This window comes from Panthera tigris, chromosome A1 (assembly GCF_018350195.1).
Source record: "Panthera tigris isolate Pti1 chromosome A1, P.tigris_Pti1_mat1.1, whole genome shotgun sequence".
Lineage (NCBI taxonomy): Eukaryota > Metazoa > Chordata > Mammalia > Carnivora > Felidae > Panthera > Panthera tigris.
Window position 1 is genome coordinate 34,087,041 of NC_056660.1, and position 72,089 is coordinate 34,159,129.

A 72,089-nucleotide genomic window follows, 5' to 3' on the forward strand; every position below is an offset into this window, starting at 1 on the left:
AGAGTTAAAAGGGAATTAAAAAAAAAAAATACATTCAACCGGGCCCTATCACCAGATAGTTTGCCTCAGTAAGTCAAACCTGGGCACTTGTATTTTTTTCCCTCCATAGATATTGCCAATATACAACCCTGGTTTAAGAAATCCCTGGGTATACATGATGATATCATAGAATCTAAGTTCTGAAAGTGATTTTGTGAGCTATGGAATCCAGATAACTCTGTAACACAGACTCATTCAGCATATACTCAAGCATCTCTGATAGAGCCTACTCTCTAAATAACTATGGCAGTTAGGAAAAAAAAAATATTGCTTTTTCACAAGTTGGTCTTGCAAATATTTAACACAATTAACAGTTCTATTCTGCCTACCAGACTTTTTTTCACAAGTCTAAGCATCCCAAACTCCTAGTTTCTCTTACCCAGGTAGTCCTTTTCCTTTTTCAGTTTGGCCCTCAGGACTGAACACTGAGTAAGGTACGACTGTCATTCTATGTATCCTTTGTCTACTAAATTAGTCCAAAGATATATTACTTTTAAGGTGCCTACAGCCCTATATTATAATCCATACATTCTGCTGCTAAGTAACATAGCTACTATATTAGTTATCTATCACTGCATATTGAATTACCCTCAAAACTAAGCAGGAAAAACCAACAGCATACACTATAAATGACATTACAAAATGACAAGATATTTATTATATCGTACAGTTTCTGAAGGTCAGGCATCCACTAGTGGCTAATCTGAATGATTTTATGTCAGGGCCTCTCAGGAGGCTGTGGTATGCTTTGGGCTGAAGCAACGATTTCCCCCTATTGGCCAGTGGCTTTAATTCCCTGCTATGTGGGCCTTTCCACAGGGCTGCCAGCACGTGATTCAAGATAGAACCAACACCCAAGACAAAAGCTACAATCCTTTTAAAATTCTCTATTGTATTCATTTGAGGCAAGCCATCAAGTCCAGCCAACACTCAAGAGGAGGAGGATTAAGCCCTACTTTGATGAAAGAATTTGTGCTGATAATTTTAAACCCACCACAGCAATGATCCTGAATTGATACAATTGCTTTTTTGTACACAGCTAAAGTACTTCATTACTCTTTTACATGTATTTTTACAAGGTTATTGAGACCTTTTTTGACTTACATCCGAATGTATTCCCTTTCCTTCACAAAATCATGTTACTTGCATATTTGATAATCGCACATTGTATATATTCATCCAAGCTATAAATGAAGTTCTTGAGACAAATCTAAGCATGACACTATGACATGGTAATAAACCAGCCCTCCCAGATGACAGTAATTCATAGTGCAAGATGCACTATCATTTATAAGCTTATCTCACATAATCACATTATCTTCACCTTCAAAAGAATATCATGTAGCACTCTGTTAAAGCATTGCTCAGATCTACAAAGAATATGTTCACCAGATTTTCCCTCAGCTCTGGTGCAGCAAGATCATAAAAGGAGGGGGGTGGACTCTTTTTCCTTAATAAATGAATCATTGTGTTTTGTCATAAACACATTTATGGCAATTGATTCTGAAATGCACCTTCATTTCTGATCAGTTGCAACTTTCTGGCATCTCTCCTATTTTCCATGACTCCTCAGACACCCTCAAGCTAGTTATGGATTATTTTGCAATTCTCTTTAAAAACTGAAAGAACATCTGAAGGAGAATTGGTCTATTCAAAGACAATGAGTCTAATTTTTTTTTTTAATTTTTTTTAACGTTTATTTATTTTTGAGACAGAGAGAGACAGAGCATGAACAGGGGAGGAGCAGAGAGAGAGGGAGACACAGAATCTGAAGCAGGCTCCAGGCTCTGAGCTGTCAGCACAGAGCCCAACGCGGGGCTCGAACTCACGGACCGTGAGATCATGACCTGAGCCGAAGTCGAACGCTTAACCGACCAAGCCACTCATGCGCCCCGAGTCTAATATTTAAAGTATTATGTGTTTGCATGTTTTTGGCAGTTTTTGCATAGTCTCTCTTAAATTTACTCTTCCACTTGTAAGAATATTTCTTGTCTCCTAATCATTATCAAGTGATGAGTTATCACGTGGAAGCCAAACTAGCACAGACTTGAAAAAAGTAAAAATATGGCTGTGTATTATCAGAACATCAAATCAAATAGAATGTCTTATCAGACTTATAATAAGGAAATTTCTTTGCTGAGAAAAACCTATAAAAAGACTTCCAGCTTCCAGAAGTAAAGGCTTTCTAGGAGTCTTAGGGGTAAGACAGTCAACACAAAATCCAGTCTGATTTGAAAAATCTGTTAGATTCCACTTCTCCTAAGACTCAAGCTCTAATTCCTCAAAAACCTGAAGTCTAGCTTCCAAGAAAAAGCTTTCTACAAAGATTTTATAAATATATTTTTATTGCAATAAATTCACATCTTCTCACTATCTACGCATATGTATAACAAATGACATCATTCTATAGGTTGTTTCAAGGCCCTTTTGATGTTTTTCCTCTGAGGGTTCATCTCATAATATTATTTTTATTTTTATAGATCTTGTGTATACTAATATGCGTAGCACCCGACAATCCAAATTTGTTCTCTCTCCCTGGGACTAGGTATTCTTACTAGCTTGGTGCCAGAGTAAAGCTCTAAATCATCCACAGTAATATTCAGCAATCATGTACAAAAGAACACCGACCAAACAAAAAAACCAAGATCACGTGAATCCAATAAAACAAAATGAGAGTTAGGCTCTCATCCCTAAAAGTACTGCAATGCATTCTAAGATAGAAAAGAGAATTTGTATTGTACTCTTGAGGCAGATTTGAGACACCCAGTACAGATACTCAATTTTTCTGACACACTTTAAGAACTGTAATCTTTAGCTTCATTAGTTAAAAATTAGATGATATACAGTAGCAAAAATTGAAAAAGATTTCTTCTTTGATCTAGAGAGTTCATATTACATACATGTCTTTCCTACATACTTTTTTTCAATCTGATTGTCTACAATTCTAACAAATTTGTGTAGAGTTAGTGCTGTTCTTGGACCAGGCACCATGGTTTTGGAAAAATCCCAGACAAGAAACCTGACTGAATAGAAAAATACTATTAAAATTGCCCAGGAAATAGTTTTCACAGAAGAACCTTAATGGATATCATAAAAGGCTAATGATAATGCAACACTGACTATTCCGATAGAGATGCACTATTTCCTGGGAAGAAAATATATTTGCTAAAATATCCCTTGGAAATTACACTCACAATATCAACCACCTAAAAACAAAAATGAAGAACAAAAACAAAAAAACAGGAAAAGGGGCATTTAAACTGCAAGAAAAACTTTTCTGAGAAAGAGTTGTGAGTTGTCTTTTTTATAATGTATATGAAGTCAAGAATCAAGGAAATAATTAATTTGTTGTTTTTATGTCTGAGAATTCAAATTTGAATACAGTGTTATAGAGAAAGGAAAAGTTTATTCATACAAGAAATTTTCAGTACTGTATGAATTATGCCTTTCAAGTGCTCACATATAACATCCTATGGTTGTTTATGAATTATTTTCTTTTTCATTTTCTCTTTCTCATCGCAGGTTCTCAAGCACAGAGAAGGTAGTGTTCAGCATTTTGTGCTTATGACTGTGGTTGGCAAATAATAGGTGTCAGTGAACATATTTATCAAGCAAATGAGTGATGAAAATCATCTTACCTACACAAAACAACCAATGTATAAAGAGTACTTATTTAGTGCAGTGGGATAAATTATTGGATATTTTTTATTTCCAACAAATGTATTTTCAATTTATTTTCAGTAGCTGGCTTAAAGGTGCTTTTCATGAAGACACCAAAAGTGCAGAAAATGTGACATGCAGGGGGTGCCTGGGTGGCTCAGTCAGTTAAGGGTCTGACTTTGGCTCAGGTCATGATCTCACAGTTCGGGAGTTCGAGCCCTGAATCAGGCACTGTGATGACCCCTCAGAGCCTGGAGCCTGCTTTGGAATCTGTATCTCCCTCCCTCTCTCTCTCTCTCTCTCTCAAAAATGAAAAAGTGTTAAATTTTTTTTTTTAAATGTGACATGCAGGTAAAAGTGAAATTGATATTTTGAGAAAATATAGACAAAAGAGATTACAAATGGAAAAAAACAGAACGATTTTTCACAAAGAAGCTAATGAATCACCTGAATTTTATGCGGACATTTAGTAAAATCATATGTTATTAGTAGTCATGTTAATTTGAGATGCTGTTACTTATCAGTTCTGAGGATTCTACATATCCAGGTCACATCCAAAAGACCGATTGTCCCAAGGGTAACTACTATCAAGGCAGAGAGGAGAGAAATATTTGGGAGAGAGCTTGGAGGTTAGAGAAAACATCAACATAGAACCTTTGTCTTTGTGACCTGGCAAAGATTTTTTTTTTTTTTTTTGCTAGATAGGCAGGTCTAAGGTCTAGTACCATATTTTCCTCCCAAATAATATGGAGATGACATCTCTTTCATAAATATAGAAAAGACCTTGATTCCTTCTTGTTTGATAGCCTTATAGAAAGATAGAAAGAGAATTTCATGATATATTCTAAGGCAATGGTTCTCAACTAAGGTTGATTTTGCCCCCTAAAGGGGGATTTGGCAATATTAGGAGACATTTTTTATTGTCATAACTGGGGTGATCAAGGTAGAAGCCAAAAATGCTGATAAATATTTTACAATGCACAGGACAGGCCCTTCTCCCAAAAGCAAAGTATCTGGCCCAATATGCCCATAGTGCTAATGTTGAAAAAATATGTTGAAAGGTAAATGTCTAAATATAGTTGATTATGTAAATTACATAGCACCTAACAGCTATTATTATTAATATAAACCTACAAATAATAATTTAAATATTAATAATTTTTAATAATTATTATATTATATATAATTGTATAATTATTATAAATAATAAATATTTATTTATATAATTATTTAATTACTATATGAAAATATATAATTCTTACAAATAAATATAAATAAATAATAAATATTATAAATAAATATACAATTATTATACATAATAATAAATATATAATAAATAAATAAATATATAATTTATGTAATAAATTATAAATATATATAATTATTTATAAATAAATATATAGTTATATTTAATTATTATAAATTATATAATTTATATATAAATAATAAATTCTTTATAAATAGATATATAATTATTATACATAATTATGTATAATACATGTATTATTACATGTATACATACATACATGTATGTATTATACATAATTATGTGTAATAATTATATATTTATAATAATAAATTAAATAATATCTGCATATAGAATATAGCTGCTTCCCTAATCTAAGTGGTTTGAATCAAACTAGTTAAATCAATTGCTCTATGGAGACATGGCTTTAAAGGTGGTGTCACTATACCTAGAGCTGCATACATGTTAAATTGTCATCCTGCCAGTGTCTTCTTTTGAAAATAAAACAAAAATCTGTTTTTGGTTCTCTGCCAGCAATATAATCTTGATTAAACTAGCAGCTTTTTTTTTCTATTCAAAATAAGACTGAATGTTTCTAAGCAGTCGAGAATGAATCACCTTAGGGATTAGTCATGAAAAAAATACATATTATAAGCTCTTTAAAGTTAAAGAGTAGTGTTAAATACATAGCAACGTGCAGTTCCACCCACCTTGTTGTTAGTAAAGATAGAAAGACGTTTAAAAAGCATGAGGTAATAAACACCACCTGCTTTTAAAGTACAGGGATCCTGACATTTGCATTTCTGTTTGTATTTAAAGTCTGATATTCACATCGAATTATGTTGGTATCTGAAAACAGATTCACTTTTAATGTAATGTAGCAGCAGCAAAAATGTGAATAAATTGGATATTACCTATATATTTTCATACACCTCACAATGACAGAATTATGGCTGATTTTTAAACATTAAATTTTCAATAGCTAATAAATATTTTAATGTAATAAATTAGCAAGCACCAACTTAAAAAGCTTACTGTAGACAGGAAACTCTGATCATTATGAATGATGATTTATAAAATAAAAATTAATTATAATATGTACTTTTAATTTGCTTTCTTCACTTGAAAAATGCCATGAATATTTGCTCCTCTCTTACCCTCTCTCTACCTCTCACACCCACCACATACACATAAGGATGCAGTGCTGCATGGTTTCATTCCACTAATGGATATAATAATTTATTGAACTGGTCCCTATTATTGGACATTTTTGTTGTTTCCAATATTTTTGCCCAGATATAAAGCTTCAAACAACACCTGTCTCTCTGTGTATCTATCTACCTATCTATAAAATCTTTATGCTTTTTTTTTTCTTTTATATGTTTTCTTGAAAATTCCTTTAGGATAAATTCCTAAAAGTACACAGCTGAATCAAAGGAAAATGTTTTTAAAGATTTCTGGAAGACAGTGCCAAATTGCCCTCCTGAAATGTTAACGTCCTGAATGTTTTCATTTTTTATTATTTTTTTTAATACATGAATTGTATTGTCAAATTGGTTTCCATACAACACCCAGTGCTCATCCCAAAAGGTGCCCTCCTCAATACCCATCACCAACCCTCCCCTCTCTCCCACCCCCCATCAACCCTCAGTTTGTTCTCAGTTTTTAACAGTCTCTTATGCTTTGGCTCTCTCCCACTCTAACCTCCTTTTCTTTTTTTTCCTTCCCCTCCCCCATGGTTTTCTGTTAAGTCTCTCAGGATCCACATAAGAGTGAAACCATATGGTATTTGTCTTTCTCTGTATGGCTTATTTCACTTAGCATCACACTCTCCAGTTCCATCCACGTTGCTACAAAGGGCCATATTTCATTCTTTCTCATTGCCACGTAGTATTCCATTGTGTATATAAACCACAATTTCTTTATCCATTCATCAGTTAATGGACATTTAGGCTCTTTCCATAATTTGGCTATTGTTGAGAGTGCCGCTATAAACATTGGGGTACAAGTGCCCCTATGCATCAGTACTCCTGTATCCCTTGGGTAAATTCCTAGCAGTGCTATTGCTGGGTCATAGGGTAGGTCTATTGTTAATTTTCTGAGGAACCTCCACACTGCTTTCCAGAGTGGCTGCACCAATTTGCATTCCCACCAACAGTGCAAGAGGGTTCCTGTTTCTCCACATCCTCTCTAGCATCTATAGTCTCCTGATTTGTTCATTTTGGCCACTCTGACTGGCGTGAGGTGATATCTGAGTGTGGTTTTGATTTGTATTTCCCTGATAAGGAGCGACGTTGAACATCTTTTCATGTGCCTGTTGGCCATCCGGATGTCTTCTTTAGAGAAGTGTCTATTCATGTTTTCTGCCCATTTCTTCACTGGGTTATTTGTTTTTCGGGTGTGGAGTTTGGTGAGCTCTTTATAGATTTTGGATACTAGCCCTTTGTCCGATATGTCATTTGCAAATATCTTTTCCCATTCCGTTGGTTGCCTTTTCGTTTTGTTGGTTGTTTCCTTTGCTGTGCACAAGCTTTTTATCTTCATAAGGTCCCAGTAATTCACTTTTGCTTTTGATTCCCTTGCCTTTGGGGATGTGCCGAGTAAGAGATTGCTACGGCTGAGGTCAGAGAGGTCTTTTCCTGCTTTCTCCTCTAGGGTTTTCATGGTTTCCTGTCTCACATTCAGGTCCTTTATCCATTTTGAGTTTATTTTTGTGAATGGTGTGAGAAAGTGGTCTAGTTTCAACCTTCTGCATGTTGCTGTCCAGTTCTCCCAGCACCATTTGTTAAAGAGACTGTCTTTTTTCCATTGGATGTTCTTTCCTGCTTTGTCAAAGTTGAGTTGGCCATACGTTTGTGGGTCTAGTTCTGGGGTTTCTATTCTATTCCATTGGTCTATGTGTCTGTTTTTGTGCCAATACCATGCTGTCTTGATGATGACAGCTTTGTAGTAGAGGCTAAAGTCTGGGATTGTGATGCCTCCTGCTTTGGTCTTCTTCTTCAAAATTACTTTGGCTATTCGGGGCCTTTTGTGGTTCCATATGAATTTTAGGATGGCTTGTTCTAGTTTCGAGAAGAATGCTGGTGCAATTTTGATTGGGATTGCTTTGAATGTGTAGATAGCTTTGGGTAGTATTGACATTTTGACAATATTTATTCTTCCAATCCATGAGCAGGGAATGTCTTTCCATTTCTTTAAATCTTCTTCAATTTCCTTCATAAGCTTTCTATAGTTTTCAGCATACAGATCTTTTACATCTTTGGTTAGATTTATTCCTAGGTATTTTATGCTTCTTGGTGCAATTGTGAATGGGATCAGTTTCTTTATTTGTCTTTCTGTCGCTTCATTGTTAGTGTATAGGAATGCAACTGATTTCTGTACATTGATATTGTATCCTGCAACTTTGCTGAATTCATGTATCAGTTCTAGCAGACTTTTGGTGGAGTCTATCGGATTTTCCATGTATAATATCATGTCATCTGCAAAAAGCGAAAGCTTGACTTCATCTTTGCCAATTTTGATGCCTTTGATTTCCTTTTGTTGTCTGATTGCTGATGCGAGAACTTCCAGCACTATGTTAAACAACAGCGGTGAGAGTGGACATCCCTGTCATGTTCCTGATCTCAGGGAAAAAGCTCTCAGTTTTTCCCCGTTGAGGATGATGTTAGCTGTGGGCTTTTCATAAATGGCTTTTATCATGTGTAAGTATGTTCCTTCTATCCCGACTTTCTCAAGGGTTTTTATTAAGAAAGGGTGCTGGATTTTGTCAAAGGCCTTTTCTGCATCGATTGACAGGATCCTATGGTTCTTCTCTTTTTTTTATTAATGTGATGTATCACGTTGATTGATTTGCGAATGTTGAACCAGCCCTGCATCCCAGGAATGAATCCCACTTGATCATGGTGAATAATTCTTTTTATATGCTGTTGAATTCGATTTGCTAGTATCTTATTGAGAATTTTTGCATCCATATTCATTGGGGATATTGGCCTGTAGTTCTCTTTTTTTACTGGGTCTCTGTCTGGTTTAGGAATCAAAGTAATACTGGCTTCATAGAATGAGTCTGGAAGTTTTCCTTCCCTTTCTATTTCTTGGAATAGCTTGAGAAGGATAGGTATTATCTCTGCTTTAAACGTCTGGTAGAACTCCCCTGGGAAGCCATCTGGTCCTGGACTCTTATTTGTTGGGAGATTTTTGATAACCAATTCAATTTCTTCGCTGGTTATGGGTCTGTTCAAGCTTTCTATTTCCTCCTGATTGAGTGTTGGAAGAGTGTGGGTGTTTAGGAATTTGTCCATTTCTTCCAGGTTGTCCAATTTGTTGGCATATAATTTTTCATAGTATTCCCTGATAATTGTCTGTATCTCTGAGGGATTGGTTGTAATAATTCAATTTTCATTCATGATTTTATCTATTTGGGTCATCTCCCTTTTCTTTTTGAGAAGCCTGGCTAGAGGTTTGTCAATTTTGTTTATTTTTTCAAAAAACCAACTCTTGGTTTCGTTGATCTGCTCTACAGTTTTTTTAGATTCTATATTGTTTATTTCTGCTCTGATCTTTATTATTTCTCTTCTTCTGCTGGGTTTAGGCTGCCTTTGCTGTTCTGCTTCTATTTCCTTTAGGTGTGCTGTTAGATTTTGTATTTGGGAGTTTTCTTGTTTCTTGAGATAGGCCTGGATTGCAATGTATTTTCCTCTCAGGACTGCCTTCGCTGCGTCCCAAAGCGTTTGGATTGTTGTATTTTCATTTTCATTTGTTTCCATATATTTTTTAATTTCTTCTCTAATTGCCTGGTTGACCCACTCATTCGTTAGTAGGGTGTTCTTTAACCTCCATGCTTTTGGAGGTTTTCCAGACTTTTTCCTGTGGTTGATTTCAAGCTTCATAGCATTGTGGTCTGAAAGTATGCATGGTATAATTTCAATTCTGGTAAACTTATGAAGGGCTGTTTTGTGACCCAGTATATGATCTATCTTGGAGAATGTTCCATGTGCACTCGAGAAGAAAGTATATTCTATTGCTTTGGGATGCAGAGTTCTAAATATATCTGTCAAGTCCATCTGATCCAATGTAGCATTCAGGGCCCTTGTTTCTTTATTGACCGTGTGTCTAGATGATCTATCCATTTCTGTAAGTGGGGTGTTAAAGTCCCCTGCAATTACCACATTCTTATCAATAAGGTTGCTTATGTTTGTAATTGTTTTATATATTTGGGGGCTCCCGTATTCGGCGCATAGATATTTATAATTGTTAGCTCTTCCTGATGGATAGACCCTGTAATTATTATATAATGCCCTTCTTCATCTCTTGTTACAGCCTTTAATTTAAAGTCTAGTTTGTCTGATATAAGTATGGCTACTCCAGCTTTCTTTTGGCTTCCAGGAGCATGATAAATAGTTCTCCATCCCCTCACTCTCAATCTAAAGGTGTCCTCAGATCTAAAATGAGTCTCTTGTAGACAGCAAATAGATGGGTCTTGTTTTTTTATCCATTCTGATACCCTATGTCTTTTGGTTGGCGCATTTAATCCATTTACATTCAGTGTTATTATAGAAAGATACGGGTTTAGAGCCATTGTGATGTCTGTATGTTTTATGCTTGTGGGGATGTCTCTGGTACTTTGTCTCACAGGATCCCCCTTAGGATCTCTTGTAGGGCTGGTTTAGTGGTGACAAATTCCTTCTGATTTTGTTTGTTTGGGAAGACCTTTATCTCTCCTTCTATTCTAAATGACAGACTTGCTGGATAAAGGATTCTCGGCTGCATATTTTTTCTGTTTAGCACACTGAAGGTATCGTGCCAATCCTTTCTGACCTGCCAAGTTTCAAAGGAGAGATCAGTCACGAGTCTTATAGGTCTCCCTTTATATGTGAGGGCATGTTTATCCCTTGCTGCTTTCAGAATTTTCTCTTTATCCTTGTATTTTGCCAGTTTCACTATGATATATCGTGCAGAAGATCGATTCAAGTTACGTCTGAAGGGAGTTCTCTGTGCCTCTTGGATTTCAATGCCTTTTTCCTTCCCCAGTGCAGGGAAGTTCTCAGCTATAATTTCTTCAAGTACCCCTTCAGCACCTTTCCCTCTCTTCCTCCTCTGGGATACCAATTATGCGTATATTATTTCTTTTTAGTGTATCACTTAGTTCTCTAATTTTCCCCTCATACTCCTGGATTTTTTTATCTCTCTTTCTCTCAGCTTCCTCTTTTTCCATAATTTTATCTTCTAGTTCACCTATTCTCTCCTCTGCCTCTTCAATCCGAGCCGTCGTGGTTTCCATTTTGTTTTGCATTTCGTTTAAAGCGCTTTTCAGCTCCTCGTGACTGTTCCTTAGTCCCTTGATCTCTGTAGCAAGAGATTCTCTGCTGTCCTCTATACTGTTTTCAAGCCCAGCAATTAATTTTATGACTATTATTCTAAATTCACTTTCTGTTATATTATTTAAAACCTTTTTGATCAGTTCATTAGCTGTTGTTATTTCCTGGAGATTCTTCTGAGGGGAATTCTTCCGTTTGGTCATTTTGGATAGTCCCTGGAGTGGTAAGGACCTGCAGGGCACTTCCCCTGTGCTGTGGTGTATAACTGGAGTTGGTGGGCGGGGCCGCAGTCCGACCTGATGTCTGCCCCCAGCCCACCTCTGGGGCCACAGTCAGACTGGTGTGTGCCTTCTCTTCCCCTCTCCTAGGGGCGGGATTCACTGTGGGGTGGCGTGGCCCGTCTGGGCTACTTGCACACTGCCAGGCTTGTGGTGCTGGGGATCTGGCGTATTAGCTGGGGTGGGTAGGCAAGGTGCACTGGGGGCAGGAGGGGCAGGCTTAGCTCGCTTCTCCTTAGGTGATCCACTTCAGGAGGGGCCCTGTGGCAGCAGGAGGGAGTCAGATCCGCTGCCGGAGGTTTGGCTCCACAGAAGCACAGAGTTGGGTGTTTGCGCGAAGAGAGCAAGTTCCCTGGCAGGAACTGGTTCTCTTTGGGATTTTGGCTGGGGGATGGGCGAGGGAGATGGCGCTGGCGAGCGCCTTTGTTCCCCGCCAAGCTGAGCTCTGCCGTCAGGGGGCTCAGCAGCTCTCCCTCCCTTTGTCCTCCAGCCTTCCCGCTTTCTGAGCAGAGCTGTTAACTTATGACCTCCCAGACGCTAAGTCGCGCTTGCTGTCGGAACACAGTCCGTCTGGCCCCTCCGCTTTTGCCAGCCAGACTCAGGGGCTCTGCTTGGCCGGCGAGCAGCCCCTCCGCCCTGGCTCCCTCCCGCCAGTCCGTGGAGCGTGCACCGCCTCGCTGCCCTTCCTACCCTCTTCCATGGGCCTCTCATCTGCGCTTGGCTCCGGAGACTCCGTTCTGCTAATCCTCTGGCGGTTTTCTGGGTTCTTTAGGCAGGTGTAGGTGGAATCTAAGTGATCAGCAGGACGCGCGGTGAGCCCAGCGTCCTCCTACGCCGCCATCTTCCCTCCCTCCTGAATGTTTTTAAATTTCTATGTTTAATCTGTGAGAGAACCCACTTTTCCTTATCATCACCAAGATACATATGATTTTCATATTTCAGCTAACGGATCACATGATGTTATTATGATATATTTAGAATCTCTCGACTCGTGTGCCTGGGTGGCTCAGTCCATTAAGTGTCCCAACTCTTGATTTCGGCTCAGGTCACAATTTCCCAGTTTGGGGGTATCTGGCTCTGTGCTGACAGTGTGGCGCCTACTTGAGAATTTCTTTCTTTCTCTCTCTTCCCCTCCTGAGCAAACTCTCTCTCTCTCACTCTCTCCCTCCCCCTCAAAATAAATACCCTTTAAAAAATAGAAAAGAATCTTGGACTCTAAATACACTTAAAGTTTTTTACTCAAATGAAGAATAAAATTATGTGTGTATCTCCCACTATATGCTTAAATTCAATGAAAGAAAGAACTATGGCTTTCAAAGGACATGACCTTGACAACTCTATCATCCTTCAGGTTTCTCTGCTTTTTTTAAGTAATGCTTTCTTTTGTCTCATTCACCTGTTTTGTCTAAAGGTCTTAAGTGACACTGTTCACACATATCAATGGACAGATGCACTACATATAAAATAAAATATCTAAAGACATGGTTCTATTTTCCGATGAAGATGATTAATAAATAATAAAAATAAAAGGACGCTATGTTCTGATATCAAAATTATGCCTTTCATTTGGAAGGAGGTGAAGTGCAACTGGCATTTATCTGACTAGAGAGCCAATGAAAAGTAAAAGAAGAATTTTTAAAAAATATATATAAAGGCCAGAAGAAACAAGACTAAGTACACATTTCTACTGATAAATTCAAATATACTCCACATTAAAAGAAGACTGCACAGGGCCGCCTGGGTGGCTCAGTTAGCTGAGCATCTGACTTCAGCTCAGGTCATGATTTCACAGTTTGATTCATGAGTTCAAGTCCCGCATCTGGCTCACTGCTGCCAGTGCAGAGCCTGCTTAGGATCCTCTATCCCCCCCTCTCTGCCCCTCCCCCCCCTCAAATAAATGAACATTAAAACAAAGAAGACTGCCTATATATATATATATATATATATATATATATATATATATATATATTTTAACAAATGAAACTTTTCATTTCTTAATTGTTTCACATGTAGCAACCATAAAGAAGTCATGTTTATGGATGCTAAGATTTTTCAGCAGTCTGAATTCTTAATTTTCCTAAATCCCACTAATTTAATAATATCTGAATCCTCCACGGGGCTAATTTACTGAATAGACCACAGCATTTTTATTGTTGAGCAGTTGTTCCAACATTGTTTCAAATACACAACAATCTTCTAACACAGGTTGCCAAGCTTTTCTCATTTTATCCATCTCAGTAGATTTCTGCAATTTTAACAAATCTCTAAGAATATTAAGTACTCATTGTTTTCAGTAAGACTGTGGAGCTACATCTGTATCATTTTAACCAGACATAATCATAATCATCACATTTATACTCTGCTTTACAATTAATAACGTGATTTCCTATACTTTAATTCACCGAATCGCCAAAATAGCCATGGGAGGCAAGTTTCTTGCTCTATTACATTTTTCCTTACACAGAGAAAGTAAGGCTAAAGAGGTGAAATTAGGTATCCAAATCCACAGTCATTAGTTTCAGCATCATACACGATTTCCTGCTTAAATAAATCTCATTCCATCCACTTCACTTCTGTGTATTTGTAAAAAAACAAAAACAAAACCAAAAAAACCCCAATATAAACTGTCACCATTTCTAGTTTACGTAACTAATTATATGTGTGAAATAAACTATTACAATTGTTTTTAGTGTTTTAACATGAGAATTAGCCCCATCATTTTTTCCTGCCATGATTTTTCCTTCTAACATTATCTATAAAGCTGGAATAATTGGGGATGGCATAAGCCATCTAATACGTTCAGCAGTCTTGTCATATTCATTTGACATGAAATTGATCTAGTGAGTTGATGATCACTCCATTCCCAGAGTCACTGTGAATAGAGAATCCATTGTTTCATGGTCGAATATGATTAATGGCATCAATGTGACTCATTGTTTCATCAATATGATGTAAACAATGAGTTGATTCAGTCAATTGAACAAACAAACAAAAAGTGTCAACTTATTTTTTTTTATCAACTAAACCAAGCAACATGTTGACTGCACTATTAACTTTTCAAACCATTGCTCAAAATCATGTTGGACATCCCTTAATTTGAGCTTTTCTTATTTGAAACACCCTTTGTACACATCTAATATAAAGACATTTTTAGTATGTGAATTGTAGTACAAAATATTTTATTTATATAAGACTCTAAAACTTATTTTTAATAATTTTGCATCTTATATATTTCATATTTCTAGTGGCATTTCTTAATCTCAACAACTTAATATCCTTGTGCACAAAACTAATATGTAATGTGTATAAGTGAAGGTGGGTGAGAGAGATACATACATTACTTATATTTGAGGGAGAATATAGATCAGATGCCTATAACATACACTATAAAATATAATTATTTTAAAAGTAAGTATAGCTTATTAATCACAAAATATTTTTAGGAAAAAAATAGGAGTCACTGTTTTTGTTAGGGTGCTTCTGAGCACCTGTTAGGTGTTAGGTGTTTCTGAGACTGTGGGCAGTCTCTGAGGGCAAGGAACTTGAAAAGAGAACATATACACACAAATATCTATCACTGAAGAGAAACAGATTGTATACTGAAACTGCTCACAGCTTCTCACAAGTATTCCATCTGGAAACACACGTCTGGGTTCTATTTTTTCACCCCCTTCACTTACCTGAGGAATGCAAGATGGCTCAGGTGAATGAAATTGACAAAGAAGATAAAGTGCTATTGCAAACAAGGAACTCTAATCCAGGAAAGGGTCAAGGTGGTATCAAGGACAGGACTATTTTTATCATATAAAAAGCACTCCAATATACATTGAAGGTAACCGGCCATTTTACATGTATTGCCATCTATTTATCTGCATTATCAATATACCTGACTTACACTCATCTCTCTAATGCATTCATTTCCAACTTTATTGCTTTAAGTTACCAGTGTTATCCAGCAAGTCTGATGCTCTATGTGATAAACTTTCTTTTCTGCAGAAAGGTCAAATAATGGCTCACTGGACGTTATCCACCAGCTTACCCCAGTGGCACTAGATTACCTTTTCTTTTGAACTGTTTACAGGAAAGAGTTGCACTAATGTGAACTATATCTTACATATTCTTTAATTGTTTTGCTGTAGACTTCCCTGTTCCTGGAGGGACTGCTAAAAGAGATTTATTAAAAAGGCAACCAAAATGAGGGAGAAATGTGGGAAACGATGCAAATTTCCCACAAAGGTAAATACATGTTATCTCAAACACCTCATTTTGCTACTAGACTATGCCTCTGAAGTCATTTCCATTTTATTGAAAAGTAGCAACTTAACCCTTAGATTATTTTGACATTGTTTAAATATACCCAGCTCTGTCCAGAAAGTTCCTATATTATTTTCAACATATTCTTTAGGTACTAAAAGAACTGGTTTTAACATTTAAACCAATTACTCAAAATACCTATTTGTCTTATTCTTAGTGTCTCTCTCTGACAGAACGTGTTGTTGGCAAACGCTACCTACTGTATAACTCACGTTGCTTCACAGTGAGTACAAAGAGATACTAAAAAGTGAATAATTCATCTTAAGCGTTTTTGTATTGCCCTGTTTACTGGAAAACTTGTCTATAGTGAAGAATATCATGTAATCTGTTGAAATTGTACCCAATCAATGGTAATTCCATTACACAGCTGACAACCACGCATAGAATCAAGTCTTGGTAACATCTATGATTGCATTTTTGTGAGTGCGTGCTAATATTTCTACAAATAGTTCAGAATCATCCAAAATATTTGTCTCTCTAATTTAGAAAAAGCTAATTTTGTGCAGCGGCAAAATAGAAATCATTGAAGTTTCTTTGAGAAATGATTATATTGTGCTGGAAACCTAAAGCAACACTGTAGTTTTTTTTTTTTTTCTTTCTTAAGTAAAATAAATTATAAGAAGTACAAAGACAATAAAGAATGTAAGGGGTACTTGCCAAAATAGAATTTTCAAGCAACAATACACATAGGATATTACAATGATAATGATCATTATGTATAAGCTTGTAGTTTTACACTAAAATGTGAGTTGCACAAAGCTGAAAAGTAGACAGGGACAGATTTACAGTAGCTCTGTCCCATACCTCCCAATGCAATATCTTCTGTCTGCTTCCTTCCCACTGTCACTCATCATCTGCATGCAGACCTGGAATTCTCTGGTGAGATTCTGAAACCCCACACATAACAAGCAAGGCTAACTTTACATGTAATTTCTGCTTTCTTTGTAGAACCATGCATCACTTTAGATCTGAAATTCTAATCCAAATTTTACTCTGATTCATATGACTAGAATCATGGTATTAGTGTGAAAGACAAAGAGGAAGAATGCTAAATTAAAAAAAAAATGCAGCAGGGGATTCAGAAAAGCCTTTTCATAAAATTATTATTCAGGGATAACTGATTTGTTCAAGATGTCTTAATAGAAAACTAAAATGAAATGCCCATGAAATGCTAAATTACGGGAATAAATAAAGGAAATGCTAGCTAAATAAAGGAAATGCTGGCTAAATAAAGGAAATTTCAGCAAGATGTACCTAGTAAGATATATATTTTTATATATCTAAAATTAGAATGTGTGTGATGACCTCATGCAAATAGCATAATGTGAAAACAATATAAATATTTAGAATAACTCTTGATATAGTTTGTTGGTCTCAGAAATGTTTTCCTAGAAAAAGAAAATGTGAATTTTCCTCGGATTTTTTTTTCTTTTTTTTGATAGAGGCAGAGAGAGAGAGAGAGAGAGAGAAACTTAAGGAGGCTCCACACCCAGGGCAGAGCCTGATATGGGGCTCAGTCTCATGCCTAATGAGATCATGACCTGAACCAAAAGCAAGAATTCAATGCTTAACTGACTGAGACCCCCAGTTATCCCATTGGATGATTCTTTTAAATGTATGTCAAAGACTAGAGAATTAAATATTATATTTCAATGTACCGCTGTGATACATCTTGAAGAAAATATATCAATCATTTTAGTTTATTTGGAAATAGACGAGGTTAAGCTTCACAATGATTTCTAATATTATCAGTACATTGATCTTTTTCCTGCCATAACTTTTTAAAAAGAATGTAATTTTATTTAAAAAGCATAACTTTCTTAGCTTACTTTGGTCAATAAAGTAAGGTCTTTAGACAGGTGCTTCAATGCAACACCATGAGAAATCAGAAGAAAAAGTGGCATTTTTTATATTTTAAAGATCATTCTATAAGAATTTGAGCAATGTGATGGATAGTTTCGCTTTTCAGCATATATAGTGAGATAAATAATTCTCCAATAATTCAAAAAAATTCATCCCTGAGAGGACTACCTGATTTTATTTCTTTTCAAATTTCCTCTAGTGATAAAATACACCAAAATATTAACAGTGAAAATGCATTATTATACATCAAAACCTATAGAACATACAACACAAGAGTGAGTGCTCATTGAAACTATGGAATCCAGTTAATAATAGTCAATCAGTATTAATAAATCATAAAAAATAAACTACACTAATGCAAAATATTAATAGTAGTGGAAACTGTAGGCAATGGGAGAGGAGGCATATGGGAACTCTCTGTCCTTACCAAACCTTTATTTAAACCTAAAACCTCTCCCAAACCAAAATCTGTTATTTAAAAACATACAGTATTACATTTTGAGAAAATAATATACCTTGAATATTATTTTCCCTATACGTTGCTATATAATATTTTTACAAATCTGTGTTACCACTAATTTTTTACTTATTTTTGTATTTTCTTCACAAGAGCAAAAAACATTAATTTTGAGTTACTAAAACCTCTTAGTTTTAAATGGACTATAAAATTTTAACATAAAAAGTTATGGTCTGATTAAACCTTAAAAGTATTTTGAAAAATTAGGAAGATATTCTCAAAAAAGTTGAATATTTCTTTTTTAAAAGGGCATTTCTTCAAATACATGCCCAGATGCTAATATATAGTTTCCACATTGCTATGCATAGACACACACAGTGTCAAGAGAATTGGTGCTTATGTTTACAGAATGTTTGAAACTATTTGAGCAAACTAGTGAATGAAAGTGGGAAGTCAACGCAATCATCATAGACACTATCTGTGTACAGATGTGTGTTGGGTATTGCTTCAGGTCTTCTCATACGTGCTATGGCTCCTGGTTTCTTCCTTGGGGGTCTGATCCTGCAGCCCAGACTGACTTGCTTGGGTCTGATTACTTCCTGATATCTGAAGTGTTCTTAAACAGCACACATTTTGCCTTGGTAGGAATGCAGTAACTGCATTTCTGCTGCTACTGTTATTACTTTTTCCATTTCTCCTCCTAATTCTATTTGGTTTATCTATGAAATGCAGGGATTATTGAATTCAGCAACCCTATCATGCAGCTACACAGAAACTAGTTCTCTAGACTAGAGATATGCAAACTTGGTTGACCATCAAAGTTCAACAGTTTTGAAGAAATATAGATTCTTATATCCTATCCAAGAGAAAATGAATGATTTCTGGAGGTGGTACCCAAAACGTCTATTTTAATAAATATCTATATAAGATTGAAATTAGAAACCATTGCTTGAAAATGTAATCAGTCTCAGTATGAGATGTGTGCTTGTGTGTGTAATGTGTGTGTGCGTGTGAGATTACTACCCTAAAGCTCTATCTAATTAAGCAAGTGTTCTATGTTCTATCATTATTTCTTCTCTCCTAATATACATATTTTCAGAGCAAATAATTGCTGTCTTAGTCAGCCGACCTAGGCTTCATTCATTTTGCTGTTGCAGAGTACAGTTCATTATTAATTTTTGTTATTGCTACCTGGCCAAATACACATTACAGTGAGAGTACAAAGCATTCCTTTAGACCATGTCTTCAATTTCTATAGAGCCCAGAAGACAAGCAGAGAGGGTCAACTTGAATGGTCTTAGATAGGTCTTTCGACTCCACTCATCCTCTCAAACTCCCTATTAACTATTAACTTATTTTCAGATATTTTATGCATAAATATTGGTATTTTCTCAGACAACTTATTCTTCCTCTCTTCTCCAACAAATCCCCTCTGCCCATAATTGTTTTCTCTAACTTAAATCATTAATGACTAATAGTAAAGTAAAAAAGAACAAAAAAGATGAAAAGCAATATTTTTACAAGTTCAAGGACAGAGACATGAAATAATGTATTATGGACTCCCTCTTTTGGCACCCAGAGCACCAATCTAACTCTTTCCCAATGAGCCCAGACACAATCTTATTTTGGGTCACAATCCTACAAAGATTGTCATAAAAGTTGAAATCATCTTGCCATTCATTATCAATCTCACAGAAAAATCAAAGCAGGTCCAATTGAGAAAAACATTAGAAAAAAATTTAGGAGATTATATTATCGTTGACTGACAACAGTATGTGCCAAGTATTGAGCTATTTGTTCACAAGCATTATCAAATCTTTCACGTATGTGTGAGAGCCAGGTAAGTTCTCTAGCACAGAAAACACAAGAAGCTGGTTTTACCTGGACATTTAATGTACATCATGCCACATGAAATACATACTGATTTTTACGTTTCAAATAAGTTTTGGTGTTGATAAATTAACTTTTAGTTTTTTGTTTGACCAGCAAATGACACAATGTTTAAAATATTTTTTGCAGTGACTAACTTATCAAATTTTTATAGAGTCTAAATGGACTGAATAGTCATTGAGTTGAAACAACCCAACACATTTGCTTACGTAGTTTTTAAGAAAAGACATGAGCATTTCCATTAACATTTATGAAATCTATTCAAGAAATCTATCAGCCCACCTGATGAAGATCTTAATTTTTTTTCTTAAAACGCTTCAGTACTTTCCAGTTAACAATCATATAACAATGGTGGCTTCCACATTTAAGAAGAATATTCAATAATAAGCAGAAACTAAGCACCAAAGGGAAAAGAGAAAGAAAAAGAAAAAGCAAGTGCAGCAATCCAATATGTAATGGGCCACAAAACACATAGGTGCAATGCATAATGGCCATGGTGTCAGCAGCTCCAAACCCTCTATTCTGATGAATAGAAAAAGCCAATCACACACTGTTTCCCATTGCGATCCCAAGCATCGTACATGAAGCAATAGCTGTAAAATGGAGTCCCAACAGACTTATTCAAACATGCAAATTAACAGCATTGAAAAGCAATGTACAGTAATCAGGTCCCATTTAGTATTGTAACATCAGCTGGGACACAATAGCTGTCTGTGTATCTTGTAGACAGTTTGTATTGGTAATAGCCACCACATGAGTAATTAAGCACTTTAAACAAGTCAACCATTTAAGCTGTCCTACAAGTTAGGAGTGAAAAGCAAAGCTGGAACAAAGAGCAATAACAAGGAGCCATTAGCCTTGATAACACTGGTCCACCCAAAAGCATATGTTCCCCCAAATGAGAGCAGATTGTAGGTCTCACCTGCACTTCAGATGTTGCTTCATTAGCGTTCTACACATTTAAATAACTTAGATCCTAAATATATTTTTATGTAACTAAAAATACTAATCACGGTAATCTTTTTCTAATTCATTTTATATTTTCAAAATATTTTCATACATCTTTAATAACTACTTAAAACTAGTCATCTAGTTAATACTTCCAGGCTTGGCCCATTTTTCTAACTGCATAATTAACTGTAAGATTTGTAAATTCATGCACCCTGGCATTTTGTACTCACTTGTGATAGGGCCAACGTTTTGGACTTCTGTGCTTCCCAGCATAACCATACACGTAAGCTTCGGCGAATCAGGCTTAATCTGTTTGAATTTATGGAGGATGTTACTGGGATAGACCAGTGGAGATGATATTTTTATTCAATTTGCCAGATACTACAAAAGATCACATTTAAAGTGTCTGTAGTAGTCAGGTGCTTCTTTCCAAGGGAGGAGATTTTTCCAGATTCTCTAATTTATCCCTGATGTTAAATTACGTACTCTTGATGGCAATGGAGCTAAACAAAGAACACTTGTTTCACACTATTTGAAGATTATTATTCTATTTATCCTCAGCCTTCACTCCTCAAGGCTAAATGATTTAAATCCCTTTAGTCTTTCTACATAAGTGTGCTTTAAAGTGGTTCATCATTTTTGTGTCTGTCCTCTGAACCCTTTCTAATTTATTCATATCTTGCAGTTGCATTGGTATTTTAGTATGGCCTTTGCCCCACAGCACTCCTGCCAGGTCACCATGGTCAGTGTTCTCTCTAATTTTTTCCAGCCATGTATACACTGGGTGACAAGGGAGCTGCTGGGAGGCTTGGGTCAGGTCAGGGAGTCAGTGGGGTTACTGACTCACCTGGATCTGATCACTGGGACAAGAACGTGGACCAATAGAACCTTCTGAGGCTTCAGACCTGGCATGAATGATGTATGAGACTTTCTTACAGTCACTTCTGAGTTACCCCCAAGGGAGTGAAACTTCACCAACTGCTATATAGATGTTCAATTTAAAGAATATAGTGACCCATAGGACTTCACAGATGTCAACCATCACAAAAATTCTTTCACTTATCCTTAACCTCACTATTAAACATTCAGCCTCCCGCTAAGCAGCCAGAAATTTAGCTTTGAAGATTTTGTTTGTAATACATAACAGTTGGGGACTTTTCGGGTGCCTTTGTAGGGAAACAAGAAAATGCTCATTAATTTTAATTCTTCTAATACCCTCTTCAGCTGTTTGATGAGTCAGGCTCAAACTAATGACTCATTTTTACATTATTTCACTCAATTGCCTTGAACTTCAAGATCCACAATCTTCTCCCTGTCATACGTAGCCCAAAGCAGTTTAACAAATGATATTAAAACAAAGTCTGGTCTTTATCTGACTGTAGACAGCCTAATGTTATCATAATCAGGCAAGAAAAGGAATAGAGGTGAGCTTATTAAAACATATGTTTTAATAGAGGTAAGCTTATTAAAACAGATGAGTTATAGGGGAAATTGAGGGCAAGATATAGAGTGCCTACAGAAGAAACAGAAAGATTCCAAAGATAAAGAAGACAAGACAGCAGGCAAGAAGTAATCTTTGCCTAATTAAGCTTTGGGAGTTGAGGGGAAGTACTCATACAGAATATAAGTTTTAGGAAAATAATGGCACAGAGAAGCAATAGGGTAGATGTGTGGATTGAAGTATATAAATTGACTGAAAATCAGACTGAATATTATTGCATGAAACACAAGAGGTATTGTGCCACTAACCAAAAATATTAAGAAGCAAGATGTTCAAACTAATTAAGAATATTATGCTACTGTGTCTTTAACATTTCAATGGAATCAACTGGAAATTTTCTGAAGTTTTTCCCTTCATCTGAGATGGAAAAAATTCACTCTTCGTGCATTTGCTACCTGGGACATGGCCAACAAGTTCCCAGGCAACGAATTTAGAATTTTTTGTAACAATCCAATGAAACTGCATGCTGTTGCTAACTTGTAAACATCCATATAGCTGGAGAAAGGCTCACGAATTCCCTTTTATAATATCAGCTAAAATATGATGTGTATTTATTTCTTCCATCTAGACCCCATATGTTCAATATCATCATATTAGCTGAGAATATGATGAATGTAATGGAAAAAGAAAGAAGTAGAATTATATACAAAATGATCCAATAACAAGGGATTGTGTCAGGGTCAGAGATAGTTCCCATCTCTGGGAAATAAAAGTCAAAACAATTGTATAATAGCAACTCTAAAGACCTTGCTCAGCATTAGATTAAAACTTGCCATCCCACTTGACTCATTTTATAAGATAATTAAATTAGACTCTAAACAATTGATCGAAACATTTTTTTGTGTGAGAACTGCATGTTCTCTTTTGTTTCCAATTATTTTTAATGCATAATTTTATTTTTCTACATTATATCTAATTTCATTATGAACATAAAAACCTAATCATACCTGTATCTTTCTACTAATGGGGGGAAGGAAATTTTAGAATGAGAGTTTTTTTTTTTTTTTAAACAAAGCAATTTCTATTTTCTTACCCAATACAGGACATCTTAATTAGAGTAGATGGCAACATTATTTTTATACTGAAAACTGTGCTAAAAGCAATCATCCTTATTAGTCCACAAAGATTACGGGACAGCATGTTAGTTCCTAATAAAACCAAAATGATTTGAGAAAATTAAAGCAAAATGTCAATGCACCTCATGCTAATCTACATTCTACACTAAAAATATTAAAATGTTAATGACGAATAAATTGACATATTTATATAGTTTCTTCATGTTGGCACCCATTTTTTCCTTAAGATTTCTCTTACTTATATCTTTGAGTCCTTTAAACATACTACAATAGAACTTTACTAGCATTCATGAGATAAGTAATTTATTTGACTGTGACTCTTTGATTAAAATATGCAGAAGAGCAACTTTTCTTTTTCAAAGTAAGTGTTATGAGATCAAAGTAAACTAATAGTCTCCAATATGGAAAAAAAAAAAATAGTTTCCCTTTAAAAGGATAGAGAGGTATTAGTCTGAAGTCCTGGTCCAGATGAATTACTCTTTAGTTAATCTGAGATTCAAGCAAACTACTCATTGGGGGATTTCGACTAAACTGGGAGCAAAATAACATTTAAAACTCAATATAATTTATCTGCTGAAAAAAGTATTATGGCCACATGAATCAGTTTCACCTGATACTCAATATTTAAATATTTTACCCATTCATTAGATGATTGTTTTAAAAATATGTTCAGAGATTTGAAAAAGTATTCAGCCTATAAAGTGTTCTGAAGTTCTAACTCCTTTTCTTGAACATAGGAGTCTTCACGTTCTCACTACTGCCTGTTCCCAGTCTCATTTACTCCATTTTTAGTACCAATTCAATTCTGATCATGCATGTTCTCTGCATTTATTGGAATGTCTCACAACATTTCTTTATAGATGCTTTTGTACATGTTGTTCTACCTGGTTGAAACACATTTCTTTCTCCCTTATTCACTTAGCAGATATCAGTCATATTGCCCAAATGTCATCTTCTTTCATTATCCTTCCTAGAGTATTAGGTCTCTTGTAAGCTTATCATAGTATCTTCTATAGACCATTTAACAGTGTTTATTATTATTATTATTATTATTATTATTATTATTTCCTCACTTGAGGGGCATTCTTGAAGATCAGAGGCCTTATATGTCTCCTTGATAGAAAATAACATATTGATTTGTTGAAGAAATAAATGCATAATTAAAGCTATATTCCTTTACTTTCACAAAGGATCAAAAGACAAAATAAGTTGAAAGCATATTGTGAAATACAGTAAAATATTTTCATTATAATTAATATATTTATACTCAGGGCAGTTATTTGAAATCATCTTGCTAGTTGGCTAAGAAATAATTTTGAGAGCCTGTTGTCCAAACAAACTATTGCCTGCTTTTTACCACAGCCCATAGCGTGTATGGGATTATCAGATATCCCACTAGAATAATGAAGGCTACACGACATTTCAAACTTTGAATGAAGCTGAGATATCTTAAGAATATGAAATGGAGATGTTGAGTTAAGACCTATTCATTGGTAGGGTGGAATAAGAGCATATTCACTTTAAATTCTAAATACCATAGTAGGACACATAGACATATATAACTAAAGTGCAGTAGAAGTTATACAGAGATAACTATGTTACTTATAAAATTTAATATACACAGATATGCTCTTATCTAGGGGAATCATGATTCCTACAATTATCTTTTATCCATGTTGGAATAAAAAAACAGAGAAGTCAAACTGACAGATACTACATTTTCTAGTAAACTAATGCAATGAACACTCACACTGGGCATCTAAAGTAGTTATGAGAATAAACAATATATAAGTGGAAGGGATTTAATGAATATAGGAAACACAGACCAGTCATGCAACTTCCCTAGTGAAAATCTTTATGGCAACTGCACTTACTCACTTTCCAAACACTGCCATCAATGTAGATTTATGTTTTCTCTGGGGTTTTGTATGGAAACAGCGTTTTATTTTTTTTCTTATTAAATTTCTTATTAAAATTATTTTCTTGTATATTTTCTTACATTTTCTCCTGCTTTATCATCTACTCCCCTCTGTGTTACCTATCATCTTCCAGGATTACCTCATTAAAAATTTGTAGTGACATTTTATACCTTTCTTTTCTATATGCTTATGTAACCTTACAAAAAGAAATAGGCAGATAGCCTCACAAAGACATGAAATAACGATTTTTGGTTATTTGCTGATTACATATTCACACAAACACATCCATAAAAATCCCAGCTAGGCATGGCTAGATGTGTTTTATTTGTTTCTGGTTAGTAAACATCCTTTCATCAATATTTGTTGACATATTCTGCCTTCCTTGGAATAGCTCTTGTGCAAAATCCCATCCACATTCACATTACTTTTCACTCTATTCCAATTTCTTAATCTTAATCTTTCCTCCCAGAAATAGGAGTTTCAAGAAAGAAAAAGTGAGTAACCCTTTCTACCCACTGCAAGTTCACCTAATTTAATTGTTGATATGAAATACATAAATGTACCTAGAGGTGTACATTTTCATTGGGTGATAATTAGATGAGTGTCAAAATTAATCTTCATACGAAACTCAAGCAGAAGATAAATATCATCAGCATAAAATGAACTCAGAGACCAAAGAATAAATTTGGTGTTACACAAAAGATAACAATTATTAATATTCTCTTATTAACATTGTAGTAGTTGATTACTTTTAAACATTTTAATATAATGGAGATACAATCAATTTTTAGATCAATTGACTATTGGATTGACTCTGTCTTTCCTATACTGAATATTTGCAATGCTAAATAGATGCATTCTTTCACAGGAGGTCAGTTGTGAAACACGTTATGTTTTTGGTTCGTTCAACCCAGACAGAATACAGCTCATGGTAATATTATCATAAAGCGGTAAAATATCCCTTCTCTTTCATAGCATCTGATTTAAGGAAAGGTTATTTTCTTTAATGGTGATAATACTTACATAGCAATTCCCACATTGACAAAATTATATGATCCAATTAATATTCTAGCTTTGACAAGAATCACATGTCCTTCCCAAAGTTATTGAGCTAATGTGTTCATTCCCAATATTTGTATAAACTGTCAGCCTGTTTTTATATTTTCAATTTCTTTTGAGTTCATTACTAACATTTTGGTCCATAGAATCATCTGTGACTGAAGTCACAATTAATTACTGCAACATTTTACTGCTTTATAATAAATATATATCTAGACTTCAATTGAATGATAGAATTTCAATATATAATGTAGACTAGGAGGGTTTTTTTTTACTGTAAGCCAAATCCATATTTGAAATGGATATTCAGATATTACAGTAAGTTTGAACAATGGCAGGCTTTGTTTTCATCACTGGCATCATAATGCTAGGATAGATGAGGTGGAGTCTTAACCCTAATATCTCTCTCTGTCGCTGATCCCACACAGGGTCAGTCAAGCAGGGGGTCAAAGGCTGAGATCAAAGTTAAAGAATCATAGTTGCTCATCAGTATCTCTAATGTACCTATTGCACCAGTATCTTCATCCCTAGACAATGAAAACGAAAACAAAAACAAAAACAAAAACAAAAAAACATTCCTCCCATTCAGGCTTTGCTTTGAAGGAAACAGCAGAAGTCATGCAACTGCCCCTACCCTACTGTTTTCTATTCACCCAAATATATTTCCTCATTTTCATTCTTTATCTCTTCTATTACCTTCATTTCTAGTAAAAAGGAATCTCTACCTTTTTACTTATTAAAAGTGTTCCAAAAGCCATTTTCTCTTGTGTGTGTGTGTGTGTGTGTGTGCGCGCGTGTGTGTATAAATCTTGTTTCTTCTACATTTTGTAGTATTACCTTTATCCTTTCTGTCAAATCATTTTATTTCTTTCTAAATAAAAATATAACTTCAAATCACTCCTATAGCATAAATGACATGTTTTGAACTTAATACTCTCTCAATTCACCACTCCTAATCTGTTGCCTTTGTCAAACTTTTTGCTAAAAATAGTTTTCATATGCTATCTCCAGTTCATTACCTATTTATTTCTTAGTAGCTTGAAATTAGCTCTCCTCTGTGAAATATAGTTCCTGTTTAAAACAATATCCCCCAACACAAAAAATACAAGTACGTATTTATAATTTTTAATAAATGTATATATGTGATTATTATCATACTGACTCCTTTGGTTCAATAATTTGATATTTTTTCTTTTTAGCTTGCTTTTCCCATAATTTATGTTGCTATTCACTCCATATATTCATCTCAATTATTTCTCCGTGGTCCTATAATATTCTCTCTCCCCCTCTCTTTCTGTCTCCCTCTTTCTCACACATGTACATATTCACATGAACACATATAACTAAACATATCTACACACATATTTAATGTTTTATTTAGGGACTGCTTCCTTTAAAAACCATTATAACATCCATACACTTCAAGATCTTGCTTTTCTCGGGCAAAATATCCACATGTAAATTTCCCTACATATATATCTATAACTCACTTCTGTTAATGTCAGTGTAGTACACTACATTTTTACATATACCCTGATTCATTAACCGCTCTGCTGTGGATGGGGGTTCACATGATTTCCCTTTTTATTTTCCTGCCACTATCAACTGTGCTGCAATAAACATCTCTGTACATATACCCTTAGGTTTTAGTGTTTTTATTCTGAGTGATATCAAAGTATTTAGCAATTCTTTTGGTGTGAGCCACACCCATAGAAATAGACTCTAAAGATAAAGACCTTACTGTTGTGAAACAACTTCATAAAAATCTATGGAACAGATTTGCATGAATAGGATTCCTGGGTCAGAGGGTAGGTGTATTTGCAACTCTGTTAAATGTTTCCAAATTGGTTTCCATAAAGGCTACAATCATTCATACTTCTTTCAAGAATCAAATATAGTACTGTTTTCTCAACATATCCACTCTCAGAGAATGATATAGTTATTCCTAAACATTTGAGTCAGGTATGTACTGTGTCATTAGATTGTTACTTTAATTTGCATTCTCATTGTAACTAATGTGCTTGAACATTTTTTTTTCCTCTCTCCCTTCTGCCCCACCCCCCTCATTGTGTCTTTTCTCTGTCCTTTTCTGTCTTCTGTTTTTGACAATCTGAACTTGTTTTTCTGAAAATGACTTTTTCATGGTTTCCCCATTATGGTATTAGATTGCTTGATTTATCCCCTTCTTATCATATCAAAAAAGTTTTGAGTAATACCAGTATTATTCTGTGCCTTCAAGCAGTTTTTCCACATCAATTAAGCAGCTATTGTCTCTCTTTAGTATACTTTGACATACAATTTATAAAAATGTTAGAATTGATTCATTTTAAAATTTGTTTTATAACTTTTCAATTCCCTACTATATTATTCTGCTTTGGCTGCTCTAACAAAATGCTATAGATTGGGTGTTTTAGACAACAGCATTTATTTTTCCCAGTTCTGCAGGCTGGGAAGTATAAGATCAAGATGCTGGCAGATTCAGGTACTGGTGAAAGCACTCTCCCTGGCTTGTAGATGCCCATCTTCTCACTGTCTCCATATGGCAGTCCATAGCATTCTGTTCCTGATCTCCCCAAATTTGTGCCTTCTCAAATGCAAAGTACACTCATACCATCCCAATGGCCCCAAAAGTCTTAACTCCTTCCAACATCAACTCTAAAGTCTAAATTCCAAAGTCTCATCTTAACATTTAAATCAGAAACCAGTGAAACTGAAGGTATGACTCATCCTGAGGCAAAACTCTCTAGCTGTGAACCTGTAAAACCAGACAAGTTATGTACTTCCAAAGCACAATGATGGGACAGACATAGGGTAGACATTCCCACTCCCGAAGAGAGAAATTAAAAGACAGAAAAAAAAAGTGATGGGGCTGAAGCAAGTCCAAAAACAAGCAAGGTAAATATCTTTAGCTTTTGAGTCTTGAGAACAATCCTCTTTGGTTTGATGCTTTGCCTTCCTAACTTAGTGAAATGGCAGTCCCACCTTTTCTGGGAAGTGGCCATCCCCCCGCAGCTCTCCCCCCTTAGCCTCTTCACACCCTGAAGATTCCTGGGCAACCCCACCCTTAAGGATTGGGGACTGCTGCTTCCTGGTTGATTGAAAGCAAGGTGATGCCTCCCATTTGAAACCAAAGAGGCAGTTCTGATGATCTCTGGATTACCTTTCCAGGGCATTCTTCCTCTGTCTTGAAGAATAGTGTACATTTACAGCCAAATGGTTCTATGGTTTGATCCTGGGGGATCTAATAAGTCTGACAGCCTTCTTTCATTTTGTCTAGTGCCCATCTCCTCCACTTAAAACCAGCAGTGTTTCTGCTGGTGTGGCTGATTAGGTCCATGATCTGCACACATATGAATCTCCTTATCAAATGATTATTTAGCCACATCCTTAGCATCTCTTCTAAAAACACTTTACATGGGGCGCCTGGGTGGCGCAGTCGGTTAAGCATCCGACTTCAGCCAGGTCACGATCTCGCGGTCCGTGAGTTCGAGCCCCGCGTCGGGCTCTGGGCTGATGGCTCGGAGCCTGGAGCCTGTTTCCGATTCTGTGTCTCCCTCTCTCTCTCTGCCCCTCCCCCGTTCATGCTCTGTCTCTCTCTGTCCCAAAAATAAATAAAAAACGTTGAAAAAAAAAATTAAAAAAAAAAAATAAAAAAAAATAAAAACACTTTACGGTTTTCACAGTGTGGATAGACTGAGAATTCCCCAAACCTTTAAGTTCTACTTCCTTTTTAAATTAATTTCTTCAATTCATTTCTTTTTTCTCATGCTTTGCTATAAGCAGTCAGGAGAAACCAAGCTGCTCCTTCACTACTTTGCTTAGAACCCTCCTCAGTTACATATCCAATTTCATCACTAGCAATTTCTACCTCCCACAAAACACCAGAAGAGCAAAACAATTCAGACAGGTTTGCAGACACTTTATAACAAAGGTCTCTGTTTTCTAATAACAAGTTTTCATTTCCATCTGAGACCTCACCAAAATGACCTTTCCATCCACATTTCTACAAACAACATTTTGCAAAATTATCTCGTATCCATGCGTACTTCAAAACATTCTATTATTTACTGTGGCAATTTCTACTGGTGCCGTTTGTGTTTCTAGGTATATGATCATGATATCTACAGTTAAAATCCAAAACAAGTCATTTCATGTCTTCTTTTCCAATGTTTCTACTAAGTCTTTCATTTACTTACCTCATTAAATTTGATTCTGTTTGAAATCAGACTGGAACCTGACTTATATCAAATAAAATTCTAACACTTTCATTGTGACTCCATTAAAATTTCATTAAAGTATAATGACAAAAATGTTTATCTCTGCCCAGCTTTGTATATTTAACTTCCATGACATTAGTGATTTTTCTAATTATAATAATGCTTACTGTATTTTTCTTTAAATAGGGTTAATAATATTTAAGGAGTTTCCTTCTCACCTTTTCTTGCATCTAGAAACCACCTGGGGTAACTTGGAGTCTACTAACCAGAAGTATCTTCAAAGAATGAGGTTTAGAAGCAGCTAAAATGAGCAATGGCTTACAATAAAGCTCTAGCTTATATTATTGTAATAATACAGTATATAATACATATAACATACAAAATATGTGTTAATCAGCTATTTATGTTATTGGTAAGGCTTCTGGTCAATAGTAGGCTATTAGTAAAATTTGGGGGAACTCAAAAGTTATACACAAGTTTGTGACTGGCAGGGAGTCAGTGCTCCTAACTCCCACGTTAATTCAAGGGCCAACTGTACATATGTATCACATCTCCTTTATCCATTCACCTTTCGATTGACACTTAGGTTGTTTCCATATATTGGTATTGTAAATAAAGTTGTATTGAACAACAGCAACAAAAATGAGTAATGGCTTCTTATAGGCGGACTGGTCTTAAAAGGCTGATGGGGCTCAGTTTTTTTAACCGTGGCAGAAGAGATCCACAATACAATCTCATAATTTCATAGATGCTTAGAGTCAGTGACAGTGTAGTTTTTAGTTTGAAAGACCTCTCAGTAGTTGACATGTTACCTGGTTATGTATCTTTGTACTCTGGCTCCTATCTTTTGTAGAGATGTACTAACTGCTTGGTATTCTTAAACAAATTTATTTCTTATTCAAAAGAGCCAGAAGGGGTTTTGTAAGTTCATAGCTCACAATTCTGTGCCATAATGAGAAATGGGTGCAAAGGACCCTGCAAGAAATGGGAATTTGGGATTGATTTTGTCAACTGGTTTGGACTGAAGGCAGTAAGGATATGGTTTATACTTACTATGACCTATTGAGTGTGTCCACCCAAAATGTATATGTGAAAATCTTAATGCCCACTGTAGTGATATTAGAAGGTGAGGCCTTTGGGGGTGATTAGGTCATGAGGGTGGAGCCCTCCTAAATAGGATTACTGCCTTCATAAGGAGGCCCTGGAGAAATATCTACACTCTTCTGCCCTGTGAGGTTACAACAAGGGCGCAGAAATAGGCCTTTACTAGAATATGTTGGCACTCTGATCTCAGACTTCCAGCTTCCAGAACTGTGAGAAATGAATTTCTGTTGTTCATAAGACACCCAGTCTGAAGTATTTTGTTAATGCAGCCCAAAATGATTGAGACAATACTGGAATATGGGAAATTGCTAGTCCTTGACTACAATGGCTACTCAGGGAATTTTCACTTTGCTTATTGAAACCAAGGATCAATCGCTGCTAGCAAAGACCACTGTGAAGGCTACAAGAAATATACGTGGACAACTGGGTTGGATCAGATGCTTTAGATAGTACTGAGGCATTTAAAAAACATGTTAAGTTCAGACACAGATTTGTAGTTTCAGCGAACTCAGACTTCCTTAAAATAATATGTTCATATGATTTAATTTAGAGATATTATAACTAAAAATCACATTCATGGTAGGAACCTTTGGCTTGCTGATTTGCAGCACTTGAATTCAGAATTTTATGAGGTCTTTATGTGAAAATTAAGGATTTTTGGGTAGGAAACTGAATCATAAGATTGCAGTGTGGAAAATGAGAAAATGTAGGTGACTCAAAGGATTCCCTAATCTTTTGGGCCTCCTATCATCCCCTACCTATCAAAGCTGCTTTGTCTTCTTTAAATCCCTGTAATGACTTTCTGTAAGGTGATCGTCTTCCAAGGAAAAGTAAGTTCTCATACACCATCTTCCCTAGTACTCATTTCCATTAGATCCTGGAAGCCAATTACACAATCAAACCCAGAACAAGAATTATATATCAAATAGAATTGTAAGGATTTCTTTCTTTAATATCTGCCTTGAATTTGGAAATATACATAGGAATGAATGCAATTAGAGCAGGACCAGGGAGAGAAAAACAACTGTAGATTGTTCTAAATTTTCCAGTATGTTTTCACTCAAGTCTTTGGATTCAATGAAGGATCTTGAGTAGCTGTGAATGGTTCTAATTCCTGCTGACCTTCATAACTGGCATATATCATCAATGGTGTTCTCAATTAAACAAAGTTGAAATGCTCAGAACTTTGTGTTATAATGTAAAGAAGGACTTTAAACACTTAGAAATATTTAAGTCGATTATTTTTGTATAACATGTTTACTCATCCCTTATCCATGAGCTTGAGAATGCCTGTGGGGCAGTCCCTTCACCAGGACCTGGGTCATACATTCATGAGAACAGCACCCACGATCTTGAAAGGTTCTAAATGACGGTCCTCTGAGGGCCAGGGATACAAGTAGGAAGGCCACCACCTGAGCCTTGTTTTCTCATTATAATGTGGATATTGAAATCTTGGGGCAACAGAGGCCAGAAGCAATACTTAATTGCCAGAAGAAATAAGAATGCTACTAATGGAATAGGTACCATGGTTAAGGACAAAACCAAAATAGTTTAATCCTTAGGGATGGTTGGCAGTCACTGATCAATGTACAATACCCAGTACAGAAACAGATGGGCAGGTCATTAAGGTCCTACATGAGCTATATTAAAAAATAAATAAATGGGGCAGTTGGGTGGCTCAGTCCGTTAAGTGTCTGACTTCGATTCGGGTCATGATCTCACTGTTCGTGGGTTTGAGCCCAACATCAGGCTCTATGCTTATGGCGCGGAGCCTGGAGCCTGCTTTGGATTCTGTGTCTCCCCTACTCTCTGTGCCTCCCCTGCTCATACTCTGTCTCTCTCTGTCTCAAAAAATATTAAAAATAAATAAATAAGGCAAGGTCATAAAACTAGAGTTCCAAAATGACTACCATGCAAAACCGGTTTCCCTCACCAAGATGCTAATTCCACTCTGCTTCACCTCTCCCTCCCACTTGCCCCCAGTGAGATGAAATCTTAAAACAGTTTCACTTTTTCAGCATCTTTTCCTTCTCTTCCCCAAACAAATCTGAGATTTTGCTGATATGGTTTATTACTTTCAGTTATAGAACATTATAGAATTTCCCTTCTAATATTTTATTCCCATGTCAAGAGAACTTAGTTCACATTTATACCACATATTCTCAGGTTAGGATAATCAATTTAAAGTCTCTCTCTCCTACTAAACTTCTTGTCACCTTATAGCTTTTAATTTTTGAGACAAGAGTTAAAATTTACTTCAAGGGAGCACTTGGGATTGGAATGATAAGTATTTAGGTGTCTTTCAAATGATATGTTTGAAAAATTGGTGACTTCTCTAAGCCAACAACTTAGTTATTAAGTTAGAAAAATAAATTATTATAAAAATTTTAAGATTGAAATTTATTATAAAAATATGTTATCAATACCCCTCACACCCCTTTCTAAGAAGGAGTAATTCTGTAAGTTATGACTATTTCAGAGTTCCCACTGAGGGAATAAGGATTCCATCCAGAGCTGTTAGAAGTCACAGGAGAGAGGGAAGACTGGATAGAAGAAAAAGTAGTGAGGGTTTTGTATATATGTGTGAAATACTACCAATTCCTGAGTTTCAACCCCTCACCCCTCAAAAACAAAGATAAACAGAAACGATTTTTTGTTATTTATGGAAAATTACAAGCAGACTGGCTCTGTATGTGTTAGTATGTAGTGCTCACAGATGAGGGCTCATTTCGCATTTAGGGTGTGAATGTATCTCTCTACAAATATGATTATGTACTGGTAAAACACTGTAATTATTTTTTATTGATATCTGTTCAATGATTTAGGCTCTTTGCCTTCCAGTAAGTCAATTTTCAAATTTTAGTGATATGAAACACATCATCACTAAAATAATTACTTACCAAATATTGGAATTTATTTTTAAGTACTCATTGTTATCATAGAGATAATCCTAAATAGACGGTTTCCACCATTTCGGGGTCTTGTAGAAAATTAAAAGTGTTAAAAAAAACTAAAACAAATAATTAAGCAAAAGTATGCATGTAGTCTACATAAGGCTGCCTGACTTACATATTCAGGACCTGACCAAAATAATGTTGTGATTCATCATTATTTAGTTACTTAGTTATTTAAGAGAGAGAGAGAGAGAGCAAGATGGGGAGAGGGACAGAGGGAGATAGGGAGGAAGGGAGGGAGGGAGGGAGGGAGGGAGGGAGAGAGAGAGAGAGAGAGAGACGGAGAGAATCTTAAGCAGGCTCCATGCTCAGCCCAGAGCCAGATGTGGGGGTTGGACCCCATGACCAGAGGATCATGACCTGAGTTGAAATCAAGAGTAGGACACTCAAACAACTGAGCCACCCAGGTGCCCATCATCATTCTTTAAAAACAGTTTTTGTGTGTGGTCAATTTCCTGTCATACTATAAGTGCTGGGATGGGCTGCACAGTCATAGACTACAATTTGTTGGGAGAATTTGAATGGTGTCTTGTGGACAGAAACACACCAAGACAGGTGTGGGACTCTACGTTAAAAAAAATCTAAATGGGAAAGATAGGCTTGAGCAACCTGTAACAACAGATTGAAGAGAAAGAGCTAGAACAGCAGCTATCCATGCTTCTAGGTATGGTGTATCTTCCTGTGAGATGGCTCAACAGGTAGCTGTGTAGATCTGAATGAGTCATGAGTTGCCCAGATTTCTGATTAAACATTAATTTGGGGGTGTGCCTGTGAGGGTGTTTCCAGAAAACACCAGCATTTGAATTGATGGACTGAGCAAAGGAGTGTCCACCCTATTGTAGGTGGGCATCACTCGGTCCTCTGAAGGCCTGATGAGAACTAAAAGGTGGAGGAAGGTTGAATTCTCTCTTCCTGCCAGACTGGCTTATTATCTAAAACATTGTTCTTCACATGACTTCGGGCTGGGACTTATACCCCTGGTGCTCCTGGTTCTCAGGATTTTGATTTGGACTGATATCTACACCACTAGCTTTCCTGGGTCTCTAGATTGTATACAGCAGATCTTGGGACTCTCAGCCTCTATAGTCATATGAGCCGATTCTTTAAAACCAATCCATTTCTCTCTCTCTCTCTCTCTCTCTCTCTCTCTCTCTCTCTCTCTCTCTTCTCTGTCTCCCCCAACCCCTCTCCTATTAGTTCTATGTTCCTGGAACATTCTGACTAATCCAAGTGATCTTGGGCAGACGCTCAGTGAGTCTGGGTAGAGTGTTGGTTAGAACAGAAGCAAGAGGCAGATAGTCCACTTTTGCCCCAAGGGAAGATGTAGAGTGTGTTCCTCAGGATTGGAGGAAAAGGAAATCTCCAAAGAGCCCACAGAATTGCCATATCAAATGAAAAATGGGTGAGCTGGTGATCATGTAATAAACTAGAACACCAGTCAAAAAGGATCTAATCGTCCCTTGCCCCAATCACAGGGAATATAGAAGCTATCTATGATGGGAAGACAGACTAGCTTCCTTTTTGTACTGCTACCCTGCAGAATATTGTATTGGGCCCTTTTCGGGAATGGGAAATACTTTATATCAGATAAGAAGGTGAAACTTTGAAATTAGTTCAGACTAGTCTTTCTCAACCTGAATCTGAGAGTTTCATACCAAAAAGTGTACTGAAAAGCCATGGAGGTACGTGATATACCATCCAGAAACACGTTTGAACACAGCATTATAGAAAGTTAACTGTCTGAATTCTATTGAATCCTACCCATTCATAGAAGTTCAACAAATGATTTTCCCCCATTTCCTTTCAAAATACTTAGTAGGGAAATATTCACAGATGCAGGAATATGTTTTAATGATCTGTGGGGTCTGAGAAACACGGCTCTGGAGGCCAGGTGTGTAAGGGAAAAATGACGCAGGGGCAAAATGGCATAAAGTTGTGGTAGTAGGAATCTTCAAAGTTATAGTCATTTTTAGAGCTCTCTGATTTTGTCCTGCCATCAGGGTAAATAAATTGGAATTTCCTATTTGTGTGTTTCCGCTTAGGGGTAAGGTTTTTAATAATAACATATTTCCTCCAACTGTATCAAAAGATTTAATGGTGATAGAAAAAGGGTGCTACGGATGAAATTAGAAGAAAGTTAAAAGTCAGTGCTTCTTTTGTCTAGAATGTTATGCCTTTCTATGTAGCCATCTTTGAATTATCAAGAGGATAATTCAGTCTCTGAATATAATATGAAAATTAATATGTTCATAAATGTGAGGAATTTTTAGGAGAATCCTCATATGAAACAGGGATTTTATTGATGAAATTTAGAAAGGAGTTAAACATGGACATACAGTTTTAGATACAGATACACACATGTAAGTGTGCAGTCCTGTGGTGGTGTGTACAATTATAATTTATGTATATAAAATTTAATAACTATTCAAACTTCAAAGTAGTTCTTTATAGGAGTCAAGACTGGTATTCCATTATTTTCCTTTTCTATATTCTTTTGCTTTTGCTTTAGAAAATGCAATAAAATTTTGCTGGGAATCATTGAAAAGTATTTTTAAAGGAATTGAGAGATAACAAAATATAATACAAATGTATATATAGATTTAGAAATTTCTGAAAGTAACATCAATAAATGCATAGTGTTAATTTTCCATTATTACAATGTGTTAAGCATTAAATATATTAAGCTTTAACTTTAAATAGGTAACATTCAACTTCAAATATTGAGTGAGAATTATTTAATTGCATCATTTGGTACACTTTCCTCCATTTGCGTTTTTTTCTTTAATTTCTTGAGGAATTCTGTAAAGAAATTACCTATGATTGAATATATCTATAGTTTAGTATTGGGTAAATAAATATGTTAAGTAAACACTAAAACTCTCAAAGAATATCTATTTCACTAATCCCCCCCAAACTGCTTAATTACTTATGAAAGCAGTGGTTAATTAGTGGTTCTCTAACCTGACTGCACATTAAAATTATTTGGGTACCATTTATTTATTTATTTATTTATTTATTTATTTATTTATAAATGTTTATTTATTTTGAGAGAGAGAGAGAGAGAGAGGGAGAAGAGAGAGAATCTCAAGCAGGCTCTGTTCTGTCAGTGTGGAGTCTGATGCAGGGCTCAAACCCATCAACAGTGAAATCATGACCTGAGCCAAAATCAAGAGTTGGTTGCTTAACCAACCGAGCCACTCAGGGGTCCCTAGGTACTTTTTAAAGATACAGATGTCCAGAACCTATCTTCATGTAAGTGGTCTGGGATGGGACAAAGGAAATAAGTATGTTCAAAGCTCTCTAGATGTTCCTGACCCATGATCACTAAGTAAAAGTAAATCTGTAAGCTTTGCAGTTACTATTACTAATAGTTCTTGTTCTCTAGAATTCTCTCTTCTGCATTAAAGAACCCCCCTGTAGCTTATTAGGGAATAACTAATTAATTTGTTTTTCTTATGGATTTATCCCTCAAAAAAGGTTTCTAGCATACTTGCAAAAGTCGATTCATGAATATTGAAATGGAGAAAAACTGTGTTACATGAAACGCTCTGATTTAGTTAATATGGAATATGAAGAAGAGATTTTGAAATAAAGTGTTGGAATATACGATAAAACTGACCTAAGATAAAAAGTATTCAAGATGGGGTATCTGGGTGGCTCAGTCCTTTAAGCATCTGACTTTGGCTCAGGTCATGATCTCACCATTCGTGAGTTTGAGCCCCGTGTTGGGCTCTGTGCTGACAGCTCAGAGCCTGGAGCTTGCTTCGGATTCTGTGTCTCCCTCTCTGCCCCTCCCCTGCTCACACGCTGTTTCTCTCTCTCTTTCTCAAAAAATAAGTAAACATTAAAAACAGTTTAAAAAAAAAAGAAAAAGAAAAATATTCAAGATGAATTACCTGAGGTAAGTAAATGAAAGTGGCACTAGTGAAGGAAGATATGAATGAAAAGCAAAAATAGGGTTCAGAAAGAGGAACTCCTTCCAAATACATTTGGGCCCATATCTCAAATCCTGCTTTGTAAAATGTCTTTTAGCTTCGCATTAAGAGTATGTGGGCCCCTGTTTTTCCTTAGTGTGAAGGCTAGGTCCTTCTTTTCTTGTACACTGTCCTTAATAGGAATCTCATTCCAAAATTCAATCAGAATGAATGAACATATAAATAGCATCCACATGGTTTTTTTGTGCTATGTCTTTTACTTACATAATTTTAGCTAACTCTAATCCATTTTGAAGCCAAAAGTGGCTTGTTGGTAATTTAGAGGAAATCATTTGAAAATTACCAAAAAACAAAAAAAAAGGCATGCTTGCAGTCTAAAGATTTTAGGAGTCATAAGAATGATGGAGTGAGGAAGACTAGAACATCATGTACAACGTGTGTGAGGCCGTTATTCCTTGTAAGTAAAAAATGCCAAGTACATGGGCAAATTGACTGTAGTATGGTTAAGCTCTGACCTGAATTGGGCCTGATAGCCTTGCTAAAGATTTAAATTGAACATACAGTGAGAAAAATAAGAAATTTCCTGGGTCAGGTAATGGCTGAGGGCATCGGAAGAGACTAAATGAGTGCAAGTTCAACAAATTACTTCCTGAATAAAAGATGCCATATCTGGTAAATGCCTTCCCCGACAGGACAGAAGAAATAGTTTCAACTACCACATAAAGGCTAAGATAGAGATACTAACATAGGATGCAGAAGTTCTCAAGTTAATAAAGTATGGTTTTTCTTTATTTCTAAGTATTTCTAAGTACTTTATTTCTAAGTATTTTCAACGATATCTAGGGTTCAAAGCTTATCTCTTCTTAAAAAGTAAGTTTGGTAGAGGAGGCTGGGTGGCTCAGGTGGTTAAGCGTCTGACTACTGAGCTTAGGTCATGATCTCACAGTTTGTGAGTTCAAGCCCCACATCAGGCTCTGTGCTGACATCTCGGAGCCTGCTTCAGAGCTTGTAGCCTGCTTTGGAGCCTAGAGCCTGCTTCGGAGCCTGGAGCCTGCTTTGGGTTCTGTGTCTCCCTGTCTCTCTCTCTCTCTGCCCCTTCCCCGCTCACACTCTGTCTCTCTCTCTCCAAAATGAATAAACTTCAAAAAAATTTTAAAAGAAAGGAAGTTTGGTAAATTTGTCCTCATTAAGGAAAAAAACTATATCTGAAAAAATTCCCATGAACATAGTCCACAAGAAAATAATAAACTGGAGGAAAAAGAAACTTAAAATATACTGACAGTTGAAGAGTTGTTTTCATATATAAAGTACCCACAAAAATCAGTAAGTAATAGACACCAATAAGAGATTCATAGAAAAGTCCTCGCTTTGGCAGCACACGTACTAAATTGAAACCACATAAAGATAAGACGGTCCCTGCTTAAGGATGATACGCAAAGTCCTGAAGCATTCCATATTTTAAAAAAAGATAGATTCATACCAGAAAGTGTGTAAATAGCAACATGGAAACAGCAAGAGTTCAATAAATCACTGATAAACAAAGAAATGTCAAATAAAATGACATTTAATATATTTTTAAGTAAACCTGAAAGATTCTTGATTCTTCGAGTTGTATGGTAGAAAAAATGCATAGATGTAATAATAAAACATTTACATATAGTTTTAAATGGTAGTTTGTGCCATACAGAGAAAAACAGATACCATATGTTTTCACTCTTATGTGGATCCTGAGAAACTTAACAGAAACCCATGGGGGAGGGGAAGGAAAAAAAAAAAAAAAAGAGTGGGAGAGAGCCAAAGCATAAGAGACTCCTAAAAACTGAGAACAAACTGAGGGTTGACGGGGGGGTAGGAGGGGGGGAGGGTAGGGGATGGGCATTGAAGAGGGCATCTTTTGGGATGAGCACCGGGTGTTGTATGGAAACTAATCTGACAAATTTCATATATTAAAAAAATAAAATACATGGTAGTTTGTATTTTTCAATTTAATTAATTTATTTTATTATTTATTAATTTATTTATTATTATTTTCTTTTAGAGAGAGAGAGTGAGCTTGTGCACAAGCAGGGGAGGGAAAGACGGAGACAGAATCCCAAGCAGGGTTCATGCTAAGTTCAGAGCCCGAAGCAGAGCTTCATCTCACGATTGAGAGATCATGACCTGAGTCAAAATTAAGAGTCAGACGCTTAACCGACAGTCACTTAGGTGCTCCAAATTATGACATTTTTAATTCGACTAAAAATTTTTACTTTTATCTACTCTTAGTTTTCACAATTATGTCTGTCTTAGAACAATTCATATCAAAGACTCCTCTCACTATCAGTTATTCATCTGTATTTTCCTACAGTATTTTTGTGAACATATGTTTCACATCAGGATTAAGATGTCTTAATTCTCCTGCCCCTCTCAAATAAACAAACTCCTTCACATGTGAATTCAGGAATGAATAATCATCTCATGTAGAGGTATTTGTCAAAATACCTGGCAAAAACAGTGAGCTCCGACCAAGAATAAAGAAATCAGTTGATAGGTGTCAATGGATTCTGACAACAGCATGTAGCTAAGATACAGTTCACCCCTGAATCTCTACTATACATATATAGTATATGCATGTGTGTGTGTGTGTGTACACACACATATATATATACACATATATACATATATACATATACATATATATACCTATCTCTATACATATATACATATATATTTTATGTATATATATATATACATATATATTTTATGTATATATATATACATATATATTTTATGTATATATATATATACATATATATTTTATGTATATATATATACATATATATTTTATGTATATATATATATATATAATATATATACCTATCTCTACTCTATCTCTATCTCTATCTCTATCTCTATCTCTATCTCTATCTCTGTCTCTATCTCCTAAGTGTAAGTGGGGCTTGACATGCCATAGTTGATGATGTGAGTGACAGATGTGAGAACATAATCGGTCCTCATTCAAAATCATGAGCATAAGCTTGAAACACACTTTAGAAGGCTCAGTTAATTTGCTAATGACTAACTCCACTTAATTGTTTGAACATAGTGAGGAAGAAAATTTGTGGTATGTAGACCAGAGGGGAAGTCTAAGATAAAGTGTTTTTAATCACACACCGTGAAAAGCTGTTAAATTCATGAAAAAAGGTTAATCTTGATGTGTCCAACTTTAAGAAATATGGAAGCTACCTAATTCCAATAGTTTCACTAGAATTAGTTTGGGTTAATATTAAGAAGTGGGTAGGGGCACCGGGTGGCTCAGTCAGTTAAGCGTCCGACTTCAGCTCAAGTCACAATCTCCCAGTGCATGAGTTCAGGCCTCCTGTTAGGCTCTGTGCTGACAGCTCAGAGCCTAGAGCCTACTTCTGACTCTGTGTCTCCCTCTTTCTCTAACCCTCCCCTGCTTGTGCTCTCTCTCTCTCTCTCAAAAATAAATAAATTTAATAATTTTAAAAAGGAGTAGGTAGAATTTTTTTCTCTGGCTATCTTCTCTCCACAACCTTGTCTTTTTCTTACTTCTCACAAGCACTCATATCCTGTAGGACAACAATATGATAAATTCATCCATACACTCTGAGATATTAAGTTCACCCTGTGGTGTTTACTTTCCAGAAAGGATCACATTAGAAAAAAATATATGGATTAATTTTAATATATATGAATGATTTTCCAACTGTGGTATTTAGATACCTTAGGCTAGATAAAAATAATAAATAGATAGATAGATACATGCATACATACACACATACTATTCAAAAAAAGAATATATTATCTCTCTTGATGCTGGTCTAGCTCCAACCCTGGTAAGCCTCTTGTTTTCCAACTTAGTAAATGGCCATCATCACCCTTCCTATTGTGTAGCTAAATATCTCAAAGTTGCCCTTGCCCTCTCTTATGTTGAATCAAACTCAAGGCTGTACTGATTTTTATCTCCCAAATATGTCTCACATAATTTCACGTCCACCCATCTCCAGGCACTCCACCTTTGTCCAGGCTATGTATTTCCCCCTGGATTCACTGAATAAACAAGTTCAGATTATTTGCAAGAGCAAATGGGCATTTTCAGTACTACTGAAGATAATGTTTTGGAAAAAAGCATATTGAAGTAACAAGCACTTCAAGACTAGTAATACAAGGATTTGCCCAGTCTCCTTGGAGGTGTGAAACCTTCAGAACAAGGGTTCTTTTTAAGATATCAAAGGGGAGAAATATTTCAGGCAATAATTTGATAAATCTAATAAAATTGTGCTTTTTATTTTGTGTCCACCTAATTAAAGCATCGACTAATCTTAGCAGAGAAGGTTTTTTAATCTAATTAAGTTTGTCAAAAGCCTTCTAAGAGAATTTATGATCCACAAAATATTAGTCTAGTAGCATGCAATCTGGCAGCACTTCTAATTGTTTTGCAAAGATCTTTTCACCCAAGTGATTAAAATGATGCACTGCCCCCATCCCTATATCCAGGTGTAATAATCTCTGAAAATTTCATGGATTAATCATGTTTTCAGTTAGATCAAAACTCCTAAGAATTAGAATTTTAATTGCCTCAGAGTAATTCTACTGAGCACAATATTATATAGGAATATACTTTTGGAAGTGTGTGTGTGTGTGTGTGTGTGTGTGTGTGTGTGTGTATTACTTTCTCTTTTGCTTCCCATTGTAACTCTTTAGAACAAGTTGGTAGGTTGGTAGGAATTATTATAGCTCCCAATTTATATATTGAAGGAGTTGAGTCTTTGAGAAGCGTTTTGATTTGCCTTGGATCTTAGAACATGTGAGCAACATAGCACTCAGGAAAATAAAGGACCAAGTGAGCACACACGTGCTAATAAAACTCAGTACAGGAAGTTCTTGGAGCTCAATGATTATGTAAGGCTTTAAATAAAGTCTCCTAAATCTAAACCAAAATAAATATAAGTACTAAGAGTACAAGTCAGAGCAACTTCTACTTTGCTCTTCCAAAGGTATTTTGAAATGGTTTTGAACATACAGTAGCCCTTTCTCAACTGCAAGGATAAGTTCTAGGACCTCCCCCCAACCCCAGTGGATGCCTGAAACTGTAGATAAAAATGAACCTTATATATATAATTTTTTCTTATATATACATACCTAGGATAAAGTTTAATTTATAAATTAGGCACAGTAAGATATTAACAACAATAACTAATAACAAAAATAGAAGAATTACAACATACTGTAATAAAAGTTATGTGAATGTGTCTTTTTTCTCTCAAAATATCTTACTGTACTGTACTCACGCTTAATCTTACAATGGTATGAGATGATAAAATGCCTCAGTGATGATGTGAAGTGAGGTGAATGACACAGCACTGTGACATAGCATTAGGCTACTATTGACCTCCTGACAATACACCTTCAGGAGGATCTTCTGCTTCCAGACCACAGTTGACTGTGGGTAACTGAAACCACAGAAAGTGAAATTGCAAATAAGGGTAACTACTGTATAGTTAAATTTGATTAGAGAGAGAGAGAGAGAGAGAGAGAGAGACAGAGAATGTGTGTGTATATTAGAAGTCACAAACTCTATGGAGCAAACTATACTTTCTAATCTAAAAATCTTAAATATCTCCACTCCTTTCTTACAATTTAATTACATCTATACTTAGTATACCTTGGAGCAACTAATATCTTAGTTTCTCTTTATTTTAAACATTTTTAAAATGTTTATTTAATTTTGAAGGGGGGGGGGATGAGTCGGGGAGGGGCAGAGAGAGGGAGACACAAAATCCGACGCAGGCTCCAGGCTCTGAGTTGTCACCACAGAGCCCAACATGGGGCTGGAACTCACGAACTGTGAGATCATGACCTGACCCGAAGTCAGACGCTTAACCAACTGAGCCACCCAGGTGCCCCAGTTTCTTATATAAGCAGAAAACATAAAATGAGTCAGGACGGGAGTAGAGAAGCATATCTTGTAAGAGGGAGATATTGGGGGAGTTGACTACTACTAAAACCAATTATTTTTTAAGTCAATTTGATTTGCTAAAATCTGTAAATGTTGTAATTGTTTCCTTCAGCACAAGAAAGACAAACATGGAGTGAAATGAGTTCACTTTTCTAATAGCATTTTAAAAATTATTTTAAGTTCAATGAAATCAAAAGAGAAATCAATTCTAACTGAGCAAGTAGTTAGAGGTGGAGTGGCACTTGCACTCCACTGAAGGTTGTGTATAGAAATTTTCCAAGGGGAAAAAAATGACAAATGCATTCTCAATTAGGAGACTGTGAGTCAATAATTATCTGAGGACCTCTAAACATGTTGTTATGGCTTAACTTTAATACGTGTGGGGGAGTTTGGTAGAACATAAGACTGGAAAGTTAGTTTGGAGACAGGTGACAAAAGCCTTAAACGTGATGCTAAGGAATTAAGATTTGTTTTTTCCTCAAGGTTAAGGATTGAGAAAGGGTTGTGATTTGCATGTCAACTCTGATTGATAGTGACTCCCCAGACCCTGCTATTGAGAGGCATTTTGGGCACCAGTGTGAGCTTAGCGATCTGTTTAAATCAGCAATGTCTTCCATTAGTAAAGGAAAGGTTGGGAAGGAATGCATGTCATGTCTGATCAGTTGGTTTATTCCACAGTCTGAATTAGGTAGGGGTCAAGCATGACATGATTTTGTTTGCCTCCCATCACTGCCTAAAACCATGCTATACCAGATGTCCCTTCCTTACTCTTACTAATATCTGGATAAATCTTACATTTGTCCATTAACTTTCCAATATAAGAACTGAGAGTCTGTGTTCTCACGCAGAGTTTTAAAAGTAAAATTCAGCCTAATTTGCGTTAATTTTCTATACATTTCAACATATTTTTTCACCTTTCTCCTACCTGATGGCTAGTCCATTGGTTTGAGTCTTGCCAAGATTATTTAAACCAGCTAACTTTCTTGGACCACAGTTTCTGGTCTACAGGAAACTGACTTACCTTTGCCACAATAAATACAGCCTGTCCCATTGTCTCCTCTCTCTCACAGCTCTGCTTTCTCTGAGCAATTTGTTTCCCATTGCTTAAATAAGATGAGGGTAAACCAATCTTTTGCTGCCTCTTTTTGCAGTTGTAATTACTTTATTAGCAGCCCTCAAACAGGGATTTTGAGAACAAATAGACTGTTAAGAAGGGAAAGTATGGCAATAGGATGTGACACAGTGAAGAGAAAACAGCTAAGAAATGGGGCTTTACAAGCCAGCTGCCACTCTGGGCAATGAGCCTTCTTCCCACTGGGTCAACTCTGAGAGTCCGTGTATAACCCATACCTCAGATCTATTAGACCCAAGAGGCATAGAGTCTGGTATATTCATACACCAACTCCTATCCATCACTGTTGAGTGCTATTCATGGTAAGGGTGTATTAATTACCAGGCACTTTTGCCTGCTGTATAAGTGACAAAGCAATGTCCAGGGGCCAGGAAAAGCTCTCAGGCAAAGTGATTAAGGTTCTGACAACTGGAAATCCAGTGAGTATTCCCTTGAAGTGGAAATATGGGCAAGATCCCAACAACATCTGCTACCCTGCCTGAAAAAGACATCTCAAAGTCTAGGAAGGGCTCCCTTGGAGGCTTTCTTCTGTGACTTGGGGAGTGTTGCTCATGAAGAAAGAGGCAAAGGCCAGAGAGACCTTTTCTGAATCGTGTGACTCCTAAAATGTCTCCAGCTTCAACAATTTTTTTCCTGTGAATTTCTACTCTTCTGCTTCTATCAACTGGTAATGGACATGGGGCACTTTGGACCACATCTTATAAAGCCATAACACTCATTGAAGGTTTGAGTTGTATAATATCAGCGTACCTAGCATCTATAAAAATATGTATTCATGCCACAGCTTTTCGTAATCATCAACCACATTTATATAATTTCTGTTCTCACTGTTTTAACAAAATATGCTTTCCATTTATATTCATAGTCAAGTACTATGGCTTTGTAAAAAGCAATTTCATTCTAATTTCTAATAATTTCTTTTCAGGCTTTCAAAATGATAGACAAAATCTTGAGGAGATCAAATATAGATCTAATGAGTGGCAAATCTTTAAAAAATTAATTAAAAAAATTCTGATATTGCTATTTATTTCACCAAAATAAAACTTTATTTCACCAGGAAAAAAATACAAGTGCTATAATAAATTCTAACTTGTGGGTTTTTTTTTTCTGATTTGGAATAATTGTAATGCTTATGGTATCTTAAGTACAGAATTTAAAAATTGCTCACCCAGAATTATTTTCAACTTAAAAATGAAATGCTCTTCCGAAAAGCTTTAACAACTTTGGTGTTACACTTACCTAGAGAAATTTTAGTTAATGTTTGATTTAAATTCCATCAGCTGGATATTTTTATATATAACTCACACTTTTGTCCAACTCCTCTTCATTCACTCCCTAATGTTATGTCTTATGTGATTATCTCCCACACTAAATTACAAGTTTCTTTAAGGACAGGGATTGTCTTTCGTAATGTTAGATTATCAACCTCCCTACCACCCTCCAAATCCCAGGTCTTATAAGTGCTTTGCCTAAAAGCTCTCTATATATTACTTTTAGCACAAAAATAAAATCTGAAAGTTTGAAATACCATTTGCAGAGGATTTTGTTTTATCATCTTCATTCCTTTTTGCCCTTGAAACATTTGTGGAACATACAAGATAACAAGTGGCTAATCATTATTAAATTCATAGATATTCATTAAAATCATCTTAATGTAGTGCTTAATGTAATGCTATCCTATATGCATGCACTGGTAAGTTAACTTCATTTTGCGCTCTTAAAATGATTAACCGAGAAATACTCTGGTATATATATACAAGTTTCAGCCCCTTTCCCATCAATAATACCCTTAATTGTGAAGCTCCTAAAGGGAGATAATGGTGGCCAAAAAATATGCACATTCTGGCCCCTGTATGTGGCAGCTTAGCCCCATTGGGTCTATATAATCTTGAGGGATTCCTCAAAGAAAAGCAAACCTTTCCTTTAACTTAATATATTTAATTGTGTAAATTTTGCTTGCTAATATGGGTTAATTGTACTGAATTTATTTAATGCTATGGATTATTTGAAATGATCTCCTACTTTAGAACATTATTATTATTATTTATTATTATTTTGCGATCTAATCATTTTGTTTGTAAGCATTAATTTATAACTGCACAAAAGAATTTTGTGTGTCAAATGACCATTATTCACAATCTAAAAAACAAGGGATAATTGGCTAAAAGCAGACACCAGTCTGCTTAAGTTGAAAAAATATACAGTTATTAATATTAATGGGAGTTCACATTATTCAATGCTTATTTTGTGCTGGGAATTTTTTAAGTGCATGACATGCAGTCTCTCACTAAATCCTCCTAACAAACTTATACTGGAGATTCTATAATTCTTTTCATTTTACAGGTGAAATAAGTCTCTGCAGTTCAGTAACTAATGATTGTCACTCAGCTAGAGAGCAGGAGAGACAAGATGTCAGCATGGGGGTTCTGATGGAAGGGCCCATGTTCTAACACAGTCCTCTAAGTAGTTATAGAGAAAAACAGATACGTTTTTGGAAAGCTCTATTATTAGATTTGTGTTATCATTGAAAGAAATTAATCTTACTTTTGTTCATTTTTTAAATTTTTTAACGTTTTTATTTATTTTTAATTATCTTTTTTTTAAATGTTTGTTTATTTTTGAGACAGAGGGAGACAGAGCACGAGCAGGGGAGGGGCAGAGAGAGGGGGACACACAGAATCTGAAGCAGGCTCCAGGCTCTGACCTGTCAGCACAGAGACCAACGAGGACCCCAGCTCACCAGCTGTGTCCAAAGTCAGACGCTTAAACTACTGAGCCACCCAGGTGCCCCACATTTGTTCATTTTTAACAAATGTTAAGTTCGTCCTGCAACAAGTATATTATAACTACATGATTAAAAATAACATCGCCCACAACATTTATTCATTAACTCATTGTTGACCTGGGGTGGCTCTAAGTGTCAGAGACAATGGCCTTCTATCTACAGGCTGCATTTAGCTCTTGGATTAATTCCACTAACCCAGGGACTTCAAGCTCTATGGGGCAATGGCACCCAGCCTTGAGAATAATTCTTTCACTGGCAGGGTGCTGTGGCTACCTGCTAAAGAGGCAGTCAGCTGAACATCTGCCATTGCAGAGTTAAGGACCCTCGTCCGGTACCTCCAAATTTCTTTTTTTTTTTAATTTTTTTAAAATTTTATTTTTTTCAACGTTTTTTATTTATTTTTGGGACAGAGAGAGACAGAGCATGAACGGGGGAGGGGCAGAGAGAGAGGGAGACACAGAATCGGAAACAGGCTCCAGGCTCCGAGCCATCAGCCCAGAGCCTGACGCGGGGCTCGAACTCACGGGCCGCGAGATCGTGACCTGGCTGAAGTCGGACGCTTAACCGACTGTGCCACCCAGGCGCCCCTGGTACCTCCAAATTTCAAAGGGCTCTAAAGTCAGGGGGTTGGTGTATTAAGATTCTACATGTGTCTTCCTCTAGCATAACTGTCGTGAAACCTACTGAATCTCTTTTTTCTCTTTCTTTCCTCCACGGTTCTTCTCTTCTTGCTCTTCCATCCTCACCATCTAAAACTCTTAACGTTTTATTTCTCCTCTCTCTAGCATCTAGATATTTTTTCTATTTTTTTCATTCACTTTCCCCCATTTTTATTGATAAATAATTGACATGCATGGCTGTGTAAGTTTAAGGTGTATAGTAAGATGTTTGATTTACATATGTTGTGAGATGATTACAACAAATAGGTTCAGTGAACACCCATCATCTCATAGATACAATAAACAAGAAAAAGAGAAAAATTCTCCTTGTGATGAGAACTCTTAGAATATATTCTCTTAACAACTTTCCTTGATATGGTGCAGCCGTGTGAACTATAGTCATCATATTGTATATTATATCCCTAGTATTTATTTGTCTTATAACTGGAAGCTTATGCCTTTTGGTCACCTTCCTCTTCAACAACACTTAGTACTTTAAGGAAGCAGAAGACTGAAAGAAACATAGTTGATTCCATCTCCAGGAAGAACTAAGTATAAATTTTAACATATTTCTTCTCCTTAATTGCTAAAGATCCAAGAAAATTAGTATTTTAAGTAGAAAAGAATCCTACACTCGCCCTCTACATTGTGAAATTTTTCATATTATTTCCAAAAATCCTTGACCCCAAATATTTTACACTTATTCATGGTTGGCCATGCAAAAACTATGGTCAAAATTTAAAAAGGTTTCTAAAAGAATGCACACAAGAAATGCTAAAATTGGTATGACACTGTATGTGTCAGTTATCTAATGTTGCATAACAAATCACAATGGATTTTCAAAAAATGACAATTTTTAATACTCACGGTTTCTGTAACTCAGCTATTCAGACTGGGCAAGCAGGAACCATTTACCTATCCTCCATGGTATGTAGGGCCCAGTTGGCCGATACGAAGGTTGGGGCTATAATCATCTGAGGGCTCATTTACTCAAATGTCTGAAGGTTTTTACTAACTGAATATCTGTTTTTCTCCATGCAGCCCCCCTCTAAGAGGCTTCTTTCTGTGGTCTCTCTGACCTCCTCCACATGGTCTCCCCATGATGGCTGAGTGGGAGGGTGAACATCCTAAGAGGGAGCCAGGAAGAACCGTATCAGGATTTATGACCCAACACCTGAATGCATATGGCATCCATTTCATCATTTCCTATTGGTGGAGGCATCCTAAATCCTACCTCCTTTCAAGGAGAGGGGAGACAAATTCTGTCTTTTGTTTGGAAGTGGTAGGTTTCTGGAGGGGCATTTGGGACCAGAAATCCTGGTGTGCTATTTTTGGAAAATATAATCTGTCAGAGGAATGTTTTGTGTTCTCCATTTATAAATGAACTATACACTGCAGTATGTTAATGGTGGTTTCTTATGTATGTGGGATTTACGCTTGAATTTAATTTTCTTGTATTTTACTATACCTTGCAAACTTTCATTCAGAAATAATGAACATGTATTACCTTTGTAATAGAAAAAGAGAGAGACAGAAAAACAAAACAAGAGATGCTTTTGTGTATTTTTTAAGTCATGAGAAAAGAAAAGCTAGAAAACAAAGCTCGGGATCAACCAAGCAGTCCCTGTGACAGCTGCATTTTGCTCTCTCATTACCTTCCCATCCTGCCTTTATCTGGTACAGCTGCTAGACTCGGCCCAGGTTTGTTTAAACTCGTGGCCTGAATGTTTCTATAGCCTCGAAAGTTCTATTTCACACTTAACCACCTCTGCGCCCATCCTCAGGGAGGAGAAAGAAAGCCAGTAGAGATCCCGGAATAAAGCACAGAGAACAAATCATCCCTTGATACTTTCTACTGAAGGCTTCTCAGAAAAAAAATCTGTAAACGTTACTGAGAATGGATATACAGAAAAAAGATTTTTCAAAGATAAATGTGTAAACTACCTTCCTAATAGTCTTAGTTACCTAATGTCACTCTCAGGCTTGGATTGTTTGTTTGCTTGTTTGTTTGGAAATTTTTATGGCCCCTGAAAGCAATGATCATTTCCCTGACATATAATAAATTCCCATGATGCAAGATATCTTGCAATTTCTTTGTAGCTTGAAATTGATAATCTGATAATAAGAATGACTCCAACTGTTAAGTGTCTATACAGTGCTTTCCTATTTGGAAAGGGTTTCCACATACATACCTAATTGTGTTTTCCCAAACTCCCCTGTAAGGTGAGCTGTGCCGGGAACGCTCTCTGACTTCACAGGGCAAAACATAACTTTAAACGATTTGCCCACCTTACAAGTAAGTAAAACCAAAAGAACAACAAAGGCAGTCTATTTTCTTTCTCAGTGCTAAGAAGAAAGGATTATTTTTGGTCTAAAATAGCGTTTTCCTTCTTCTTCAAGACATAATAGCCAAGGGTAAAAGTGTAGAAGGTAGCGCATTTGCATATTCTAGACACAGAACTCCAGGAATGAACACTCTTGACAGGGCACCTCAATGCCATTTTTCATGTCATATGTGCCATCAACATTAAAAGGTCTTCGTTTCCAATCTTGTGCCTGACTCAAAGAACTAGGAGTATGGACACATGTTACCACACAAATGTTGCCTCCTCTTCGGTACAAGGCAGGGCACCCTGGGCTAGGAAAGATTAACTCAGGTGATTACTGCTGGTGAAGGGTTGTTCTTTGACTACTTGCTGAGAGGGTGGACCCTCGGATCACTAATTAACCAGAAGCATTATTAGGGTAGCTACTGCTTTAAAACTATTTCTAAGCTTCCCAGTTATTTTCAGGTTCCAGTGTTCCCCTTCTCCTGCCCACTTGATTGGTTTTAAATTGCAACTGTCGACTACAGCTTTCTATAGCACTTACTCATGACTGCTCCAGCTTTCAACTTTCTCTTTCCATTCAAACAGCTAAATTGGAAGTGTATAGTGCTTGATTTATATTTAGATGTATTTTTTAAATGAAGAGTTAAAAGTTAAAAGTCTGCACAGCTGCAGGAAACATTATTGAAAGTCCTTTAAAACCATTATGTAGACTCACTCAAATGGCTGCTACAAATGCACATTATAAAATCGGCCTTTTAGCTGTTCGTATTTCATTGGAGTTTGTACTATTTTCCCTCGCCATTGTCAGTATTTAATGGTAATCATTTAGTATCATAAAGCTAGACATGTTTCTCTACATAAGAATAATAACAGCAAGTATGGAAAAATAAGTGGGCAAGGAAAGAAATTTTAAAATGTCGTGGAGGATTGAGGTTAAAGCGTGCATCAAAATTAGTTCGCAGCAATATTGAAACAAACTTGCTTACACTATAAGTACCTTTATCATTTTAAGAAAGTAGAAGTCCGTATGGAGTGTGGGATTCAGAGTTAGACTATGCAATGTCTCAGGGATGACATCACAGACCCAGATTCTTTCCATTTCTCCCCTCTGTCACCTTCAACATCAATTCAGGTAGCACTGGTTCTCTTTGTGAGGGTAAGGAGGTTATTGGTATTTGCAAAACTGCTGGGCTGTTTGCTTCCTTTCACATATTCAGAGGGAAGGGGGGAAATAAAGGGTGAAAACAGGGCAATGCGGCAGAGGGAGAAGAAGGAGGCTGGAGGATGACAGGAAAAGGGAGAGTGGAAGAAGGGAGGGAGAGAGGGAGAGAGAGAAAGAAAATGAAAGTGAGGAAGGAGGAGAGAAGAAGGGAATATAGATAAAATGAGGAGCAAGAGAAGACAGAGATTCTCTCAAAAATCTCTCTGATGGACAACAACTCTCAGGGAGGACACTGGTAATTATGCACTGACTAGCTGAATAAGATTCTAACCAACCACAGGTGAGAATAATGGCGAACCATGATGGAATTAGACCATTCACGACCTTTCCTTGGAGCTGTGTGTTAAGTCAGCTTCTTTGGAGTTTCTTGTGGGGCATGCGGGCAAGGTGAATTCTGAAATAGGGTTAGGATTCCTGTGAAAAGAAAGATGAGTAAATAGATATTGCCTACGTAGCAACCAGTGACTGCTATGTGTAGGCAAGGTTGAAAATCATGTAGTAAAACTTAGCCACATATAAAAAGATTTGACCTTTTCTTTAATCATTATTTGTTTTTGAGAGAGAGAAAGAGTGACAGACAAAATATGAGCAGGGGAGGGGCAGAGAGAGAGAGGGAGACAGAGAATCTGAAGCAGGCTCTGGGCTCTGAGCTGACAGCACAGAGCCTGATGCAGAACCTGAACTCAGGGACAGTGAGATCATGACCTGAGCTGAAGTCAGAGGTTTAGCCGACTGAGCCACCCAGGCGCCCCTGACTTTTTTTTAATACTCGGTTCATATACAATTTATGAAAATCTCATTGGAAATAATTCAAGTACATTATAGACATGTAACATAGGTATATTAAGCTGAGGATATGTGAAACCACTATCACAAACACTCATTTCATTTTATTTTGAGAGCTTTGGATGGATGATTATAATTTACCACTTTTATTGAATAGAATATGAGAACATCTCCTTTAAGAATTGCAGCTATTTTATGATTAATTCCCCCTACCATTATATGAAATATAATTTCAATATTGTCATAACATAAATGTAGTAATGCATTTAACCTGTACCTGGTAAATACCTACTTCAGAGTGTAATAGGTTAGGTGTTTAGAAATTATAAAAATATGGCAGAAAGGGGTTTGGTCCCCAAGCTCTTAATGGTATAATCAAAGAGATAAGATGTGTATAAATAACTCCAGTGCAAGGGAGAAAATAAGCTCCATTAGAGAAGCATAGATAGACGGTAAGGGGAAACGAGGCTCTTTCCGTACAAGATTATCTATGTGAATTTTCCAAAGCAAATCTCAATTTCCAGTTCTTGTCGAAATCATTACCAGCTTTTCTTACTTTATCATTACTTATGTCATTATCAGCAGCTGCTTGCTCTTATCATATGCTAGTTTTACCTGCTTATGAGTCACAATAGAAGGACTTTTACAACAAAGCATTTAATTACTTTTTTGCCTCTAGGGAAGTTATAAGCTAAGATATTAAGCTAAAATGGCACCTATGTGCTCAGCCTCAAAAGCAGTCTTCATCCCTGCTCTCCCTGTAACAGCTGAAGTAAATAATGCTATCTGTTATAGGTCTTAGCCAGTAATTTTTTTTTTTTAATCCACAACTGTCCTAAATAGTACAAAGTTTAGACCAACCTAATTCGATATTTTGACTGGAATTATTCATGAAGTATATCCTCATTTGCTGCTTTGGACACGTATAAGTAATTAATGATGCATACCCCCAGAATTAAATTGTCAGATAGAAAATAATAAATAGCATGGTAGTTAGTGAAAATGGGCATTTTTTCAGCTACTTCAAACTGAGATCTGCATTTTGAACATTAGTTTGATCATTTTATTTGAAGGTACTATGAATTCACAGAACAGGAAGAAAAAAAGAAGATGTGATCTTCAGTCCCAATTCTAGCACTAACTAGCTGGATTACATTTATAATTGTATTTGTTATCTCTGTCTGAATGTTTTCATCTATCAAATGATAAAGTTAAACCACTCAACTCTCAATATCCTCTCTTTCATGTCTAAATTCTAGAGTGAAATATCAGACGCAAAATATCAAACTAGATCACAAAACTTTGTGAAATTATGTTTAACATTATTTTTATTTATCTGCATAGAGATTTCCATATATTAACATAGGTAACTTAGAGCTGCTTTCAATTGGGGAAATAATAATCTATTTTTGTAGGAGGAAATTAATCGTTTTCACCCTTTTGAATATATCCGATCATGGGAATGTTGCTTGTACTATCTCTTTTAATTTTCAAGCAATCCTTCAAAGTAGACATTAGACTATCATAGACACTGATGAAGAAAATAAAGCAGAGTTAAAATTACTTGTCCAAGAAGATCATGCAACTAGTAAATACTAGAGGTGGAATATAAAGCCATGCCTCTCTAGGCTTTTTTTATTATAGTCAAATGAATGCATAATCTGTTGAGAGGCCCTGTTGAACATGTAACACTTATCAGTGGGGATGATAGTTCAGAAAAAACATATTTCTTTTCTTAGAATCATATATTTATAAACCACAGAAAATAGGTATTTCACTAAGGGTTCAGTAAAGGTTGAACAGTTTAGTTTGCCAAAACAATTTAAGTAGGGGAGGCCTGGACAGTGTGGAACAATCAGCTTTTCCTTCCTTTGTACAAGTGATAGAAAGAACTTCTCTCTAAGGCTCCAGAGAACGCTTTGAAATACTCTACAGGGTATAATGTGGGAGAATCTGGCCATAGTTTCCATTTATATAAAGAGAGTTTTTATTTTAAAAGCACTTTCACATGCATTATGTAAATATTCAGTAATGAATATTTAATCCAAAGGCAACTGAGCCTCATCTATATTTTTATGGAGCATAATTTAAGCAACTTTTAGTCTCCCGATATCTCTGCCCTCTGAAGAACCCCACTTATGACAGCCTGTTAAAAACTAGATTTAATAAATGTCCAATATCAATTCACCTTGCATATAAATAAACCACTTCATTCCAAAATACAACTTATTACAGATAGCTTTGTTCTTCTAGAGTCCGTGGGCTGCACCGTAGTACAATGGAAATAGTACACTGCAGGACACTTAGGCAACCTACTCTGTAGGGCTGAAATTGCTCAAGATTAAAATTAAAACAATAAACTTCAGCCTAGATGTGTCTTCATTACTAAGGCTTTGGGTCATTTACTTTAACAATGTCAACTTACTTTTGGTCTCACATTCCGTTTAATTAGCAAAGGAAGTAATATGCAAGAGCACACCTCATGGTGTCCCATTACCTTGGAGAAATGTTTTATCTGCTCCTAAAAATAACAAGTCCAATTCTTACACCCTCTGTGGAATGAAAAGATATCTCAATGGGAAGACACCATACAAACACTAGAATAAAATTGGCTCTCAATGTCTAAAAAAGAATGTACTTAGAATGATGATAAAACAGGTACTGTGTATATTTTATACCTAACATTGTGTAAAAAAAAAAAATGCGTTGTCTCAAACCATTACATAAAAGTAATGTTCTAACCAGAAAAGAAATTCTAACCAAATAGTGAAGGGAAGCTGAAACTAATAGAAACAGTACATATCCATTCTGGTAAAATATCAGTTTAGTTACTAACAGTGGATATGAAAATACAACATATGTTTTACTTCCAAGTATTTTGAAATTGTAGAAGAAAGGAAATCTAGCTGTATTTATCCAACTCCTGGCATGACAATGCAGCCTGGCAGTCATAATATATAATTTTTAAAATAAATAATCCAAAGAGTAGTACATGGTTTATTTTGGTTAACACAATGGAAGGCTTAAACAGTACATTGTATAAGCAGGACTCATTACACATGATCATAAAGCAAATTATTTTATTTCTCTTACGTTTATTCCGGGGTGAAGTCCTCCTCCTGCGTCTGGATAAGACAGACTGGCCCCTAACTTCTCTATTCACAATTATGTAATGAAGAGTTCTATTATCATGTAAGTCAATAAACAAGGTGTGCTCTATGGAAATGGTACTTTCTGTCCAATTTACTATAATTTTTTCACTCTCCCTCACTAGAGTCTGTTCTATGTAGTTTGTTTTAGGCCAAGGATGAGAGTTTGTAGACATCTTTCCCTACGGTTGCTCCTTCACATTGCTACCTCAACTTCTTGGTCCCTTTGGTTTTGGAATGGGAAGCAGGTAAGACAAATAAAGGGAGCAGGAAAGCACCAGACTTCTACTTTTATAAGATGGCTTCTATAATTACCGCAGATTTCCTCCTCCTGTAATTGCAAGGTCAGGTATACATTTTTCACCCATGACTTTCAGTCTCCACTCAGATCAGGCTGGCAGCAGCAGAAGTCACTATTAACTGAGGGCTTATTATATGCTGGATGTTATGCAAATCATTTAATGTACATTTTCTGATAAAGACCCACTTAGCACATTTAGGAGTAGGCTTGTTAATTTCATTAGTATGTCGAGAATGTCAAAATCAGAGAGGTTAAATGTATTCTTCAAATTATTATAGCTCATAAGGGAAGGAGGCAACAGGTAAACAAAGGACATGCTGACTCAAATGCTCTTATGTAATGTGTGATACTACCTCCCTGAATGACCTTGAATAAATGAGATACTGTGTGGAAGGTGATACAGATACTAACAACCACAGAGCCCACAAACAGAAGTTCTGCTTCATACAGTGCGTGAGTGGCTCAGTCTGTTGAGCATCCAACTCTTGACTTCAGCTCAGGTCATAATCTTGCGATTCATGGGTTCAAGCCCCACATAGGGCTCTGCGCTAACTGTGCAGAGCCTGCTTGGGATTCTCTCTCTTTCCCTCTCTCTCTGCCTCTCCCCTGCTCATGCTCGCTCTCTCTTTCTCCCTTTCTCTCAAAATAAATAAGTAAACTTAGAAGAAAAAAAAAAAACTCAGCTTCTGATTCTTGGAACTAGATTTCTGTTTTTGTGATACGGTCAGGCAGGTGAGAAGTAGACTCCGTGTCTTGCTATATTGTATTTACAAAATAGGTTTGGTCTGATTACTGCTCCCTATCTAAATAAATATGTGTACATATACACCTACACACATGCACAAGGACACATATACAACTGACCGTCTATTCAGGAAGCACTAAAACAGGCACTGAAAATATAAATATGAATGAAATAGGATCCCTGCCTCTAAGAGCCTTGTGGTTTCACTTTGAAGACAAGATGGATTATAACACAATCAGATAAGTGTTATTAATAGATGAAAAGAAAATATTTGAAGAACATTGGGATAGCACAATTTCCTCCTTTGTCTATAAGGATTGGAGAATGAAGAGGCATTTCTGCACTGCAGGCCTTTTCTCCATTTTGCAGCTTATGTCACATTTAATTACATTCATTAGTCCATTTTTATTACTTATCTAAGTAACCCATTTATTTACACAGCATTCAACAGTAAGCATTCTTGCCTTCTTGCAGGCAGCTAAAAAATATGTCCCTGGGAGCCTGGGGGGCTCAGTCGGTTAAGCATCCCACTCTTGATTTCAGCTTAGGTCATGATCTTGGGGTTTGTGAGATCAAGCCCTGCATCATGCTCTGTGCTGATAGCACAGAGCCTACTTGGGATTCTCTCTCTTCTTCTTTCTCTGTCCCTTCCCTGCTCATGCTCTCGCTCTCTCAAAATAAATAAACTTTAAAGACGATGTCTCAAATGGCTAAACAAATGGATGATTTAGGGATTGGACTTGTCAGAGGTGAGGAAGCCTGAGATGATCTGGTTACTAACCATAAGAAGCTTACTTTTTAATAAGAGAAAAATATAAGTAAACAAATAAAAACAATTAAATGCAGAAAGTGATAAATGCTGTAAGTTTTGTGGTAAGTGGTATAAGAAATGGCCGTGGGTGTCCTGTTTTAAGTCATAATAGATTTCACTGAGCTGGCATAGCTGTATTAAAATAAGCATCCCCTTCTTTTTCTGTCTTGATTCTTCTCCACTGCATAATCAATGAGATAGCAAGCTTATTGTTATTCAGATAGGTACCAAAAATTAATGTTTGGAATCAGAGTCATTTCTCAAATGAGATTGAAAGAGGTTTCTAACGGCCATTACCTCATCAGCATTTAGCGTCTCTTTTGAAGGACAGGAGAGTATGGAAAAGAAGAATCCGAATTAGGAAGAGTGGAGATAAAAGAAAAGCCAAAGGAAAGGAATTTTTTTCATTATTCTGTAGACTTTAATGGATCTCTGTTGTCAGTCTAATTTGTAAAGATCAATGACTTCTGTTAAACGGCAGTCTGGGCTTCCCTATCTCCTTTTAATTCATCTACTCAGCACATGCTTTTCCTTTTGAAAGATAAGAACACGAGGGAGTTTTCAGATATTTTTGCTAGTCCTTTTTTTTTCTTTCAGCTATCAAATAACCTAAAATGTATATGATAATGAAAACTTCTTATCAAGGACTAGGACATGAAAGCCACCATTCGAAATACTGTCAAGATACAGGCAAACTCCAGTTTATCAGAGTGCATTTAGGTTGTATTTACAAGTTGCCAAATATAACAAGGAAAATGAGAAATTGAGTTCAATTTTCAGAAATTTCTTAATATCTGGCTGTAAAAAATGACAATATAACTGGTTCAATTGTCACAAATTATCCTGATAGTCCTTATGTCTAAAAGGAACCTTAAAATTCTTCGTGCAAACATATTTTAGATATTCCATGGAATGTGTTCCTCATACCATGTGGAATAGAAGATATGACCCTTGTTTTTAGTTGATCGTTATCTATTTACCTAATATTTATAAGACTTTTGTCTGACACTCAACACTGACGGATCCAGCTTTTTGTTACTTCAGTGTCTTGTTTTATTAGTTTAAAATACAAGAGGAGAAAAAAATAAAAACATAAAACACAAGAGGAGAAGAAAATATATTACATTAAAACACTGATAATGGTAATTTAAATAACATTGTAAATATGTAATACTAGATGATAAATGTAATTTTATATGTAATACATATTATATATAAGTATATAAATATATATGTTATATAAAGATATACTATATACATTTATAAATAGTATATGATATTTTACTATATAAAATTTCTACTTTTATGGATTCATATATATATGAATATTTTGCTCCTCGGTTTCCACAGAAGACAGCTCATTTCCAAAAGTAAGATATTACAAATTAATGGTATTTCATTGCAAACTTTTAGAATGCAGAATATATTCTAATATTTAGTCACAGTTAACCCACATCCACTGTATAAATGTTGAAAGTCCCACCATATAATATTAACATTGAGATCCTAAACAACCTTCAATCATCTAGAGAAGAATCAATTACCTTTTGCATAATGTACTATAAAGGTCAAGGAAGTTGACTAATACATTTTAAAAGAGCTTTCAATAATACATTTTGAAATCAAAGGGTTTCCTGTTTGTCTCGCTTAAAATGAAAGATAATTTACCACAATATTCCATTTTATTTGCTATGTGATTTACTTTCAAAGAATTTTGGAGTCTATGGTAAAAAGACGGTCTAAGAAAATGAAAGAGCACTGTGACAAGAGTCAAACTGACTTGGGTGTGAATCTCATCTCTGATGATCAAGCAGATTTGTAATGGCAAAGCAGAAAAAGAGAACCTAAAAGAAAGGTGTATGCTCAATTTGTTTTTCTTTCATTCAGCCTTGCAGCTGAAAGAACCCAGCAGAGTTCAACACCTAGGGCGTAGGCTCAAAGAGTGGTACTGGGAGCCACGTTTATACCCTCATCACAAAAACTAATTGTACTCATGTCCCTGGGGCAAAAAGCAAAGGAAACAGAATTTGTTAGAAAGTCTCTAAGAAACCCAAATCAGTGCTACTGACTGGCACAGACCCATTCATTCTGTCTTTCATTTCCCATTCCATTCTTCCTCAATTCTTTGTTTCCTTTAAAAACAAATCACGAATAAGACATATACTTACATTGAAAAATGAGAAAAGGATCTTAAGAAAAAGGCCCTTGAAGAACAGCAATAAATTGTTAGAAAGTACGAGATGAGTTATAATGGGAGAGTTCAAACAAATACTACTCCTTAGTCTCAAAAACTTACAAAAATACGACCTTTCAAAACAAGCTCACTGCTCAGATAAGAGAAATGGAAGTTCAAGGAAGTGATTATAAGACAAAGGAAGGAGATAAAATTAATCTGGAAGTGCTAAGAGGAAAAGTAGAAGTTGAACTAAAGGCTCTACAGGGAGGAAAGCAGTATTCAATGCCACAAAAATAGAGCAAATGTGACTGACAAAAGCAGCCAGGAGACAGTGGTTAGGTGAGGATAACATAGGCGTGGAGGGACACCATGATTACGCAGGGTGTGAGGGAGGACAGAGGCAGAAATTGAGGAAATGCAACATCAGTGATCCTGACTGAGCAAACTTAAAGTAAATCGTGTGTAAAAAGCATATATATTATCTGAAATTTTGTTTTAAAAGTTTGTTTTCTAATTAAAAGGAAAACTCATTCCCTGAGAAAGAAAAATATAATAAAATAACTAAGACTATTCTGGTCAAGCTACAGAATTTCCATGGTTTAAAAAAAAAAAAAGAAGTTAGGTTACATGGGGTAGAAATTCAGAATAACATCATATTCTTTCATAAAAATAGTCAGTAATGGGATTTACTGAAGATACATCTCCACAATTTGGGGGTGAAAAAATATTGGTCGCTTGTGCTCAAAAACAAACAAACAAACAAACAAACAAACAAACAAAACAAAGAAAAGAAAAACAATTAAGATTCATATACAGAAGGAATAAAAAAGGGGGGGAGGGGGATGTTGAATGAAGGAAGGTTTTAGGTAAGTGAAATGAAAAATAACCAAATAGTGCAGCCACCGGTGAGATTATCTAAATAAAAGAACTCAGGAATGAAGAAGCTGTGTTTCAGACTCATAAAATGACCTCCCGAAGCAAATTCATTATAAAATACACCTCAAAATGACTGGAGTTATATTTAATAGAATTTAATATAAATTTAAAAAGAAGAAAGAGTAGGTTGTGACGATTTCCCTGTTTTTAAAGGATGGTGTCAATAGCTATAGTCCAATTTAAAATTTAAAATAGACAATTAAAGAACACATGATGATTTCACTCTAATGTGGAATTTAAGAAACAAAACAAATGAACAAAGGGGGGACAAAGAGAGGCAAACCAATAAACAGACTCTTGACTGTAGAGAACAAGTTGGTGGTTACCAGAAGGGAGATGGGGGGGGGGGGGGTTGGGAATGGGGGAAATAGGTGATGTAGATTAAGGAGTGCACTTGTGATGAGAGGAATTTAAGTAAAAACTTAAAAAAAAACATGATGATATTGGAACTATTTTCACTTTTCTCAACTTTAAAGGGACCTTTGTTAAGCACTACATTTTTGAGTGTATGTGTACGTGTGTGAATAAATATTTATCTTACATTCAACCATTCCTTCTCTTATACTTCTGTGGTGTTAGTTGTTAAATTTCACTAAAATAGCATAATACTTTTTATTAAATAACAATCATAGCATACTTCATTTTTCATAAAATATTATCAGTCTCTCCTGCTATACACATGTGTTTATAAGAAATATCATAAATTATGGTTGGCAGATATTGATAAAGCATATTTCTGGGAGATTGGATATTCTATGATATTTTTACTAGTCTATTTCCCTGTATTTGTCCTGTATTTTCCTGTTTTCTTATAATGATCATATATAATTTAAAGAAAAATGCTTTTATTTTAGCCTTCAAAAATATCAGCATATTTCTTCCATCTCTGTATTCTATCATACTGTTTTATATTAAAATAGTGTTTAGCCATTTTCCAAAATGCTCTAATTATCAGTTGCCCAAAAATGATTTATATTCAGATTACAAATTATTCATATCCACACATTCACAAAAGTTTTTAAAGGTATACCTCCCCAAAGTCTGTTCTGGAAAAAAAAAAAAAAATAGCAGGTTACTCTTCATTTTAACTCAGTTTTCTACAGATGTTGGGGCCCAAACTAAATTTAAAATAGTTCACTACTTGGAGCACCTGGGTGGCTCAGTTGGTTAAGCCTATGAGTCTTGATTTTGGCTCAGGTCGTGATCTCATGATTTGTGAGTTCAAGCCCCACGTAGAGCCTGCTTGGGATTCTCCCTCTCTCTCCCATGCTCTCTGCCACTCCCACATGCTCTCTCTCTCTTAAAATAAATAAATAAACAAACAAACTTAAAAAAAAAAAAAAACAGGTCACTATGGTATGTGTATGAGTGCCTAAAATCTCTTCCTAAGCATATTCTCCCACCCACCACCACCTCGACCCCACCACCTACTCACCACTGTCAAGTAAAAGCTTTCATCTACCCGTCTGTTTCTATATCCTTCAGATGACCAGAGTTGCACAATTCAAGCATGAAACCATAGTCAGCATGGGCTCCATGCATTCTACACCTAGATTGAGCATAAGTTAAAATTTTGGGGGTCCACAAGTCTGAGTCACTGTCGTGACTGAAGGTCTTTTGGGTACTTTAAACCAAGAAAGGTTAATAGTGTTCCCATACAAACAATAATGTATAGACAAACTCTGGTTGAATTGTTAGGGTGGGGGTCAGCTCTCTTCCTCCCTCCCTTGTTCCCTTTCAGGTAGAGGTGTGTCCATTAGTGAAACACTCTTGGTTCCTCTTCATCCCTCCACTAACTTCTCTATTCCAGTCAGTCTATCATTACTGGTATGTCTAACAAGTCTGTCTAACTCTGAGGATGAATGGATATGTGGAAGACCATTCAATTCCTACATATTAGCACTTTCTATAATAATTAGTTCCTTTTTTATTTTTTTTTTACATTTATTTATTTTTGAGAGAGAGAAAGAGCACCAGTGGGGGAGGGGAAGAGAGAGAGGGAGACACAGAATCTGAAGCAGGCTCCTGGCTCTGAGCTGTCAGCACAGAACCCGACGTGGGGTTGGAATGCATGAACCATGAGATCATGACCTGAGCCGAAGTCAGACACTGACTGAGCCACCCAGGTGCCTCATTTAATAATCAGTTGCTTAATAAAGATTGTACTTTGACTTTCATTCGTCTGATCCTGTATAATATTTCTCAATTGATGTATAGCCTTGGAAGAGATATAACACTGAACTTATGATTGGACCCCACCAAAGTACATTGTAAATAGTAGGAAAACATCATGAAATGGTATAATCTCCAACCCTTAGGCTGTAGGATTCTGTAAAACACTGTCTCAAAACATTAATGCACCTTCTAAACCTTTCTCAGTGTAGTATTCTGCATGCTGTAAATACTGATTCTGTTACCTATTTGGTTGGTAAATATCATAATAAGAGTACATAGCATATTGTTATCCTTATTACTATTATCATATTATAATGGACTATAGGGAAAAGGCTTTCATTTTTTGAAATTACTTCTTAAAGATATACTTTTTTTTCCCTTCAATTCAATGATCCAGTTTTTTAGGTTAACATCTCTGATATCAAAATACCATATAGCATACCATAGTTTGTCAGTATTACTCTTGGTTTCTTAGTAGTATTAAAATAATTACATGTCCTTACACTTAATAGCATTATTAGATTTGCTTAAATGTGGTATATGGACTGTCTTCATCTGGATTGAACTTGAAGTTTGAAAAGTGACTTTTAAAATCTTTTTTTAAATACTTACACTGCTGTTGAAATAAGCCATTGCAAATGTGAATTGTTAAAATAAAATCAAAGGAAAATGCCAGAAATATTTTGCCTCTCTCTTTGAGATGTTAGTCTGAATCAAATATCTGGAAGTCAATGACTTCTCTGAAAGTGGATATGGATGTCCTGAAGCTTAGGGGAAACCTGGGAAGTCAGAGTTTAGGGATGCCTAGAAATATCATGTGGTACAAAATTATTCCATTTGCTTGGCAATTCATGGTTCCTGGCCTGCCACCTGATAAATTGATAATACATGGGTGTGCATAGTCTGAGAAAAATGCTCCTGTCCCCATACAGAACATTCATGCTTCACTCCTGGCTGAACTACAGAAAAGGCCACGAGATAACTAAAAAGACTGCATCCTTCGTGAGAGGGTTAACAATAGCCACAGAAGAATAAAGGTCTCACTACTTGTCCAAGAAGTTTAAAAATGGGAGGTATGATCGTCCATATCCTCACCTTTGACAGACAGCATCATTGGAGATGTCCCACCTCTGTTGGGACTTGAAACAACAAAAGGAGAAAACTACTCTGTTTCCAACTTTGTACAATTGTCTTTATATAGTTTTGATCTTGTGTATTTTATGAAGATTGAAGATATTTATCTTTTTTGCCTTGGTCTGTTTAGCTATTTCCATCAATCACAATAACAACTTGTAGCAAGAAATTGAACTTTGCTCTTCCCTATAGTAAAAAATAGGGCAGTTACTTCCTTAGGAATAATTGTTTAAGAAGCATTTAAGGAAGATTATAGATCCCTGGAAAATATAGTGGCTTCATCTTCCTTCTCCTCTGTATTAAATTAACAGTACAGTGGAGAATAACTGGGGAAAAACTAACTTCAGCAAACTTGTAGTGATTTTACACTACTTGCAGAAACTGAGATGTAGTTCTCTTCAGAAGCACTGAGAGATGAGATAAACCAATAAATCATTTACGGTCATTAATACTGTAGTTCTTTAGAAAGCCAAAGTCACACTTTCACACACCCACAACAATTACATTAACTATCAATACAAAGTCTGATATATCAGTTATGAAGATGTGAATTTGTTTCCTGGTTCAAAATGCATATCTGAAAAAACTTTTTATAAAAACACAGTTTTTGTTCCTATTTTTAACAATTAGGTGGATATACTCATGTTTTTTAAGTTAAAGTAACTAAAGTGGTTTAACCTAAGAAAAAAAATAAGTAACTTGAGGATTGCAAAATGTTGGAAGTAGATGGCCACTTACTTATTTCCGAGCATTAAATTACTTTTAAAATGTCAATATAGCTATAATATCTTTAAGTACTTTCAAAATTTGTATAAGAAAAATGTGCTATTCATGCTGGGTTATTCAGCATAAACTTCTATGTGGCTTTTCATATGTAGATAAATTTACTCTTCCAATAGAAACTAAGGAAATAAAAAAGGCCAATCAATTTCCTTTATGGGTGAAAACTGGCCCTGCTGCTTGGTGATATTCACCTTTTAAAGAGTTAGATAACAATTCTTCTTGGCAATGACTATCACAGAGCGTATTATTTACCCCTTCTGAAAGCTATCACCATAGAAGATGATTAGGTTTTGTGTAAGAAATTCATTTGACCATAAAAATGTTAGTTGAAAAATAAATAAATAAATAAAGGCAAAATCCCTTCCTGTGAAATACAACATTAAATTTGCTCTCTACTGCTTTCTCTCCTCTACCCTTTACTCTCTGAGGTAAAATTTTTAAATACATCACAATAAATACCAGTAAGTATGTATCACAGATTTAGATACCTTTTACCTTCAAATCTCATGTTGTTCCTTGTTATCACCAATGCATTTTTTTAAGAAAAGAGCATAAATGACATTTAGTGATATCCTATCTTTAAAACTTCCTGGCAAAGAATTGTAGTTTCCACACTCTCAATATTTTGGGGAATTTCTTATCTTCTGCACTCTAATCCATCCTTTGGAAACATGTAAAATATGTACAAAGTACTGTAAAAATATAAGCCCTATGAAGGTACCCATGTGAAATTTTGCCCTTTCTCACTCCTGATTTTGAAATCAATAGTAGTATTTGGTGTAGGAAACAAAGGCAAAAGAAAAAAAATAAATTTCCTTGCTACTTTCAGCCCATTGACAAGTCCTTGAGACAGGCAGAGCGACCTTCTTCTGGGAGCTCAGCTGCCTGGATGACGACACTTTGCTAAGGGCAAGAGGCAATCTTAGCTAAACATTATCCAGACCTTCAAGATCCTGTTTAAGTCTACTTTAACTTACAAAAATTCTTTGGAAACTTCCTTTATCTCTACCTTTCAAGATATATGCTGGCAATCATACCCCAAGCATATGGCCCCACTGATACACACCTGAAGGGTCTCATGACTGAGTTTTTACTAAACAACAATAAATTACCTTTTCCTAACAATGGCTAGCCCCTCAGGATCCTGGAAACCTTGCTTCTAAAATACCATAGAGACTTATGCCATGCCTAACCCTCCCCAACGTGAAGGTATATAATCAGTCATCTGTCACAACCCCAGTGTAGCTTTTTCTGCCCACAGGTCCTGTCCTCGTGCTTTAATAAAACCACCTTTTAGCACCGAAGACATTTCAAGAATTCTTTCTTGGCCATTGGCTCTGAAACTCAACACTTCAAACCACATCAGTATTCAAGTATCTTTTCCTTCATAGTTACATAGAGTAAACTATTATAAATATTCAACCCCTCCAAATATAATTATCAATCCTAAAACTTAACATGTTGGAGTGCACTAACTTCAATTCTGGAACTTCTGATATTCATGTTTTATATTATTATTTTAGATGATCTCATGTAAGGAAAGCTATTTTTAAGAATGGAACACGAAATGAGATTTTAGTTTAAGTGATAGTCACCATCCACAGACTCATGGATTTTTAATTTTTATTTTTTCTGATTAGACTATATTTAGGCAACAGTGAAAGTTCATGGCATGTACCAATTTATAATTTTGTCAGGTGTACATTTGAATTGCCTGTTGTGGGGCTTGAACTCACCAACCATGAGACCATGACCTGAGCTGAAATCAAGAGTTGGACACTTAACCAACTGAGCCACTCAGGTGCCCCAGGATTGCTTTGATTCTATGGAGATCAATTTGGGAGACTTGACATGATAACAATATTAAGTACTTTAATGCAAAATATGGTTGTTCTATTTATTTACATTTTTAAAAAGTTCCCTCAACAGTATTAGTTTTTCACTCTACAGAACTTATACATATTTCATTAATCAATTTCAAATATTTTACATATTTAATGCATTTAACATTTTTATTTTTCAAATTTTGTTGGAGGAATGAAGGAATATAATATGAATATAATGAATAGATTTTTATATAAAACTTGTATAATGTGATATTCAAAAAAATTAATTCTGTGTCTTTCTTCTGATTTTTAAAGATTTTCTAATTATACAATATTGTCATCATAAAGAAAAGAAAATGTTAAGTTTTACTTTCAAGTAATTATTGTTGCTATTGTCCTTTTTCTTATCTTATTAAACTGACCAGGAAAAATGTTGACAGAGTAGTGAAAATAGACACTCTTGCCATGTTCTCAATTTTAAGGAGAAAACATTCAGTATTTCACCATTAGATATTTGTTACTGAAGATGTATTCATAAATGCTCTTCATCAGATTGAAGTAAATCCTGTCATTTCCTAATTTGCCAAGACTTTTGTGAATAGCTTTTGAAGTTTGTCAGATGATTTTTCTACATCTACTGAGATTTTTTTTTTTTCATTTTTCTTGTTTGTGTGGTGAATTACATCGATCTTCAAATCCTTGAATACCTGGGATAAACTCTACTAGATGCTGATATACTATCATTTTTAGAAAACACTCAGATGGATTTGATTTGCTAACATTTTATTAAGGACTTTTCCATCTATATTCATGACAGATATTTTTTATAATTTCCACAGATATCAGGCAGGCCAAATTGACTGACGGTACTTTTTTAGTGTCTTATGTCATACTCATTTTCTGACTATTTTTAAAATCAGTTCCTCAGACAGAAGTTTGAAATCACTAATTATAGGTGTGGATGTGTCCATGTCTCACCTTAGTCCTTAATTTTTGCATGAAGTATTTTAAAGCTGTGTTATTAGTTACCTACACATAGAGGACTGTGTGTCTTTAAAGGAAACGACTCTTTTATAATTATGGAATGTCTCTCATAACTTTTTCCTGTTAGAAAAAATAGACAGAAAATTTTTTTCTATTAGAAAAAATGTTTTTTTCTAATAGAGGAAAAGTATAAAATACCAATAATAGGTGTAGTTTTCTACACCATCTAAACACTTTGTCTATTTCTCAGTGTTTAAGGTTAATTTTTTTTCTTCAGGTTGAAATATAACTGACATAACATTATATTAGTTTCAGGTGTACAGCAGATTGATTTGATATTTGTATATATTGCAAAATGATGGCCACAATAAGGCCAATTAACATCTATAACATTTGTACATAGTTACAAAAGGTTAATTTCTTTATTTTTTAAAGTTTATTTAGTTTGAGAGAGACAGAGACAGAGACAGAGAGACAGAGAAAGAGAGGGCAAGGGACGGAGAGAGAGGAAGAGAGAGAATCCCTACCAGGCTCCACGCTGTCAGCCTGACTCAGAGCTCAATCTCACAAACCGTGAGATCATGACTTGAGCCAAAATCAACAGTCGGATGAGACACGGTTAATTTCCTTAAAAGAGCATATAATTGTCTTATTAAAAAAAAAATCTAGTCTGACAACTTTGGTCCTTAGTTGATGTGTCTCTTCTATTTAAGTGGAAAGGTAAACAGAAAGGTCATTTTTCCATCAACTATCTGTTTTTGTTTTCTCCATTTGATTCAACTCATCTTTGTTTCTTTTTTTTCTTCTTTCCTGAATTTAACTGGATTATTTTAATATTCCATTTTATTTCATCTACTTGTTTAGTCAATACTCGTTTCTGTTTAGTGGTTTCTCTAAGGTTTCTAATTAATGCATTTTTATTTATCAGTCTATCTTCAAAATGTATTATATATATTTGTATAAGATCGTCAAAACAATGTACTCCCAACTTCCCCATCCATTCTTTGTGCTATTATTTTAAATATACTTATGCAGTAGACATCTCAGTGCTTTGCTATTGTTTTTACATTAAAAACTCAGTTATTCTTAAAAAACGATACCCGCATATACGCCATCTTCACACTTTTTTTACTTGTATAGATCAGAGTTTCCTTTTGGTATAGATTTGTTTGTTTGTTTGTTTGTTTTTGGCTTGAAGAACTTCCTTTTATATTTTTTGTGAAAAATTTTTTGTGAATTTTCTTCAACCTCTATCTGTGTGAAGATCTCTAATTTGCTTTCATTTTTTATTTTTATGTAAATTATGTTTTTCTTAATATAGATATTTTCTTGATATAAAACTCTCAGTTGTTTTTCTTTCAGCATTTTAAAGTGTCATTTCATTGTCTTCTGACACACATTATTGCTGATGATAAACCAGTGATAATTTTTTTCTTTGTTCCCCTGTACACAATGTATCCTTTTCTGGATGCCTTTACTATTTTCTCATCACTTTTGGTTGGAAGAGATTGCTTTGTCATATGCTTTCAAGTGGTTTCCTTTGTATTTATTTATTCTCCTTGGATATTGTTCAGACTCTTTGATCTAGGCAGCACTACCTTTCATCAAATCTGGAATATTTTCTTATTATATTGAAGATTTTTTTGCACACAACCTCTATTCCCTTTTGGGATCCAATTTCTTGATAAAATTTACAGACCACTAAGTCTTTGTTCATTTATTTTCAGTTTTTTTTTCTCTCTATGCTTCACTTTGAAGAGTTTCTATTACCATGGTTTCAAGTCTGCTAATCTTTTCTCTGCAATGTTTATTTTGTTCACAAGACCATTAATATAAAATAATTTACTTTTAAAAATCTCTAGATATTCAAGTTCTTTTCTGTTTTTTGTTTTGTTTTGTTTTGTTTTGTTTTGAGAGAGAGAAAAGGTGTGAGTGGGAAAGTGGCAGAAGGAGAGGGAGAAAGAGAATTTTAAGCAGGCTCCATGCCCAACATGGAGCCCTAGGAGGGTATCGATTTCACGACTGTGAGATCATGACCTGAACTGAAATCAAGAGTCAGGCTCTTAACCTACTGAGCCACCCAGGTATTTCCCCCTTTTTGTTTTAGTTACTTTTTTATATTTCAATTTTCCAATTCATTATGTCTATGTTTTCTTTATATTCTTAAATATATTTATTGTAGCTCTACCAACATGCTTGCCTGATAATTCCAACATTTCTAACACTTTTAGGTATGTTTTTATTAACAGATTTTTCTCTTGGTTGGAAGTCTTATTTTCTTATTTCTTTACATATCTATTAATTATTGTTTGGGTGGTGGACATTGTTTTCATGGTTTTAATTCTCTGTTTTCTGTTGTATTCCTTGAAAAATATTGAGCTTTTCTCTGGGTAGCAATTAGTTATCTGTGAATTAGCTTGATTATTTTGAGGCTGTTCTTTAAATCTTTGTTAGGGTGGCTCTAGAGTAGCCTCTTATTTAATTATAGTTTATCCTGCATATGAGATATGGTCTTTCTAGTGTCCTTACTGAATTATTTTTCCTCTCGGGCTGGTCAGAACTCCTGTCTTCCTGTCTGGGGGGAGCTCCAGAAATTATATGGTTTATAGATACTCTGTTGTTCCATTACCTTAAAGTTGTTCTTCAGCTGACCCAAGAAGTCTCCGTCTATATAAATCAAATTTACCAGTGAGTCAAAGACTCAAGGGAACCTTTATGTGCTTTTCTGCAGCTCTTTCTCTGCATAGCTCCATTATCTAAGTACTTAGCCCCCCAAATTGTAAACATCTCACCTTCTCCAAATCTAAACTTGAACCTCATAAAATTATTTGAATCTACTTGGGTTTCTCTTCTCTGAACTGTGCTCTGGAAAGTTCATCTAAAAAGAAAGCAAAAGCTTTCATGTCATTTATCTCTTTCTCTCAGAGATTACATTTTAATATCGTCTTTTTCCAAGAAAAGAAATAGAAGTTTCTTACATTTTATGCAGTTTTGTAGTTGTTTATGCCTAGAAGGCTAATCTGAGATAGTTAAACCATATGGTAAAAGAGAAATACATCAGGTATATTGTATTACCATATGGATGTGTTATTAAATCATGTACTTTACCTTGTTTATCACTGTGTTAGCTCCCTTAAAGATGAAAGCAAATGTCAATCACCTTTGGAGTCTATTATCAGTTAGCTGCACCAGTTCCTATGTAATGCAAAGAGCTTAGAACACTATCATTGTTTTATGTTTATCCACATTTGGTGTGATTATTATCACATATTTTGATTTTGCAGATAATAGAAACCCCACTATATATTACTATTTTTCATATATTTTTTTTCTCTCTGGGCTTCATTTTAAGAGTTTCTATAATTTTTTAACAATAGGTTTCTATATTTAAGCAGATATTAATTCTTTCATGTGCT

General features: G+C 35.5%; 1 non-coding gene across 1 annotated transcript; it reads left to right on the forward strand.

The window, feature by feature from the left end:
* The first annotated feature begins 40,136 nt into the window (after window positions 1-40,136).
* Window positions 40,137-40,238, forward strand: LOC122232322. The gene has a single exon (XR_006209658.1). It is a non-coding gene; the product is annotated as a U6 spliceosomal RNA (small nuclear RNA).
* The last annotated feature ends 31,851 nt before the right edge of the window (window positions 40,239-72,089 follow it).